This window comes from Hemibagrus wyckioides, linkage group LG06 (assembly GCF_019097595.1).
Source record: "Hemibagrus wyckioides isolate EC202008001 linkage group LG06, SWU_Hwy_1.0, whole genome shotgun sequence".
Classification (NCBI taxonomy): domain Eukaryota; kingdom Metazoa; phylum Chordata; class Actinopteri; order Siluriformes; family Bagridae; genus Hemibagrus; species Hemibagrus wyckioides.
In genome coordinates, this window is record NC_080715.1 from 13,706,285 (window position 1) to 13,768,904 (window position 62,620).

The 62,620-nt window shown below is 39.2% G+C and overlaps 1 protein-coding gene across 3 annotated transcripts; it reads left to right on the forward strand.

The window, feature by feature from the left end:
- The first annotated feature begins 603 nt into the window (after positions 1 to 603).
- On the forward strand, positions 604 to 60,351 carry raph1a (Ras association (RalGDS/AF-6) and pleckstrin homology domains 1a). 3 transcript variants are annotated; one of them, XM_058393228.1, is made up of 16 exons: positions 604 to 905; positions 18,388 to 18,455; positions 36,158 to 36,277; positions 36,607 to 36,712; positions 37,307 to 37,908; positions 39,135 to 39,209; positions 44,100 to 44,177; positions 48,635 to 48,794; positions 50,678 to 50,799; positions 51,936 to 52,001; positions 52,117 to 52,260; positions 53,736 to 53,846; positions 55,000 to 55,098; positions 55,180 to 55,300; positions 55,622 to 55,752; positions 56,801 to 60,351. In XM_058393228.1, the coding sequence occupies exons 3-16, from the start codon at positions 36,158 to 36,160 to the stop codon at positions 58,949 to 58,951; spliced, it is 4,086 nt and encodes a 1,361-aa protein (XP_058249211.1). In that variant the 5' UTR covers positions 604 to 905; positions 18,388 to 18,455; the 3' UTR covers positions 58,952 to 60,351. The 3 variants fall into 3 exon arrangements, with proteins under 3 accessions (XP_058249211.1, XP_058249213.1, XP_058249212.1); XM_058393229.1 differs by lacking the exon at positions 604 to 905 and adding an exon at positions 14,873 to 15,028; XM_058393230.1 differs by lacking the exon at positions 39,135 to 39,209 and having other exon boundaries at positions 605 to 905.
- The last annotated feature ends 2,269 nt before the right edge of the window (positions 60,352 to 62,620 follow it).

Here is a 62,620-nt window from a genome sequence, read left to right on the forward strand (position 1 = left end):
AGCTTCATGCCCAGTGTTCCTAGAAAAGGCTCCAGTGTGACTGATTAGAATAAGCAGTCACTGAAAGTGAGTGAGTGAAATCTCTCCATCCATCCACCTCCACTCCTCGACAGTGTCCAGTGACAAAGTCCTAGATTATAAATTTGGAATAAAAAATGTAGTGTGGAAAAAAAATCATAATGTTCATTTGGGGGAATTTCATGATGTTTGTAATGTCCATGTAAGGAAAATTCATATTGTCCATTTGGGAGGAATGTCATACTGTCCGTAATGTCCATGTAGGGGAAGCTCATAATATCCATTTGGGGGAATTTTATAATATCTATAATGTCCGTATAGGGAAAATAATTCCTATTTCATGTCTATTTGGGATAGTTTGCCCAAAATGTTTCGGATCCTCTGCTCTAAAGAAAAGTGAACTGTGTAAATAGGACTTTTCCGTGAGTGATTAGAGATGAGTAATTCGTGAGTAAACACGTCGGGCTCAGAATGGGAATAATAGTGGGATGAGGAGGATCCACGCGGAGGAGCGGCACACCCTCTGAAGGGGATTGCGTGTTTGCGGTGACGTAAGACGGGCAGGGCAGGCGCGCGCTCGCGGAGCCGCTGGCCCGGATCTCAGGGCTGGACAGGAAGCGGAGGCTCGTGCACGCGCATCGGTCCAGCAGCAGCCTTAACAGCGGCAGCTCCCATCGGTGCGGGAACGGAAACGGGAGCATAAATGCACCCCCGAGCTGAAGGAGCCTCTTGAGTCAATCGGTTGTGAACACGGTAACGGCGTTTAACGGCAGACCGATAGAGTCCTGCTGAATCAGAGCAACACGTCGGCTTTTTCTTCCAAATCCATTGTGGATCTGCTCATTTCCCATTCACGAGCCTTAAACCGTCATCCTGGATTCATAACGGTCAGTTGCTCTATATGCCTTCTTCTTCTTCTCGGTGCTAGAAACGATTTTCACAGCTGGAAAAGTCCTTGCAGATGAAAGGCGTGTATTCTGGAGATTTATTATCTTTACCAAGTGCATTAGCTTGGAGGCTAGCAGTGATAGGCGCAGCTCAGGAGGCGCTAATGGATAGACAGACTAATTTCACCGATTTGAAGGGAAAACCAACATGAGGAAGGTGTGAAAACGGTATTGTTCAGATGAAACCGGTTGTATTTTGTGTGTCTAAGCGCTGACAGCATTGTGGTGTGTGTGTGTGTGTGTGCGTGCGCGCGCGCGCGCAGTGACAGGCGCTGAAGCAGACATTATATAGTGTGTACATACATCTCCGGGTGGACGCGCGTTAAGCAGCAGAGAAAACTGAGCGTATTCGGGCCTGTGATCGTACACATATGATTAAAACACAGAAAACCTGCAATTTCAGACCGTCCTTGTGTTTGTGTGTGTGTGTGTGTGTGTGTGTGTGCACCAGCCTCAACAGCTAAAACCCCACATCTGTGCAGGGTGTGTTTCCACAGCCTCCACCATCGCATGGCATTTTAACCATGAAGCAGCTCATTTTTAGTTTTTAACATCAATGCGATCCGCATTGTTGCACAGCAGATATATAACTAAGTGACTGGGCCTGTAGTGCTCGGGGTGTGACCTGCATGATTATTTTAAACCTATGTTGTGTGCAGCCATAAGGGCTCTGACAGCAGCTGCTTGCTTGCAGTAAACATCAGGAGGCCCAGGCTCCATTTCCACCAGCAGTGTGTCAAGTGGCCTCAGGTTTGCATTGCAGTTGTCTGTTGCCTGCAGTACATTCTCTGTTTTCTGCGAGGTTAGGTCCGACCCTTATGCACTGCACTTACCCTAATATTTACATTAATTTAGGACTGCACTGTACCGCCGGCACTACTGTAGCTCTTGCTTAGTTTCTCATTTGAACAAATTTCTGATAATGGGTGAGTCTGTAGCTGTTTTGCTTTGACATGATCACAAAAAAAATCATTTTGGTCACATTAAGTCTTCATGAATGATGTTTTTTGTTGTTGTTTTTTAATATATTCATTACAAAGTGTAACAGAGGATTATTATTAATGCAAAAGGGTAAAGGAGGAGTATTTATATCACTTTCAACTTTCAGGAAGGGAGATGCAAACTTGGGAGATGGAACATTTTTCTCTTAATATTAAATCATAACCATTGTTGTTACCAGTGTGTCTTGAAAGAAGTATTTTGTAAGTATTTTGATATGTGTGTATGCAAACTTTTGAACTCAGTAGTATGTAGCAATAGCATGCAAATCTCTCTCTCCCTCTCTCTCTCTCTCTCTCTCTCTCTCTCTCTATATATATATATATATATAATGTATGTATATATATACACATATATATATGTATGTATATACACACACACACACACACATATATATATATATATATATATATATATATATATATATATATATATATATATATATATATATATATATATATATATATATATATGTATATGTATATATTTATACATATATATGTATGGTTTTAATGTAATTTCATCTTGCCGTTAAGTTATTATAGATATCAGTTAACTTATGAAACCTATACAGCAGCAGAGAATAGCAGGCTTATGATCATCCCTGAGGCTGTTTGAGGTTACCTGCAGAGAGGTCATCCAGCTGTCTGGGGTTTGAAAGATGATACACACTGTTGCCTTTATTGAACTCTCTTATTTCTTGTCTTGAACAGTTCAAGACTAAGTTTTTTGTTAAAGGTTGGTTTTGAGTGTGTAATTATACCCATGTTTGGCTCGGAGTCCATAGACACAGTCTGGAATGAATGAAGAAACTTTGTTGTCTTTGTTTGCTGCTTATGGAGGTGTGTAGGGCCAGGTCTGTGCAGAGCCAGCAGTGAACAGATGCTTTCAGTGTGAAATGGGTGGGAAGACTAGTCTGTATATTGAGAATTCTTGTTCAGAAGAATACTGGTCAGTCTGAGGGGAAAAGCATGTCACCATGGGTAGAGGGCAAATGGCAGGAAGGGGGGCTCAGAAATACCAATTACTTGCCAACCCAGTGGATTGCATAGTTCAGTGGCATCTAACAACACTCCCAAAACAAGCACGATGAATAAATGTTGTTATTGTGAAACAGGGCAAAGTCAGGCTATCTGCTGTTTCTATGGTTTTCAGCTTCTGAAATAGTTTTAGTTTTACTTCTGTTTTGTGGTATCATTGGTATTAATATGTGGTTTAATTCATCTTCTGGTGCCCTGAACTTTCTTGAGTTATGAAGTGCTTAAATGTTTCTGTTTAATTTCATTAGTCGACACAGATAATGCTTCACTGTTGTTTATTCCCTATGTTGCTATGTCCTTGCTTTGCTTTTATCTGTATAGATTTGACCGCTAAACTAAAATCTGACTTCTCATTATAAAAAGACATTTGTAACTAAGGAAGAAAAAACATGTCCATTTATTTAAATGTCCAAAATGGACCTCTCTGACATGCCCCTTACCAGTGAGATTTGTTTCACTTATTGTAACGTGACCATAAAAATATGATCGCTGGATTCAAGACATATTTTCAAGAAACAGTGTTTGCACTATAGTTATTCCTAATTTCTGTCATATTAGAACCTCCAGGAAAGGACATGCTTACATAGAGAGTTCAGTTCTGTTTACTTCAATTAAAATCAATTTTATTTGTGTATTGTGTTTAAAAGTAGACATCGCCAGTAAGTGGTTTTACAGAATGTTTGACGGATGTAGATTTAGAGCCCTAATGTGCAAGCCAGAGGTGAAAGTTGTAGAGAAGAAAACCTTTGAGGAGGAACCAGACTCAAAAGGAACCCGAACTCTTCTGGGTGACACCAGATAGTGGGATTATAATTCATTAGAGTATACAGCTGTAGTAGAGTTAAGGCACAGGCACACTTCCATTTCTTGCGTCTTTCATATGGCAGACCCTGAATATAGTGAAATCCCTTGTTACAGTTCACATATCTGACCTTTTGCCTTTGAGGGGAAAAATGGTAGGATGTTTGTGCTGAGGGAGTGGTTGAGATATTTTAAATTATAGTTGAAATCCTGTAAAAATTTCACTTCAGTTCAAGCGAGCTAAACTGCCTAAAGCTCTAACAGGTCTCTCCACATACTGATTTGCATTGGATGACAGACCGTTCACATGTGTCTTTGTCTTAAAGGGATAGTCCCTTAAAGTTTTTTCTATTTGATCTCTATCCAGCGCATTAATAGAATAATTCAAACAGGTTTCTGTACATGTAGAAAGGGGAAGACAACCCAATTACTAAAAACACTCAGAATGAAAGTCTAAAGGTTGTTGGAAATGTCTACTGACTTAACACAATAACAAGTTACTATATTTATTTTTGCCTTAGGATAAGACAGTCTTGATCGAATGTCTTCATGTAGTTTCAGAATCACCAGTACTGGGGAAATTCTGATTCATTATTCTTTTTCAGAAGTTTTGTGATATTCATGAGTCAGCACTTGGAGACTGAAATACTTACTTATGTTTGTATTTTTTCCCATGGTAACACAAGCACAAATCTATCTAATTCCATCTAAAAAATTCATGAACGATTTCTACAGTCAGCATTTACTGACTGCGCCTAAGATTTCCATTGGTCAATGGGTTTTCAGTTATTTTCTTTGTACAGGGGAACATGCCAAAATTATAGTCTGTATTAGTAACACATATGCCAGACATTAAATATAAGTTAAAGTAGAAGGTAAAATTCCTGGTGCAAAATAAAGTATCTAATAGTTAAGCTATCTACACGTAGCAGATGTGCAGCAGTTAACTGCACTCCACCAGAGTACCCGCTCCAGGACTGGCCTTGTTTGCCGTGATTACATCATGTAATTGTGAAAGAAGGGTATATTCATCTGTAAAGATCCCCAAGGCCATGATTTAGGGGATAGAGAAGGCTTCTCTAGATATTCTTACAATACAGGAGTCCTCAAAGTCCTACAGGAGACACACAAAGTGTGAAATGCTCTGTTTGTTGTAGCGGAGTGTGTATGAGCTCATGACTGAGATTTTGTCTCAGCCTTGGCAGCCATCTTTTGATCTGTCACAAAGCATGAAGCCCAGCTGGCATGCCTATAAGTAAAACTGGAGGCTGTGATCACTTCTGACAAACATGGCGTATGAGGGGGAAATGGAAAAGTTTTCACAGTACTGGTTCATGTAGCCCTGCGATGGACTGGTGACCTGTCCCGGATATACCCCTGCCTTTCGCCTTATGTGTGCTGGGATAGGTGCCAGCAGATCCCCGTGACCCTAATTAGGAATAAGCGGGTATAGACGATGGATGGATGGATGGTTCATGTACAGGTGAGCATCGTAAGCTTTGACTAAACTGTTTGACACTGTGTGCAATATTGTGATGCATTGTTTGCAGATAACATATGCCATGTGGATTTAAATAGTCAGTGTATTTCATGTACAGTTGCTGAGACCTCTGACATGTGGTCCAGCTGTTAGCTGCCATCTGCAAGCTGTGGTCATGACTGACGCAAGTCTGTCAGCATAGACAGATGCTTGTACCGTCTTTGTATATCACTGATGTCAATAATGATTAGGGAAGCACTGAAAAAAGCATGTTAGAAAAAAAAACACTTTATACTTTAACACTGCAGTTTACTCTAGTGTATACGCTAATTTGAATAGAGTTAGCATCTTGTGTCTGTTTTAATCACCTTGTGTCAAAAAGGTTTTGTCCCAGTGGCTGTATATCAATACATTTCAGTGCTGGTTACACTGAATTCAGTTTGGTTATTCAGATAAGAAATGGTGCATTCAATCTGGCAACCGGGACCTTGTAAGCAAGCCATTAACTCTGTGTCTCCTCACCATGCATGTGCATATTTTCCATAGCTGATCGGTACTGTGCATGAGTTGATCACAAAACCTCTGCTTGCTATTCACTAAAGAAGACCAATTTTGTTACATGTTTACAATTAGAATTAAAATATTGATTATAATTATGGGTACCAACCGTATTTGGAGGAGCCTGCAAGTGTTGAAATTTACTGCAGATTTTCTGTAGATTTGTGCCAAATCTTTAAAATCAAGCATTTTTGACTATAACAATAAAAAACCACCACATCCTGGCTGACAGTTTCTTCTTAGTGGCCAGGTAAACACTAAATAAAATGATATGTATGTAATATATGGATGGATGGCATATTTCTGTTGTGGTAACACTCTTGATTATTGTTTGCAATCTCATTGGGATGCTAACCTACAATTTTAGCGAGGTGACAGTAATTTAAAAATAAATGGCTATCATAGTTGGTCAAATTAGTAGAGCACAGCATGTCTGGGCATTAGCCTTTATAAAGAAATAATTAAGTGTGGCAGCAGCAGCAGGTTCTTCTAATTGTTCTGTTTTTAAAAACTTTACCATAGTAGATGAAAACTTCTGTAGATTATATAGAAATATATCTTCATGTTTAGCTCAAATATTTTGCCATCTTGGACTTATTCTGGGCTTCATGTGTGAGTTCAGCTAGTTGTTACTAATTCAATTCAATTCAATTCAATTCAATTTGATTCAAATCTATTTATAAAGCAGATTTTCCAGTGTCCCAAAATGTACACAGATCCTTTTAATTAAAATTAATGCATACATGTCACGTTTTTGGGTTTTTTTTATTCTGTTTGCTGTGCCAATCAACGGCAAACACCCTTTTTTTTGCTATTGGCCTTTAAAACTGTTATTAGAGATCTCCTTTTATCAGATAAGTTTTATTCAAAGAAAAAAATAGGTGTCAAATTTATGCACAATATTTTGATTTTTTTTAATCCTGGCTTTTGGTTGTCAGTATCAGTTTTTGGATCAGTACGGCCATGGATTTTCATTTCAGTGGATCACTAATGATATTAGATCAACTTAAGTTGACACTGGAATTAAAATGGTTTTATTGCTCCTTGTTCTCCACAAAGCTGATTGTCAGTGATGCCTTGGGGCACAGAGTAAGATTTATGTGCTATGGCTGTTGGCTTCATGGAGAATGGTTTTAGCACAGCGTTTACACTGTGTTGTGAAATGTAGTCATGGGTGTGCTCTACTTTCTGGTTCGTTGAACCAGGTGTTCTGTTCGTAAGTGTGGCTAATTTCACAGTGAATCAGCAGTTTGTTTATGAAGTGCCCTGTCTAGCAGGTATTTGCACTGTGACTAGTCTGTGTTGGGTAAGCAATGAAATGCACTTATGTCCTCTCACCCAGTGATTTGGAGAAACAGTCATGACTGCCAGGTAGTGCATTTGTTTGAGTCAGCAAACTGTATGTGTGTGTGTGTGCGCCGTAGCTTCCTCATTATATTTCACAGTTATTGCATGTGGAAAAATGGACTGCAATACTGAGGCTTCATGATAATTTGAGTCATAATTCTCTGTTTTGGGATTAACACATGCTCTAAATGAAGTCTCTACTAGTAAACCTGTATTTGACGGTCACTTAAGCACTGTGCTTTTCTTCTGCTGAGTAAATTCAGCGGTCAGATTTTAAACTCTAAAACAGTCTGTGTCAGAGGTCAGGCTCCCAGCAGGCACAAAGAAATGTCTCACGTCCACTCCATTCCCAGAGGCAGCCGTCTCCATCCCATATACACTTGATCTCATGAACAGACCCAGAGCAGTATAGCTTAAACACAACACTATGAATGGAGAATGCATTAAGACTAATAGGATCTGTCCAGATGTTTTTGGCTTTGGTATCACGTATAGCACAAACTCTGTTTGTAACAGGAGTTGTAGCTAGCATGTTAAGGTTGTTTATGTATTGTGCGCGGTCTTATAGAGCCGCATTGTAGGAGCTAAATCGATAATGACGATGATTTTGTTTAATATTGGAATCTATTTACGAACACAAAGCTTTCATTCATTCGTCTCAGTAACTCTGGATTTATTATCACCAGGTTCGCTATGGCTCCTGATTTTATCCCAGAAATACTGTGTGAGGCGGGGATACACCCTAGATGGGATGCCAGGACACTGCAGAGCATCACACACACACACACACACACACACACACACTCAACCATTCACACACTCATTCACACCTGGGTGCAATTTATCTTAGCCCATCCACCTACTGGCATGTAAATAGGAGGTGGGAGGAACCCAGAAGACCCGGTGGAAACCCATGCAGACACAAGGAGAACTTAAACAGACACTCCACACAAACTGTAGCTCATGCTCAGAATACAATCCATTAAAATGACCATTTACATTTTCCCAATTTCTAGTTATTTTAGAATTTCACCTTTTACTTTATCAAAGTAGATGCATGTGCTTAGGTGACTATCTGCCCCCCCCATATTCCTATATACAAACCACATTTTACACAAACCTAATTCCAACATCATATTATAAAATACACAATAACATGTACTCCTGCTGCCTCCTATCAGAGTCAACTAGACATGAGTACTGCTTCACAGTTATCTAATTATGAGCTTTTAATTATTGCTTTCATTTTTATTCTGACTAACATGTTATACACTTAGAAATACAAAATAAATCTTGCTGGATTCTTTTGATTTGCCCTCCTTTTTATAATTCTCATTAGCCTTAGTTGGTCCCTTGTTATTGATCTTCTTTTCTGAGTTTTTTTTTTTTGGTGGTTTTATTATGCTGCTTGCTGACTGACTGATATTTTCTGCTTCTTCATAGCTACGAGATCAAGATAGAAAGGTTGTTAGTAAAGGGGACTTTAAGGGAAAAAATGCATTCTTCACCACTTTTATCTGGTGTTCAGTCACGTAATCTACTTCTCCAGCAGGAAGCACACAGGAATGCTGGCTGATTAAGGAACACTGTGCCAACTACCAAGTCCTCACACGTTGGCTGTCCAGCTTCAGCACAGCATGTATGCGAACAGGGGAAGGACAATTCGTTTTACATCCCTGTTGTGCTGTTACTAATGCCTGGCAAGCAGAGTTCATGTTGTGAGTTTCTGCTCGATGTCTAGATGGCTGAGGTTCACTGATAACACGGATAAAACTATCAACACAGCATCATCAGGGAGAGCATTCAAACCTGCAACCTTCCTGAGGCAGGCTTGTGTCTTGGCTGATCCCAAATATCAGTGCTGATATCATTTCACTGGAAAATGTTACACCCTTCGTTTTAGGCCAGACAGGAAGTAACTATTTATGTGTGCATACATGCAAGCTGTATTTGGATCACACATGCAATTGGATCATACTAATGCCTGTTTTTATTGTTTGATGTAATATGAGCACAGCACCAAGGCCTGAATTATATCAGGGACAAAGGGGTTTGTGATCAGAGAGAGGAAAAGAGTGAAAGATTGTCGAAAGAAAACACTGTTTCTTGCAGTGTGAGCAGGAACTTTGGACACATCTCAGCACTGTGCCCAAGTTCCTCTGTGGCATTAACTGCGTAATCAGTATGTCTAGTGTTGTTCTGTTCTGACCTGTTTGTTTTGAGCAGAAATTTATCAGGCAAGCTTTCCAGTGTCGTCACACACTTCATAATGCGTCACTTTCCTCATTTTGGGCATTGCTATGAACTTCTAAAAGTTCATATCTATACCTTTTCCCCTCATTTTAAAGCATGGAAAGATGAATATGGAATTTTGTATCTCAAGTAGACTAATATCAGCATCGGCTGGTTAGTTAACAGCTTGACAGGAGAGTGAGTCTTGAATTAAACGTCCATCTTTTCATCAATATTTATAACAATAGACGCCTCTATGAACAATATTTTGTTCATTCGTAAAATTATGTATGGTAGTTAGAATATCTAACGGTTCCAGGGGACTAATAATACAGTATGCAGACTAAGTTATTTATCTTGGTACTATTAACATTGTCATGATCCCACTGACTTGCTTCACAGAAGCCATAATATAAATATTATTTAAAAAAATGAGTTAAAAAGTGTTTCCAGGTTCCAAATCATTGTTGAATCTCCAACAAGATCTTAAAATCATGAAGCTTTTTTTCACTGGGTTTTGACAGGTAATCTGTGGTGATTACTTTGAGCCTAAAATCAAGACAATCACAAGTTTTTGAGCTTGTTCAATAGAGCAGTTTTTTTCTAAAGAGTGGAATGTGAAAAGAGGTAGTTTTCCAGAATCCACTTAAAGTAATGTTGAAGTTAATGTTTGGAAAATCTAGGCTCATTCCCCCCTTTTACTTTCTCTTCTCTCTCTTCTCCTGGTTGTTTTGCCTTGTCCTGCTTCGCCAGGTTTTCCAAGCTGTTCCTCATGTGACAAAATGAGTCTCAGCCTCGGGGAGGAATGAGTGGCTGGGAATCAGGATCGCTTACAGTTTACAGCTTTCCGTCCTCATCTCACCTGTCTCTGTTTAAAACCAAGTGCTTATTTTACCAGCACAATATCAAAGGCTTTAGAGTGCTTTACTGTATGCTGACACTGCAGTTCCATTAAAGAGAGTAAGGACAGCCAGAGGAGTCGAGGAGTTTGCATTTGTTTTTCATACTTTTGAGTATTTTCGTCCTTTAGTTGGTGTACTGACCAAATAAATAAGGAGTGATGTACATCTTGGTGTCAAAACCTGTAGGATTACATTGAATTTTTTTTACTTAGAGAGAGAGAGAGATTATGTACAGAGCACATACAATCATTTGAGCATTACAGCCTTTCGTGCCTCTTCTATGTTTTGACATGTCTGAAGTTTTTTGTCCTAACGCCCCGTTGTCCCAGCTGTTTCTTTCTCAGCAATGTTTTAAAGGAACACCACAGAGGCCTGGGTCTCCATGTGCTTTATTAACCATGATTTAGCTCTCTTTCACCCCGTAGCTTTTTATGACCGTTTGATTAAGTATGCCGTGTTTAGCCTGCCAACATTTCCTCAAATGACAGAAACTGCTTAGCTGAGTCATCTGACTTTCTTATTTGAGTAATGTAAATCACTGCTGGCCACATTTTATACTTCTAGCCTGATTTTTACACAGCGTTAGAAGGCATCCTGACTGGCATGCATCTGCTGTATTTTTTCTTCTCTTTCTTTAAGCCGTGTATCTATGTATCTGCATACTGTCTATAGCAGTATCACCTCACTGCCATGCTTTATATATCCATTTTATCCATTCTAGTGTACGTGCTTATTTTCAGGCTGTGGAATCAGTCACTAAAAACTGTTGTGTCTTTGCTCGAGACATTTCTATGATGGCCTAGGTATTATATTATAAACTAGAGGAAAAAACAACAACACCAACGTTCAGGAAAAGGAAGCGCTGGCTTTCAGTCATTCTAGCACCCAGAGGGGTTTCAGGGAGGAGATTTATTTATTTTCCTTTTTGAGTTTTACAACTCAAATGGAAAGTAAAATTGCTAACTGCACCTTTAAGATAAATCTGCTTTAGTCTATTTGCTTTTTATAGAAAATTTTCTCACACATTAAACCTAAAAATTGCACACACATTTTTTTGAATATTGAATAAACATTTTATTTATAAATGTATCCAATGACCTTTTATGTCTGACTTTTTTATTTTATTTTATTTATTCCACAACTTTCTTTCTTTACCTAATATATAAATAATAGTAGGGGTTTTTTTGAGCATTTTCTTTTGGTGAAATTTGATTCAGGTTTCTCCGGGGTGACTAATCACTAGTCTATCCCCACTGCTGTTGCCTGGGGTCCTGGTGGTGTAACAGCTAGTCTAAGATCTAAGATCAGTTGTCATACCGTGTGATATAGCACATCCTGTGCTGTGCTATGCTATGCTATACTTCTTTATCCTATACTATGCTAATATTAATTATTCATGCGTATAAAATTGTTCTCATAGTTTGTTGAAGCCAGCAGAATGTTGAGCCACTTCAAGGGTTGGCTTCTGAACAGTGCAAACTGAATAACATTCCAATCTCCTTCTTCATCCCTCTTCCCTAACGCCACATTTGATGTGTTGGAGTGCATCTCAAGTCACTGCTGGTACTTTCCTGCCGTTGCGTGCACAGCAGTTAATAATCTCCATACACATGTTCTGAAATGGACTGCTGTGACCCAGAGTGCACAAACTAATCAAGTCCCACTAGAATGAAACTGATCCACATGCTGTCACTCACACCATGTTGTAGTGTATGTAAGTGTGAAAACGCTGCTACTGTAGTGTGAAAGCTGAGCCGGTTGGGGACATGCGGCTCATTCTCTCAGGCTTTGGTGGGAATTTACTGTGCAGGAATGTTTGGGTTGTGCTGATGGAGCTCCTACACACTTAGGTTACTTTCCTGTCCATCAAACAGAACTGACTTTAAAGTGTGCTCACATTACCTGCTTAGATCATTATGGAAATGGTCATGTTTTTCAGGAATTTTGATTGATTTCTGTCTGTTACTGATTCTCTACTCCTGCTTGGAAGTAGTGACTTTGTGAGATACCGTCTGCTGTTGTGGATGGTCTAGTGTGGATAATTGCACGTCTTTAAAATTTTGTTTATAGTCCCGAGTTCAGTGAATTATCTCAGGTGAAAACTGTAAAGTTGTACCAAAGAGCTGCTGCTGTAATCATAAAGACTATCATGCACTCATGTCAAGACATCCACCCATCCATCCATTGTCTATACCCACTTTATTCCTAATTAGGGATCTATCCCAGCACACATAGGGCGAAAGGCAGGGGTACAGCCTGGACAGGCCATCGCAGGGCCACATATAGACAGACAACCACACACACTCACACTCACTCCTATGGGCAATTTAGAATGACCAATCAACCTAATGTACATGTTTTTGGACTGTGGGAGGAAACCGGAGTACCCGGAGTAAACCCACGCAGGCACAGGGAGAACATGCAAACTCCACACAGAAAGGCCCTGCCTGTCAAACCCGGGATTCGAACCCAGGACTCAAACCCAGGACCTTCTTGCTGTGAGGCAACAGTGCTAATAGTATATAGTACTTGATAGTATATAGTATACAGAAGAGTAATGAAAGAGAATGGATTCCATTTTATGTCTGGTTCCTCACAAGGTTCCTTCCCATTGTTATGATAGGAAGTTTTTTTCCCAATGAGGAGAGTGATGAGAATTTTTGTTTTCTCACTCTTGCCTCTGGTTTACTCATTGGGCATCTAAAATCAAAATCTATATCTGGAATTCTGTATAGAGAATTTTATTATCCAACAATCTTTTTGGGGCCTATCAGAAGTCGGGGTAGAAGTGTTATCAGTCCTGATATGGTGGTGCAGTGGGTAGCTGTTCTGCTCTCAGCACTTGGGCCCTGGGTTTAATCCTAAATTTGAACCAGACCCTGTCTAAAATAGCTGATAAAGTAGCTACTGAAACTGAGTGAAAGTGTGTTGTCAGTCCCTTTCCCCAGCACTTGATTTGCTTCCCAGTGAACTGTATATGTTCTTATATCTGTCTTAGGCCAGAAAGTTCTAAAAATTCTGCCATAAAAGTTTACAAAAATTTCAGATTATCACTATTTTTATTTTATTTCTTTCTTTGCTGGGTTTGTAATCATAAACAAAGTTTGAGCAAATGAAAGCCTGCTGATGTATAACACCAGAGAGAATCTCCAACCAGATGATCTCTCTGTCTGCAGGATGGACCCTGTTGAATCTACATTTACATTTACATTTCTGGCATTTGGCAGACACTCTTATCCAGAGCGACATACAGGAGTGCTTTGAAGTCTCTATCAATGAATACATTAACACCGGTTCAACAGGTCACAGACTTTTTTAAGCACAGGGTCTGTCTTACAGGTTCGCCTTGAAAACAACACAAAGTAAAAATAAAAACTAAATAAAGCCATGCATGTTTGCTCAAGCTGGCAAGGTTTAGTACAAAAATAGTCAAACAAGGGAAAAGCAGCTTCATGTGTGATTACAAGACTTGGGCCATGTGATGCATAACTGACCCAAAAAAGAGAAACCAGCACAGAGAAGCTTTGTGCTGGAAGTAAATCTCACGTTCTGCCTCACTTATTGACCAGAACCATTCCTGAGTTTACATGATCCATTTCTTTACCTCATTCCCTTGTATGCAGCTCACATCTGGTCCCTGACAACGCATCTACACATCCGAACAACTCTCTGGAGCTCTGAGATCTCCAGCTCTGACATGACTACATCATTGGCTAGTAAATGCTCACATGAGTGCATGCCTCAAACAGATGTTGGGTTCAGCACTGTGTAGGGATTTAGAGACCATGGGAACCGGTCCATTTTATGAGACTAATTCAGAGACAAATTCCCATAAGAGAAATGTGCTACCAGAGATCTCATCGACTTTAATAATGTAATGGTGTCCAATAAAATGACACCACATTGAGAGGTTTAAGAAGCTGTTTCCAGAGTTTGACGCACACCTTCATTTGCCTGTCCCTGTTTTACATGTTCTAGTTTCCCTCTCATTTGCTCTCCTGTGAGTTTATGGCGTCCTAAATATGAGTAAAGGTTCTATGAAGCAAAAAAAAAAATTTCCTGTATTTTTTTTGTGGAAGTGAGAATCCGCATGAGATCCCTCTCCAGTGCAGGCCGTGGTCTAATTCTGAATCTAAGTGACACTACAGTGTGAGAGAGCCTGTAGTCCTGCTGACCCAGTAACGGATTCCAAGCTCCAGTGACTCCCTGCATCAGGGTTATTAAAAGTGTCCCTAACGGAAATTAATGTTGGATAAGTGGGACACTCCAGAAGACTTTTCCAATGAAAGGTGACAAAATGTAAGTTGCCTCTGTGTGCTCAATTATTTTGATTTTAGGTTAAGCTTTAGCAAGTGCACCGGCTGGTGACATGGTTAGGCCTGCGGTGGTGCAGAGAGACAGTGGACACCACAGCTCCTCCCCTTCATCCTCCCAATACGACGCTCACTGTCCTCAGGGAGGGCACAGCAGCCTCGCCACAAAGGAGCTCCAGCTTTGAAATTAGAGCTTCATCGTCTTTCATTGGCATAAATACACTCTCACACACAGCTGCCTGCTACATCTGTGAGAGCGAAGATGCTGAATGAATGTGCGTGTGTGTGTTTGTGTGCGGATCCTTTTGCTTTCATCAGCCCCACACAGTGTGTATTGTGTGAATGAATGTGTGCCTGTTCATGGATTAATCCATTCCGTGCAGCAGGGACGGTGAGTAAACCTGGACACCATGAAATGGTGCATGAGCTGAGCTGCACGATTTGGGTCAGTAGTCGTTTCTGATCAGTGTTGCCTCGTGTGATTCTGTGTGACGGATCTGCTGCGCTGTACAGCTCTGTCCTGCAGTTTCAGTACAGTGTATTACTGTAGTAGTGTATTACAGATCTGCAGCTATTACTGATATTGCATAGTAGTGCAATGCAAGAACTAATATATAAATATCATAATAACTTAGGACACATTCTGATGTATTACACATTATCTGTATTTTTATTTAGAATGTAAAATGTTGTACATTTTTGAAAATTTGTTATATCTTTTTAGTTTTACACAATAATAATAATAATATTATTAACAACAACAACAACAACAACAACAATAATTATTATTATTACTATTATTAATAATAATAATAATAATAATTAATAATAATAATAATAATAATAATTATTATTATTATTAATTATTATAAAACTTCTTATAAAAATAATTTCTACTGTCTTAGATTAATATGGAGACAGCTTGCTTCTTTTAGGGAAATAAAATACTTTTTAATTACGATTTGACTTGAAATTTTCTACATAGGTATTGACTTCATTATTTACAATAAATTTACTATTATATGTTGCAATTTTGACTGCTAGTGTCTATCTATCTATCTATCTATCTATCTATCTATCTATCTATCTATCTATCTATCTATCTATCTATATATCTATATCTGTATATATCTGTATGTGTGTGTATATATATATATATATATATATATATATATATATATATATATATATATATATATATATATATATGATCAGAAGTTTACAAGTTCAAATCCCAGGTCCACCAAGCTGCTGCTGCTGTTGGTTCCTTGAGCAAGGTCCTTAACCCTCTATTGCTCAGCTGTATAAAAAAATAAGATAAACGTAAGATGCTCTGGATAAGGACGTCTGCCAAATGCCAAAAATGTAAATGTAAGTGGGAGGGCTAATATATTTATCAGTAGTTCAGCAATGAACCACTATGTTGCAGCTGTGTATAACATTACAAGATCTCATCAATGAAAATGTAAGAATGATGTACACCAAATGATTACACATACTTACAGATGGATAGACATCTGTTCCTGAAATATCTCTCTCTCTCTCTCTCTCTCTCTCTCTCTGTTTGTTTTTTTTTTCTTGCAAGCTCAGTCACTCACTTCCTGTCTCTTCCTTGTTTCCCTTCTTCTAATTCATTTACATCTGGAATCAGGATGTGTGTATCAGATTTCCTGTGTGATTCAGAGGACAGAGGCCTGTTGGAGAGCAGGTTCCATTCCAGTGTTAATCGCTCAGTTATATTCCATGTCACTGCTGTGTAGAGCATATGATGGGATCAGGGACATCAGCCTTTAAGTTTCCTGATGCAGCCAGTCATTGCTGGTGATTTTGTCATGCAGATGTCTTGATGTTGTAGTGGATTAGGATCTGAGATTCGAATATTAGTATAATAGTGCAAAACATGCACAAAGACGTCTGATTAGTAAACCACAGCAATTCCCAATCCTGATTTATCAGAAGGTTTGGATTATTTTTTTTATTCCAGCAAGTCTGAAAGTAGTGCCAGATGCTCTCCAAAGACAGATCACAGGTTTATACTCCTCCTTCTCCTCCTTCTAAGCTAAGTTATAGTTTCTGTGGTAACTTATACAGGGACTTGTATGGTGGACAGAAACGAACTTGTTACATGGACAATCCACAACATTAAATAAAAATAGTAAGTAGAAACGGATCGAATGTACAATGCATCATTCTATTATAATAACAAAATGTTCATGGATAATTGCTTGGAGTAAATTAATTTAGGTGGTAGGTTCCTCGCCTACCATGTGGACTACCCGGGTTCAATTCCCAGCCAATGTCCAAACCCCAGCCACTGGATGCAGTGCCGGTCCCAAACCTGGATAAAAATGGGAGGGTCATGTCAGGAAGGGCGTCCAGCGTAAAGCCTGTGCTAAGTTGTTGTGCGGACTAGTTTGTCTCCTTGCCTCCTGAAACAGGATATACAATATAGATTCAAGCACCTGAATAGTAGTACAAGAGGGCACTGTCAATTACAGTAATTGATGCTGCCAGCTCTTGTCTAGTTGAGTGGTGGTTGGTGGTCTTTCACCGTTTATAGGACCCGTGGCACCACAAGAACTCTGGCCCGAAACAGTTTATTGCAAGTTGCTGACATGTGAAGAAGGTATCATGTAAAGGACCCGTATATAGTAAAAATTTCCACTAAAGTTTCTGGTTAGTGGTTTAATATGCAAAACAATGAATGCCAGTATATGCAATTCCATGCCATTTTTCAACTTTTTGTTTTCTGATTGGCTGACATCTTCAGATGAGCTGAAAAAGTGCAGCCTTATATGTTTGTTATTCCTGAAAACTGGGTCAGTCAGATTTATATGTGCTCCTGGTAATGACCTCATACAACATAGAAATGTAAAAAGAGCTGAGTTTACATGTATGCATAGACTGAGAAGGAGAAAAAGTCTGTTTTAAAACCTTTACCATGTTTACATCCAACTGTTTTATTACAAATAAATGTGGAAAATCCATTTTCCATAATTTCCACATTATGGGTCAGTGTGGTTTACACCAGGTACGTAATCCCAACATGAAATAGTGTGCTGGAAATGTACTTGCGCTGTTTTTGCTTTTGTGGTTAAAAACACGAGAGCTTTTTGTGGTTAGTGGGCTGTCAAGATGACATGTAAAGGAAATACATACAATACTTGCATACTACATGTACAGATTTTTATCCTTCTTTCGGGGTTTACCTCTTGACATTTTTATCTAGGATGGCAGCCCGGTTATGCATTATGAAGTGTGGGCATTTGGATTATGGCGTGCACATGCTCGTGAGGGAAATCATTTGAGACGTTTGCCTCTTGCCTAAGTGACTCGCACAGTTGTAAAGTGGCAGCTGCTTGGCCGAGGTGGGGCGGAAGTGCATGTGATAAGAATATGTACAACCGAGCCCCACACACACACACACACTTTTCCAGCAGCTCACACTCCAAATAAAGGGATACCCAGCTTCCAGTCCTGAAAGACTAGAGTCCAGGAGAGACATTTATTTGTTACATGGCTGACCATCAGGTTAAATGTTTCTGACTTATTTAGTCCATATTGAGCTTTCTTTGCTACCAGTTTCCAGTTCATCAAGCAGTTCAGCCAGCGTACTGCAGACTAGAGGATTTACTGCTGCTGGATTTATGCATACTCTGCAGAAAATAAGCACTGAGTGGATTCCTAAACACATAAATGAATTATTGTGCATGGCTTGAAATAATGGTCCTTTAATTATTTTTTTGGCAGGGTGACTGAGGGCTTATTTTCATTTCCGAAGCCTCTGTGAACTTGGATCAAGCACAACTCAACCAAAGGTAAGCCCCCCTCAGCAGTGGCATTAATAGGTAAAGACTGTAATAGCTTTTTTTAAGTAATTGTTCCTTTTTGTTACTGTTTTTTATAAGGTTCTCACATGCTGGTGGTTATTCTGTGACATAAACAACCTGTTATTTTGTTAGACGAGTTGTGAATAATCCATAGCGAATAATGACATTTCTAAAGAGATCACTATATGTGGGCAGCGTAGACCATTTAGAATCAACCTCAAGTGGGCGAGTTGAACAAAATCTCAAATAACATTGGCTGAAGTCAGGGGATTTGGCAGTATGCTTGCCACCGAGTCTTGCTTAGGTAGATGATTCCATGTAAAAGTGAAACCATGTGGGGGTCGTACAGGGCTTTGTGAGCATTCTCCTCTGGGAGTCTCTGATGTTGCTGAATTACAGCCCAGTGCGTCTGCTGGCCTGTTATCACTGTGCTGTGGCTGCAGCTCCCCACAGCCTTCACCACGCACGTGTTATTAACCCCCTCCTGGTCTGGTAAAGAGGGAAAATCTCAGAGCCTTTCCCCAGCTATGGGCCTTGCATGGCATTTTCTTTACTGTAGCTGCCTGCTTTAGCTCTTTGCTAATGAGAGGGGACGTCTGGGTGCTTCACCGGCATGAGCAGAGCACCCTACAGCTCAGAGTTCCTGGAATAGTAAATTAGGAGAGATTTTTCCCTTTGGCCCAAGCAGAAGAGAAGGATGGTATTTTTGCTGTGTTTGCACTGTTCCCAGATCATGGCTGGTCTTAAATGGATGGAACTTGGTGGGAAGCTTTACTGATGTCATTTATTCAGCAATCACATGCAATTAAGTTGGGGGAATTATGCTTTCAGATTGCATGTATTTTTTTCGTTTTGCCTTTGCAGTGCATCAGAATGAAGGGATATTAATGACAATACTTACTTCAGCCATATCATATCCAAATTGCTAGTTTATTGTAAAAAGGCAAAGGGTTTCCCCTCTGTAATTTCATGACTTAGTCAGTCAGGGGTTGTGATAATCACACCTTTCAGCAGTGGAGAATAGGAATGCCCGTGGCCTCAAAGCAAAACAAGAGCATTTGTTTTTCTGCCACCTGCACGAAAGACTTAAAGTTTCTCCAATGTCTCTGGAAAGGCATTAGGTTTCTAATTGCGCTCGTTCTGATAGAAACAGAAGCTGTAAAATGCTTGGCTCCTGGGCAGTGGGGGTTGTTATTCTGTGTCTCGGTGCTGTTCTTGGCCCCTGAGGCAACTCCTGACTTCTCACATGGCTCAGATGAGTTCAGCTGCTGTCTGACTCTGACATAAACTCAGTCACCAGGGCCTGTGTGGTGGCCAGGTCTGAGGTTATGTCAGTATTAGACTGTGTTTAGATTTGAGCAGTGCGTAGTTTTAACCCAGCATAAAGTATTGCATGTTTGTGGATGCCTGCATAGTCTGCTCCCTCAGGCACATCTTTAGAGGGCCAGTTGGCATGGCGACAGTGTGGTTTGATCCAAAGAGCATTATGTCTGCATTGCCTCTATTCATATTCATCATAAATCACTGTTTGGAGTCGTTTTTTTGCGGTGAGACCTTTAGGCTACTTCATGACTAATGTGTAGCTCCTTAAACAGCTGGAACATACATTGTTCGCTTCTAGTGAACTGAACGAACACAAAGTGTGAATCTTTGAGTTTTATGACATAAGGAAAATATGAGTGGGTGTAGCACAGTTATGATAGAAATGATCATTTGTATTCTAGGTACTTTGAAAGAAGCAGGACAGCTGAGTTCTCATATGAATGTCTCCTTGTCCTGCTTGCATTTATGGTCAGTCTCTCTCTGTCTTCTCTTTCATTTGTCCAGGTGATTTGAGTAAGGGGAAAAAAAACACAAGGCATGCTTTTGTAGGAAAATAATCAATGACGAGGTGGCGTGATGCGGCCAAACGTGAACTGAGTTACTGTGTTTCCCCAGAAGTTATTTTCCGGCACATATTGTCACACATATTGGAAAAAAATGTTTTTAATAGTTTATATTTACATTTAATGTTATAAAAGATTCATGGACACATTATTTACTGTTTTCCCTTTAAACAGTTGCTGTTTCTCCAACCTTTATTTCTCTTTCATGAACTTAATAAGATGCAACAGAAGAAAGCTTACACTTATCACGCACTGACACTGAAGACTTCTTCCATAAATGTTAAATAAACACCTCCTTACAGAAAACCTAACCAAATCAATGAGTTTTATTTGTCTTGTAAAGTAACAGCATGCTGTTTAAAAATCTGTTTATTGTTAGACTTGGATTTTGTGAGATATAAGCAGGTCTGTGGTAAAATCACTAGTCTTTGTTCCACATTAATCTTTTCATTACACAGGATATTTGCTAGCTGTTGCACTAGCGAGCTAGTCTGGATGGTTTTATACAATGTCTGAGCAGTTTAAACATGCTGCAGTCCTTATTCGCTTGACTGCTTTTTGCCATGAGGGTATTGCAGGCTTTCCTTGTGTATGTACAACATATTATGTGTATACTTCTGGCTGCTATTCGAAGCTTCTGGGTTTGCTTGAAAGGCAATATAAGAGGGAATGGCTAATGCTATTGATTTATAGTGCTGGATGTTATATCTTAGTGCAGTTTAACTGCCCTGCTGTGTGAGAATAAAGAGCATCAGCTGGACTAGTCCATTCAAAATCATCAAACTGTAATGAGAGGTGCGGCACACTGTGGGCACTCCTGTTGATGGTGGGACTGGGTAATTATATGTAATGGTAGCATGTGCACTGCTTGACTCAGCTGTTTGTCTTAAATGCCTGTTGGGGGGAGAAGCAGAATATGGAGCACCCCAATTCCCTTTATGTTACACAGTGTCATCTATGTGCTTTCTAATTGAATTTGTAATCTCACAACTAGTTTTAAGATCTCTTTGTTTTTATAGAGGGAAAAGATCAGGAGGTGGCCTATTAAAGGTTCCCTTGCACATGCATAGAATTGAGACCAGACCTGGTTATGCTTCTACTGTACATTTTAGGGTTCTACGTGGTTAATTAAGTTAATTAAGAAATTTGTACCTCAGCAATTTTGTTTAGCATCAGTCGATTTAAAAAAGGTAAGAAAAAATGTAAATAAAGCTTCTTAATAAACTTTTCCTAGCACATGATTTGAATACCACCAAAAGTACTTTTAAAAGCCTGACAATGTACCAGAAATAAGAAGTTGCGCAGACAATTTATCCTGTTCAGACACTCTTTCAGACACAAACTGTTCTGGTCTGTGTTTACGTTGGATCGTTTGCGGTGAAACCAGTGTTTAGGTGTGTTGGAAAACCTGCTCTGCTCTGTGTTGTTCTTTGTTAGGTGTGACTCCATAGCTGTGTAACAGTGAGAGTGAAACCAGGACATCTTTTGTACCTAGCTGAAGGTGCTGGATCTGGAGAGCAGCCCTGTACTCTCTCTCTCTGTCTGTGTCTGGGTAGCAACACAGCTACCAGAATTTATGCGCGTCCTCTATTACAGGCATTTGAGGTCATTCCTGGGAGCGAACATTTTCCTGGGTGTCTGTGCTCAGCTTTATGACACAGAACCCAGAGCCGAACTATGAGCTGCTAAATCAGGGTGAACAGAGATTGTGATCCTCATTTGCCCATCACTGTCACGGGCAGCCTGACTGTGTGTTAAGAGCTATGATTCCTTCCATTCCTCCTACCTCCACTTGTACTGGCAGAGCTGTGTGTAAAGCCTCTCTCCCATTGTGTGTGTTTTGCCAAGGCTGGGAGGGGAACCGCCATGCATGCTGCTTATTTCCAAAGCTTAGTTGTGCATGAACAATGACATTAGTTTTGCCATTTTCCATCTGTCAAGCTACAAGTGACATCCTTGAATCCTTTTTATTTCCTGTTGTTATCTGTCTTCCTCTTTTCTGAGTTTATTGTTCTTGTATTCGATAACCAGGATTTCACTGGCTGTGTCTGGGACTGAAGTTAGATGTCTAATTTTCCCATTCAAGGATGACAAGGCTTTAACTGTGTCCTCCTCCTAAAATCCCTGGGCTCCTTTGCTACCCTGAGCCGACCTTGTGATTGACAGGAGGCAAGTGGTTGAAATACTTGGCCGAGCTTCTGTTCCAGTGTTAAATTTGGTTCCTGGGAAGCAGCTGCGATTGAGCCAAGGCACATCAACCATCCTCAAAAACCATGACTTCAGGAAAATATTTAGTATATGCATGATTAGTTTTCCATGATTGTTTTGTATCTCAATGGGGGAGAGGACTCTGTGAAAAAGCATCCTGTTGTGTTTCAGATTAATATTCAGCGCTGATGATTACAGCTGGAACGTTTCTCTGGATTAGCTTTGACTCTTTAATAACACATATGCAGTTTTTTACCCTATGTACTGAACATATATAGTCGATTCCAGAAATAATGGATAGCTTCCATTTTCTTCACTCATATTTGCCCAATCATATGAAAACATTCGCCATACAGATTTGAGAGAAACACTACTTATCTTTGTTCTGAGCAAAGAATTATTTTCATAAGGACCTCATTTTGTTTATGTTATATGTACTTTCTCTCAGGTATATATGTGGCAAAATTATTAACACTCCAAAAATATTTTAAAAATACGTTCACTTTATGTTGTGCTTTCAATAATAAACAAAGAAAATTAACTGAGTAGATGACCTGGACAAGTTAGTTACTGGGTATAATTTTATGTTTGAAAAAATATTGTGATAAAATAAAACATTTAACTTCTCAATATGTGTTCTCTGTTTTGTATATTTATTTTTGCTAATTTTAGTAAATAATTCTGGATATGAAGATGGTATGTTTTTGCGTCTTATAGATGAAAAATGATATTATTTTGTCAGGCAAAGCTTATTATTAAGTATTATTATTGGTAATAAATATTGCGGTAAAAGATGTTGCTTTTCTACAGTACAAACAATGTAATATCCACTAGGTGCTAAAATATGTTTCTAAAGGAAATTGTCAGCTCTGCTTCTATCTTGATCTTAACTTTAGTTTTCAGTTTCAGAAATATTGATGCCTTTTCACCTTTTCATCTCTGACTGCTGTAGATAATTAAAGAAACTAAATTCTACATGCTCTGAAAGTTTGCCTTTGCATAACAGGAGACCAAACTGTCCTTTTAAGAGGAAATGGTTCATTCATTGTTGAAATGTGTGTGTGTTTAAATGATAATCATCTCTCCTTCCTTGGAAGGAGGTTTAGACTCTTACTAGTTTAGTAAAGATGTCTGTTATTAATTTGTAGCTGTCTGGAAGTTTAGGCATTCTGTTTACCCAAGAAATCCATCTTCCACCAGCCTACATCAGATGTCACTGATGAGCTTTGGCCTATAGATGTCAAATTTCTGCCAGGTTATTGGCTGAAAGAGGTCTTTCATCCTTACCACAAGTCTAGACTGTGAGCGTATGTTTCTGTTGGTGGTGCAGTGAGATGCACAGACATGTACGAGTATGAGTTGCCCGACCCTGTGGCCAGTTCATCACCAAGATGTGTCCAGAGAGTGGGCTGGATGGATCTTTGTTTATCCAGGGAGGTGACATGGAAATATAGAGCAACGGCAGAATGGCGAATCCTCCTGTATAAATACACACTTTACTATTAACCGTCAGGATTTATTTTAGTCACAGACTGGAGACTGGAGCGTTGTGACACAAAGACGGTCTGGAAAACTACGACAGCATCAGCTGTGGACAGAATGATGACTGTATTGAATGGTGCTGGTCGTAAGCAGTGGAATTTAGCACTGATCTGAGGATTTAGACATATCCTGCCAAGTGACCGGTATCCCTGGCCTAACACGGGAGGTGCTTAAGCTCAATTTGATCATCCAGTTGCCAGATCATCCAGTTCTTCATAGGAAAAAAAGTTAAAGTATAGCAGAACCCTTAAGGATTCTTTATTTCTACCTGCATCAAACCCTACAACTACTTTATTCTTATTATATTAAGAGTTTTCAAGAAGCTAAGAGCTCTTGACTATACAAAAAACTTTGTACAGCTCCCTTATAGAACCCTTTTTTCAAAGAGTGCTCATTTAAACATAAATACTTTTTCTAAATAGTTAGCTAACTTGCTAGTAAAGCATTAACAGTAAGATTTTCCTTATAAGCAATCATTAACCTAAAATTAGCTAACTAGCTAATCAGCTCATATTAGTGAGGTAATAGTAAGCTATAAGCTTTTAGCCTGGTAATGCTAGTGCAGTGCTGAATACAGGCAGCTAGCTAGCTGGCTTAAATATTGCTTCACATTATTAAAACGTTACATATTGTACCTGGTTCATTTACTTGAGAACATTGGTACCAAATTAGTGGGACAAACATAATGATAGCTATTACTAGCTAGAGAGCTGGCAGCCCCACAAACCTCATGTTAAATAGTTCTAGTAGTATTATATGAATATCAGTATAATATAATATCAGTCCATCTGTACTGGGTATGGATATGGTCACCTATCCCAGGGGATTCGGGTCACAAGGCAGGGGACAGCCTGGACTGGGTGCCAACCCATTACAAGGCACAATCACACACAAGTCAGCTTACAATACATATGTTTAGAGTACATAAGAGAATATGCAAATTTCATGCACACAGGACAAAGTCAGGAATCGAACCCCCAACCCCGGCCATGCAAAGCTAATCATGCTAATCACTAAGCTACCATGCCTCCCAGTAAGAATGTCAGTGAGGTTAATTATGTAAATGAATACAGCATTTCATTCATATTACATTGTCAAAAGATGAAATGGTGTAAAAGGGTGTGGTCAGTACTTCTAAACTAGGTTTTCTACGTTTATATTTATTTTATTAAGATTTTATGCATGAGACTTTAGCAAAGCAAAATATATCCAGTTCCATTACTTTGCTAAGCTTAATGCTATTCTAATTATTAAACTGTGATCCTTCTTAACTGTCTATTTAAAACAAATGTACTGTGCCAAGCAGTACACAGCAGATGACGAGAAACGAACGAATGCAATCATGTTGGCCTATCAAGAGTTGACCCAGGAACACCAGTCACTCTGCCGAATGAGGATTTAGAGTCCTCAAGCCCAGGAACATGAAATCTGTAGCTTGTTAAATTTCCTTTCATTTGCATATGGTTTTCTTTATTCAAGAAAGCTTGAAAGCCCTGAGGAATTCAGCTGTGTTACAGAGAGCATTTTGCACGCCACTAAGGTGTAAATGTCAGCAAATGCCATGTTTCGAGGTTTAGATGACCGATTAGCCCTCTGCATTTTGTGCTTTAGATGTTGTTTTATTTTTTCTTATCAAAGTCAGACTGAACAGAGCTTTGTTTTGGATCACATATGTGTTCCATTCTTGATTTTTTTTTTTTTTCTGGCTGCTCTCTGGAGGTAATAAAGTCTGGGGACATTCTTTCACCCTGACACGGTTGAAATATTGTCCAAGGCAACGCTATATAAACTTTTAGGCATTTTTTTTTGTTCTTCTTAAAAGCCTTAAGGAAAATCAACATTCTTTCTTTCTTTTAGAAGTTTTAATACTTACAAACAAATGGAATTCATTAAAAATGTTCCTTTTTTTCTTTGACCATAAAAGAATTGTCAGTGACCCTGCCTTATTTGACTCACTATTGTGTCATTTTTGGCAACCATCCGCGTCAACAATACTGATCGTTAGCTGTAGCAAACCACAAAAACAACAAAACAACAACAAAATGAATTAATTACTGCTCTCTCGCTAATCTCATAACCATAAAGAAGTTATAGTTTGTATCCAAGATCTGTGATATTCTCCATATTTAGTTAGTTGTTTGGAATAAACACTTACGTCTGACTAACTAATGCCTTTGGGGGATGATCTTGTGATCCAAGCTAATGGGTTTCCCAGTGTTGATTTTTTTTCTCTACATGGCAGTACCAATGTCATGAGTCAAAGGCGTCGACTTCCTGATCCGCAAACTAAACTGGCACTGTCTTGCTTAGCAAGGCCTGTCTATGCTTGTATTTCTGAACCCTATATGTCTGTTGAATACATATATGCTGTCTGTGCAAGTGTCTTATTTTTTTGTGTAGGATTTGATCTGGAAGCTTGAGCATGAGCATTGTTCAACATCTTTTCCATTGTCCAGAATTAGCTGCTTTAAATTCTAAGTCACGGTCAGTTCATGTTTTGGGAAACGCTGTGACATCACCTGGAAGCAAGGTTAAGTAGTCATCTATAGAAAATGGACTCTTGGTGAATGCATTGTGAATTATTTTCGATTGTTGAACTAACAGTACAGTAAACATCTGCTTCAGGCTTACTGGTTCTCTGGATTTCAGTCTTTTACAACTTGTTAGAATTGTCAGATAAATTTCAGTCTTTTACAACTTGTTAGAATTGTCAGATAAATAAGGAATATTAAAAGAGTTCAATGGAAAAATACCTATGATGTATTTAGACTGTTTTATTTATAATCCCAGAATCTATTTTTAATAATAGACACAAATCTATGTTTACTATCTCATGCTTATTTGTGGGTGATTTTTGTGTCTTAAAGAACAGTCTCATGCTGGTTATTTGATGGGTGTAGGTCATACTGGCGCTGCTCAGACATTCTGTACCCAGTGCACTGTGACTTCATACAAAGGAGGTGCTGTTTTAAATTTGGGTTTGGACAACATATGAGCAATCGGTGGCTTATTTTAACAAACTGCAATTACATCACCCCCTCACATCGCTATACCACTGGAGCGTTGGGGCATTGGAACATTTTAGAAAGCCTCAAAAATAGTTTACGACTTCAGTTAGTTTCGGTGTTTGCCTGTTTAACTAAAAATAGCCACTGACCTTGTCAAGGTTTACTGAGTGACACATACTTGATCATGACTAAATGTAAACACTTTGGATTTGTCATTTATTTTAGTCGAGCTGCTGAAAGAACAATAATATTATAGAGTTAATTTTAATATTGGTAGTTTTACATAAAACACTTGTAACCAAAAATAGAATAGAATATTAACAACAGCATCAGCAGCTGCTTGTGCGGAGTTTTACATGTTCTCCTCATGACTGTGTTGGCGTCCCATCTGCCAAAAACATGCTGGTAGATGTATTAGCTTTTCTAAATGGCCCCTAGGTGTGAATAAGTGATCTACCTCCCAGTATTCCTGGGAAAGCTTTGAGGTAGTTGAGTCACTGCCCGTCATCAACTACCTTTTTACCAGGAACTATGATGAGCACTAATTAAAAAGTGTTTTTCTTAGCCAAGTCCTCTCTAGCAGGTTTTAGCATGATAGTGTATTCTTAGACCTTGACCTGTTTGTACTATGTTGTGTTTTTGATGGAGCAAATTAATGTAATGTAATGTAAATTTTCTGTGTATCTACAGAAGATCAAACTGGAGCTTCTGCAAAAGAGCTGAAGATTGTTTAGGGGTATTATGGTGAGGTGATTTGAATTGATTTCAATCAAGTTAATGATCGATTTCAATCAAGACAACAGCCATAGATTCCTTATTATCAGTTATATTAATTATAAAATGAATTATTATTGACAAAAGACAGATAACTGGTAAAAAAAATAATTTATAAAATGGGGTGCAAATCATTTAAAAGGCTAGCAGGGTAATGAAATAATCTCTAAATTATCAGCATTCATGAAATTGCAGTAGGCCTACACCAAATTCTGAATGAAGTTGGCCACATATCGATCAGATGCATCAATTATGGTATGTGATATTACTGTTTTGTTACAAAACTTAGTACCCGAGTTATACTTGAGACAAATTGATATGCATGCTCTACAGATTGATGATTACAGTTGAGTTTTATTTGGAAGCACAGAATAGGCTAGAGATCTGGATCGCTTTTTCCCCACTAGTCATGTGCACAGAACCGAGTCAATGGTAATGAGGCATTTGTATGAACTGACTCATTGCTGTGGCTTTTCCTGAAGCATGTGTTTGAAAGTGTTACGAAACAAGGCATCAGATGCAGACATATAGTCATATTGAAAATGGATCGAAGGAAGCAGAAAATGGCCATGGCTGAAAAGTCAGCTGAGGTATCTGCTTGGCTGAGCTGTTTTTTGGCAACTGAGCAACACTGCCTGATGTGATATTCTTCTTCAGATGGCTTGAACATTTGCAGTTTAGTAAGATCAGATGTCTGAGTGTAACACATGATCGATTGTTTTGTAGTTGTTGTTTTTTTTATTTTTGTCCTCTACTTATTTCGAACTGTTTTATTTTTTTGTGGCAACTCATAGCATCTCATCCGACTTATTATTTTAACTTGTGATAAATGGATATTTTAATAAAGGTTAAAGAGTTGTGCATAATACTTGTGGGTGGTAGCAGTGAGAACAGCGCTTGTGATTGTTTCCATATGTTCATGTGAGATGAGTGCCAGTTACAGTGGCATTGGCCGAGCTCCAGCACCCAGCACCTCGGACGCTCTCCTCCATCTTTGGCAAGGTTCAGGAACTCACAGTGCCGGTTGTGTCTGATTGGTGTTGAGTCTATTCTCTCTGACTCTCCCTAAAACTACAACAAGGACATATTAGAGTTCAGCATAACAGTCTTGGAGCTTTTAAGATATCAAGAGGTGTATTGTCAGGTGCACAGTGAAAACACAGTGGTTTAGACCATAAAATGGAATAATAAATCTCAGTTGTGATACTTCCTGAGTGATTTTTTTCATATCATCGGGGTTGTGTAGCTGTGTTTTTACTGAAGTCCTTTTTTCTCACATGTGTTCAGTGCAGAGAATATTTTTGCTGTCTGGTATATGCGGTTACTCTCATTCATTTTAGCTGTGTCATTTGTAACAGGCAATAAAATGTTTTTGCAGTGTCAAAACACACAATACCATTCTAACCAAAATGTTGCTGTTTACCGATTAAACAAGTTATTTAGAATTTTTTGAAATCATATGTGTTTTGGTGTCTCAGACTATTTGCCTTTGTTCAGAAATATTTGTGGTCAGTATAATACACACCAGGTTTTGTTGTTTTGCTCGGCTTAAGTAATAAGGGCCTGTACTAATGATACAAGATGATACAGATGCATGTGGCAAAATGGCCATTTCCAGCAGGTCAGCATCAATTTGTACAAAGATGGATAACAGACACACAGACAGGAGTAAAAAAAAAAAATCTTCGAATGATTATTAACTAATTTTATACACAGATTTCCAACACTAATGCTTCTCTTCTTCTGCTTTTGCTGCTCTGTTATAATAGTCATAAAGTGTATAGTGTGCATGTGTGTGCTGCTTTAGCTTCACATCTGGAATACTGGAGTGAGAGTCTCTTGCTGATTCATTTTCATTTTTTCCTACAGCGGCTGAAGCCAGATATTCCTCTGTGAGCATCACTGCATTTGTTTTTCTCTTTGAAATTATGGCAAAGGGAAAAAGACTGAAAGTAAAGAAAAAAGATCTGGGTCTAATTTGATTTTCTCTCTCTCTCTCTCTCCCTCTCCCTCTCTCTCTCTCTCTCTCTCTCTCTCTCTCTCTATCCCACTTCCCACTCTCTTTCAGTACCACAGTTTAGGACTCAAACAGCTTATTGTGGTTAAACACAAATACAGCTCATTAAAGTCAAATATGAAATAAAATACTTAAGGTCATCCACCAACATGGCCACAGTGCTACTGGACTGTAGAGAGTGGTCTTTAACACTGCTGTCTTTTTAACCAAGTTTGAATGATTGTTGTTACTGGACAGGAAGCTTTGTACTTATACTATAAAATACCTAAATCGCATAGACGGTCCATGAAAATCTGCTCATGATCAGCTTGATTTGTCCTGGTAGTGCTGAAGTGGCTGTCCATTGTTCCAGCTGAAGCAGCCTGGAATTTAGTGTAACTGTGTTGGAATACAGCACTGGTGTAATACGATATTACATTAATCACTACAACAAACAAAAAAGCGCCCGAGCATAGAAACCCTCTCCACAACCAGTTTAGTCATATTTTCACACCCCTGAAATTTTCCATAGGCTAGGAGAAAAATGGCTTCTGAGATCCCTTTTCTGCGATGTGTTGCAACAGAAAGACAATCTGTTTTTTCCTCATTTTATTTTTGGCTTTAATACACAGTCATGCAGCTGTGTGGTACTTCTTACACACATGCCTGCTGGAAAATGTCTCAATCATCTTGCCTGAGTAAGCATTACGAAAAAAAGTCCATGTTGTGTAAAGTAGAGTAAGAGTGTGTGGCATCTAGGACTGTTTGTCTGTTTATATGTTTATTGTTTTCTTATGTTGTTTCTCATGTAAAACTGCTTTGAGACAATGCTCTTTGTTAAAAGCGCTATAGAAATAAAATTGAATTGAATTGAATCTAGTGCTGGGTATTTTGACAACATGCGATAATATTAATTCTGTGTTCGTGTAGGTTAAAATACAATACACTTTCATGACATATCTTTTGTAATTTTAAAATATAAAAATGTTATACAGATTGTTACCCCCACTTTCCTGTTTGTATTTATATTTATAGACCTTAAATAAAAGTACAATTTTTTAAAAAAGAGCTCTGGTTTCTCCAGCTGTTGATCAGACCTATACATTGATATGTATTGCTTGTCACATAAAAGCCATGTCATATTGTCCAGCCTAGTAGCATCATGGCTCTAGTAAAACAAAATCAAAAAATCTTAATTGCAAACAAGCATGCCTGTTTTAAGGAAGCAGTCATAGGTTTGGACTTTGGATGAATCCGGCTTCCTGTGAGAGACATCACAGTGGACTCAGCAGTGCTGGTCGGTCTATTTTGTGTTTGTGAACAGTGGTAACAGAAGACTTCAGGACTGGTGAAATTGGAGTGGATTTCAAGATCATTATACAGGTCCAGCTTCAACTCAAAAGCTCTCTGCTGCACTTTACTGTCTTACTGACAGCTACTTTCTTATACATACACACTTTTGTATAAGGAATAGGCTGTCATATATGGCTGAACTGTTGCTGTGGTTATTCCTAGAGCTCACGGGTCAAGTGTCGGAATGTGGAAACCCAGAAACGAGGCATCAAATGTAAACATACAGTCATGTGGAAAATGGGTTAAAGGGAAATGGAAAAAAATGGCCTTCTGTAGCATGGCTGGAAAGTCAATTGAGGCCATGCATTTGGCTGAGCTATTCTGTTTTTGAGGTTAAATGTGCAGACTTCCAGCAGAACTCTGGACAGGTTCAACTGGAGAGCTTTCTGAGCTGTATGTTGCATGTGTGTTACAGATCAGAGCTCACACCCCAGCTGCTTTCTTCTTACCCATCCTCACTTTATTGTATGAGAAATGGGCTGTCGCATGTGCTGCCTGAGGAATGTCCCCAGGTCATAACCTCACTTCAAAGCTGCCACGTTTCCTTTTTTAACAACATACAGAAGAGAATGTGGAGCTGGTCTTTTTCTGGTCTGTTTTCATTAATAATTCAGAGTTATAAACTGTGAAGAGATATAGAGGCTTTAACTTCATTTAATTATGGTCACCTCAAATAATCCTGGTCTGAACAAATAATCTGGATCAACTAAAGTACTCTATATCACCTCAAATAATCGGTAAAATGCCTGAAACATTACCTAGTAATACTGAATGCGGTATATAGTTGTAGTGTGTGGTCGTTTGTTTCATTAGCAACATGTTATTTAACATGCCTTTAAACTATAAGGTGATGTGGAGGTTTTGGGGAATATTCTTTGTTTCACACATTTTTATGTTCACCGTGTCAGCCATACCCTCACTCTCATCCTTATGCCATTGCTGGATTTTGGATCAGAAGTATCAGGCGACTGAATCTAGCATTAGTACACATGGTGCATTAGTGTGACTGGGACTGAATCTTCTACCCTAAACACACTGACCTTTTGACACTAAGGTCCCAGAGGTCACAGAGTCAGTTGTGGTCTTCATTTACAGACAGCATGGAGCTGACTGTGGGAAACACTGTCTGAGATTTGAGCTCACAGGATAGGAATGGCAGCTATTCACACACTGCTGAAAACATGAAGAAAAGCACATTCCATATGGATGGATGTTTGCTACTGAATGTAGCTACTGAATGTCATGCATAATATTCCTTTTAATAACAATGATGTCTGTTGAGTTTACATCACCATGCTATTTCAAATCGAATGGAATACAGAGTATATTTACAGTGCCGTACTTTAGAATAACATAAACTGTATATAAAACGTGTTTTTGACATACACTTACAGGTTGCCGAATAATAAACAATGCACTCCACACAAAACTAAACCTCACGTGCATAGTGTTGCTGTGGAAAATGCCGTTAGAATATGATTTTATTATATTAAGTAGTTTATTAAGCTTGAGCTGGTCTTGCCAGCTGTGTATATTTATATAAAAACATGTGTGACTACTTTCAATTACCCCAATCTATATAACTCTCTATCTATCTAATTTCAGTTGCAATGATCTCAAATAATCTAATGAGATAAAGTAAAATAAACAATGCTGATCACCTTAAAAAATCTCAATCACCTCTAATGATCTCAATCATATTTACATTTCTGGCATTTGGCAGGGGTACTTATCCAGAGAGGCTTACATTTATCTCATTTAATACAATTGAACAGTTGAGGGTTAGGGGTCTTGGTCAGGGGCCCAGCATTGGCAGCTTAGTGAAATCACAATCTTCTAATCAGTACTCTAATGTCTTAACCACTGGGAAACCACTTCCCCATGTCTAGTAATCCTAATCACCTTGAATAATTTCAGTGAAATCAAGTAATCCTGATCAGCTCAAATAATTACTCCTATTGTATAATAATGGTCTGATCAACTAGACCAAATCAACTAAAGTACATTTAGATGAAAACATTACTAGTAATTATCGACATTGGTATTTAGCATTGGTGTTTAGTCCTGTGTTTCATTAACTTTAAATGACTACTTTTAGTGGCATGTTATGTAACTTCACAGATGTTTTCCATCTGAGAAAAAAAAATCCTTAAAGAGTGACTATGTCCTGCATTTTTGCTCGTGCCCTGTTATAGAGTATTTGTCAGGGAGCTTTGGCCTTTTCTCTGGTGCTCCCGTCAGGAGGGATGTCTTATGCAACCCAAGAGGGAGAATGAGGAATCCATTACATCCTGCCCATTTCCTGTTCACATTAGACTGTCCTCCTCCACATACAGATCAGTGTGTCCTGCGCTCTTAGGCCATGCTTTACTCCCTCAGAATGAGGTGCTAGCTGTGTGTGTGTGGTGTGTGTGTAACATGATAGGAAGCAGTGGTACAGCTGTGTGTGGCTGCTGTAGTGCCCGAGTGCCAGCAGAGCAGCAGGAAGCAGGATGAAGGCCAGGCTCAAAGTCAACAGTTTAGAGCATGATGGATCAAGCATTAAATTGATGTACATAAACCTACAAAAACAGAACCTCAAGAATCTTAATGGACAATTTATAAATGCAAATTCGCCTACAAAGCATATCTTTGGACTTCAGGAGGAAACTAGAGTGCTCTGAGGAACCTCCGGGGTATTGGGATACAAGCTCTGGGCATACATGCAGCAATCAAACCCTCAAACCTCTATATGCAAGGCAAATGTGCCCATTTTGAAGCCACCATGCCACTCCCACTGAACCTCATACTGTATTTTGCTATATTATGGCATATATGTCCACTGAACAGTAAAAAGGAAGTTTATTTTGTGTAAAGTGTAAACACACACACACACTCACTCACACACATACATACATAGTCATTGGGTTTGTTTTGATTAGTTTCCTCCCCCATTGAAGCTCATTTTAGCCACCATCATAGCTCTACTGTCACTGTGAGAAACAGCGGTCACTTCTATATGACTACTTTAATGGCTGTCTGACAAATTAGACAAACTTTGATCCAAGATTAGCACTCCTGCTGATTTTAGATCTGTGACGCTGTCTCACACACACACATGCTCATGCCCATTCCTGCTGGTCTAGGCTATGTCAGCAGGGTGTGTACGTATGTCTCAGATTGCAAACGTCCTACACCCAATGCTTGCCAATCCCAGCCCAAATCATAGGGCAGATAACCACAGCGAGCTAATTGTAGCACTGTTGCATAAAAAGCTCCTCTTTAATTCCCTCCATTCTCGTGTTCACTTTTGCGCCATCTATTTCAATATACGTTTGGATGGCAAAAAAAAGCTGGCTGAAATAGCCTGGGAAGACTTGAGTCCAGAGAAAGGGATGAAGAGTTTGGTGAGAGTTGCAGAATGTTGACTCCACCGTTATCCGTGTAGCAACATGAGTACAGTGTGGTGTTGTATTATTTAGCTTACATTTTGGGAATTGGAACAGATCCTCTGGTGGCCAATTGATGCTTTAAAATGTACAACTAACCTCTCCCTATGCAGTTGATGCGTCGCAGACTCATGCCTGCGATGCATTTATCTGCTGAGGGGTTCAACATTGTATCAGAAGTACTGACATCCTCCTAAATCATCTAACCCAGACACCATTCTGCTGACTGATGGCCATTTTTTTACACTTGGGTCACTCCATTTCAGCATCTTCACTTTCAGTGAGGAATAGGATCAGCAATAATACATCGGAACAAGGATTTTTTCCTCATCTATGCTATGTGACCAGTTACACCAAGTTATAGAAGGGATGGCTATGTGACAAAAATAACGTTTCTGCAATACACAATATTTATACAGTACACAATCCATTATTATAGTGTAGCGTTTATATAGTAACAGCTCCTGTAGGGCAGAAGCTCCACATAATCTAAGGCTATTAATATACAGATTTTTTTTAAGTGTAGTCTAACAAAGAAATATATAATTGTTCACGTGGTGAGGCTTTCTGTTTGTGTAGCATTATAAAGAGAGAATGACAATAATCCACATCATGGTGGTATCTTTAGTTCTTTTGATTTGGATATTAAACTGTGTGAGGGTTAGACACAAGAAATGTTGATAAATGTGATTTACTCTATGTTCACTGATGTAGCATGACTACTTTAAACACAAAAACATGGAATCGGGAATCATTACAGTCAATTTTGTATGGTTTAATTGTACTTAATTTCTTTATTTTCATGTGTCCGTTTTGTCTTTATTCTTCTTCTAGAGCTTCAGCCTCAGGGACTTGAAGGGTTGAGTTTATGTATTTATTTTTTGCTAAAGCAGATCAGAAGATGTAATATGTTAAGATAGTTTGGATTATTTTGGGGCCAAAATATTCCTTTTGAGTTCATGTATTTACACGTGTTCCCTAGATTTGGAGCATAAAGAACATTACTTTAATTGTTTTGACAGTGATTGCTTTCTCTGTCAAGATCCCAGAAACATTTATGATGGGAGATGATGTCCAAGTGTACTGCTCTCTCTCTCTCTCTCTCTCTCTCTCTCACTTTATGAGTTTCTCAGTCTCACACCGTCACACTCGTACACACATACACATGGTCTACATCTGTTTATCCCATGTGTTTATGTACACTGCAAGCACTGCTCTCTACATCATTAATAAATCACCCACACTGTTCCTCTGAACTTCAAAGATGTTTTAGTTGTTCTAGTAACAATTACTCTGTACTGATGGTGTCAGTGGTGGAAACATGGTGTAAAAAAACAAGGTTTGATCTTCCTCTATAATGTAGATCAAGGGATTTCTATACAGATGAACACTAGAGGGCAGTGTACAATCATATTGTGTGTGTGTGTGTATATATATATATATATATATAACATGCGTGTGTTTAATGATGCATAATAGAATTTTTTTTTCTCAGATGGAGCAGTTCTCAGATGATGAGCTGGACCATGCTGCTGAGGAAGACAGTGATAAGGAAGACCAGGACCTGGATCAGATGTTTGGAGCATGGCTCGGGGAGCTGGACAAGCTCACCAAGGTGTGTGGGTGTGAGTTTGTGGAACAATGTGAAAATAGTGAATACTTAATTACATTGGAATGAAATGAGAATATTTTGTATTACACCCACTTATTAATAGATTTGTGGTTACTACTTTGTTTAAGAATTTGAGTCATACTATAAAGTAGCTTAAATGTTTGTTGGTCTTAACGTGTTTTAATTAGACTGGAAACATTTGATTGGATTGAGAGACTCTGTTGTATTCATACCTGTCTATTAAAGTTTATAGATGTGTATTTAAAAATCTCTGAATATCTTTTTTATTCTGTGTGTGTGTGTGTGTGTGTGTGTGTGTGTGTATTTTGTAGAGTCTGGATGATGGGAAGTCAGAGAAAGGGGTGGAGAAAGCTCCTCTCAGACAGGAGACTAATATGGCAAACTTCTCGTACCGCTTCTCCATATACAACATCAATGGTCAGTTTGCTGTTCCATGTTTTATACTCATAGACACACACTCTGTAACAAATAGTTAGGATCTGTGTGTGTAGGGTTTGGTAGCAGAATTATCCACAAAATCAACGTAGTCAGGTGGACAACCATGAGCAAAGAGGTAGGAATTACAGTCAATATATAATAATCAGATGAGCAGTGAGCAATTACAAAAGCAAGGCAAGGGTTAGAATATCAACAAGGCAGGAAACAGAAATTCACAGTTCCACCTTTTTATTAAAGAGCACCTTTTTTAGTTTTAACAGCTGGGAAAAGTGCACTAGTCATACTTTTCATAAAAATTACAATGGCTTAAAAATTAATTACAAACTGCTCCTTTAAGCTAAAATATGTCTATTTTAAATATTTCTAAGCTCAGGTCTATCATCCACCACTGAGTTTTAGACACACATAAACATACATGCATAGTAGATGCACATGGCATCTGGAAAATGGAGTTTATAGAACTTTATAAATATATAATGACTCGGTGCAAGTCTTGTTCATGGTCACTTACTGTCAACTGTCTTTGACCTCCAGTAACCAGATGTTTGTGCTCTTCCTTATTTTGTCTCACAGAGGCTCTAAACCAGGGGGATTCTGTGGATCTGGATGCTCTAATGGCTGACCTGTGCTCTATCGAGCAGGAGCTAAGCACCATTGGCAAACCAAGCAGTGGCTCTGCACGCCTCGGCCTGACTGGAGAAGCCAAAGTACGTCAGAAACCTCCAGCTGGCCGTAGCCACAGTGTGAAGCACACGGGAAGTGGAGGCAGCAGTGGAGGTAGTGGAGGAAGCAGCAGTAGCAGCAGCACTCGTGTGTCCCCTGCATCCACCATAAGGCCTGCACTAGCTTCCAACTTCTCCCTGGATGACATCACGGCCCAGCTAGAGCGTGCCTCGCAGAGCATGGATGACGCAGCACGCCTCAGTACAGCATCCCTCGCCTCCACTGCCTCAGCACCGTATTCTTCCTCTACTATGAGGAGGCCTGCTCATCAGCATCACCGGCGCACAGGCTCGGTAGGGACCGTCATCGAGCATGAGGTGAGGTCCATTGTGCACTCCTCTCGCTCCAGCATCAACTCTGCCTCAGCTTCCAGTGTGGACTCGCTGGAAATGGACAAGTCGAGGCAGCCAGAGCAGGACAGTCTACAAGAGCATAGCCAGCAGACCTCAGAGGTAACAGTCTCATTAATACAGACACTAACATCATCAGCTAACATATAGTAGATACAGATACCAATGAAGTTAAATGTAAAATACTATATAAAATAAAATATGACCTTAAATATACTATTAAAGTCATTATAATGACTATAAACAAGAATTAATTAGTTAATTAATTGTGTGTGTGTGTGTATTTGGTTGAGATGATGTGGTAAATAGGCCAGCACTTTTTCACAGTCAGCCTCTCATTCTTCATCTCTACAGCATCTAAGCTCCACATTCCCAGCCTCCCACTCTCACTGCGCTATCTGTTTCGATCACAAACAGATCCTGCCCTATTTAGACATCAGTCCAAACTGCTAACTGACAGACATGCAGTCTAGAGACACGTGGACAGTAAGATAACTGCACACTGATGGATTGACTTGTTTTCCTGGCAACTCTCTCCTCGAGATGGACTTGGACACCTTACTGGAATTTAGTAAAGGGAGAGCGCAGTTCAAATACACACCAATCATTTTCTTTCATTAAATCAAACCATTATGGGGATACAACAAAGAAAAATCAACTTCAACTTCATTGTTAGAGAAAAGGGACAAAAATGAGGGAGAGGGAGGCAGCAGATGAGGAGATTAAGTGAAAGCTTCAGGTTTCCACATGTCTGATTTTTAAAGTCAAGAGACCTACAACAAAAGCGGCTTTATCTCCCTCTGCAGACGTGATTATATAGAGACACGTCGAACTGCAGCTCAGAGCTGAAATATTTTCTCTCATCATTTGACCCACTGTTTATTCTGTGCATTCAAGACAGACAGAAGGTGGCCATGTGTGACGGTTACAGCAAAGGAAAAAAAAAAACTGATACAGAAATAATATCAAATAATAATAATACTGTGATGCACATAGACAATGTGTCCTCCTTTTGTTTATATGTGTATGTGGGTATGTATTTAGGAAAATGGAGGAGACTACATCAGTCACATACAGCTCAGATCTAATGCATGACCAACTATCACAAGCAAAAGCCTTGTAATAAAGTGTGTTTTAGTGATAAATGTTACGATTGTGAAGTATTTAAATAGATTCCTCACATTTATTACATTCACAGGTCCTGTGACTACCACCAGCTTTCATCTGCTGTGCTTTCACAGATTTGCAGTTCACCGATAATCACAGCACTGTTCTCTCTCTCTCTCTCTCTCTCTCTCTCTCTCTGTCTCTCTCTCTGTCGCTCAAAGCACTCGTATCTGGACAGGGAGACTTCTCTGATTCTGAAAAACATTGCAGGAAAGCCTTCTCACTTGCTGACAAAGGTGACACCCTGATTTCTGTCTGCCTGCATGTGACCACTCTTTCCTGGTGGCTTGTTAACATCACTCTAACATCCTCATGCATCCCTGTGTTTTCTCTGGTGCTTTTTAGGACCCCTGAGTGGTCAATGATAAAAATCCTAGAGACTGAAGAATTTCCCTTTTCTTTTCTCTTGCATGTTGGCTTTACCTTTCTCTTAGTTTGCATCATACTTGGTCTGACCCTGAACCTCGCTCCACCCATTCATTATGAAATAGTAAATAGCAGGCAAATGTAGTAGAGTCTCTTACTTTTTAAACTTTGCTTCACATCATAATATATAATCTGTCTTGGATTTTCCATAAAAGCCTAATGTATTTCGGGAATGTTGTGACCGGTTTTGGTTTGAACTCTGCACTGCTTATCCATGTCACGTGTTGGTGAAATTCAGAGTCGTAATGCTAGACCCATTAGTTATGGTCACTATGATTATTTAGGCAGTAAACACTTTTCACTTAAAAAATGTATGGCATCCCAATGTTTAGACTAAAGAAAATCATACCAGCCTCTGAGAGGAGTGAAGAGGAGGAGCGTGGTCTAGCACTACGACAGTTTGCTCAGTGTTGATGTGAATAGCATGTGTTTGCATGTGTCAGCACTCTGAGTGATGATTCAGCCTCCCTGCTGCAAACATGCAGCTCATCCCAACCATGTCTTAATGTTAACGTGTGTTTTATTAGTAGTAGTTTGTAAACAAATCAAAGACAAAAAGGTTTTCAAAACAGGAAAAGGTTTAATATGTATTATACTTGACATTTCTGTCTTAATGTGATTATTTTAATTCAAACATTATGTAAATAAATAGGATTACAAGACATTGATTGTCATTCACTGTAACCTAAAAATGCACACACACACACACACACACACACACACATACAAATCTTATAAGGCACACTTTTAGCAATACTACTTGGATAACATGAGAATCTTGTTACCAAAATGTTTTATTTTGAAATGTCTATACTTTAGTGTAAAGTTAGCTTCAGAATTATTTGCTATCCATGGTGAAATCTTTTTGTCTTTGAAACATATTTGTTAAGCATTGAGTGTCATATAGTGAGCTAAGTTTTCCCCTAAGGAGAAAGACCTGCCAACCTTTATGTATTTTGTGTAGCATCATGCTGTCTTAAGAGTTGCTACACGAAGCTTCAGAAAGAGCTTTGTTTTTGTACAATAAAAACCATAAATCATCTGATTGCAATGTGAAAATAGAATGACTAACAGTTACTTTTCATGGTTGGCGGGTCTGGAAAACATTTTGTGTTGTAGGTGGTTTTTGCTGGTTATCACAACATCAGCATTAGCTCATATTACGAGTGCTGTGTATGCAGATATTGTTTAGATAGAAAACAGCCTCGACTACGTCACTCATAGTGTGGTGTGCAGGTCCAGCAGGCAGTGTCTCAGTGTCCAGTAGGCGGGCAGCAGATGGACTTCTGGAGCATTTCAAAGGAAGAGGAACATTTGCTATTACTGCTGTGTGTGTCTGTGTGTGTTTGAATAGGATTCAAATAGGAAATGTAATTAATATTCAAAATGCATGTAAATATATGAGTTATTTTGGGTGTGTACAGTAAATGATCCATTGGGGCCTTTGGGTTCATTCAGATAGCATTTAACATTAGGCTTCATTCACATGGAGCAGAGAGCAAGTCTGCCATTTAACACATGAACAACCAGTGAAGTAAGACTAAGCAATAACATCTCTGGACAATTAACACATCTGGATATCTCCATTCATTGCTTATTAATGAGACTTCCATGTTTTCTTCTTCGTCACTGTAGTCAGAAACGAAGGCTGGAGATGGCATAGGCCTATAGAAGAATCACACAACCACAACCATTTCCCTCCTGTACATTTTTCTAGTTATTGGCATTAATCAAGTGCATCAGTAAATGGCACAGTTACAAAAATGATATAATGCAGCTCACATCAAATTCTGTCCAGGGTAAAAGATTGAGAGATCATAAAAGAAATGTACTCTAAGGAATATTTTCATTTTTATTGAGAAGTGGCCAGTTAATGTTTCCCCCATGATACCGTCTTCAACATCCTCTCTATTTTGTGACTCATACACTAGTTCATTAAATATTTTCTGCAGTCTGGTGTTAAAAGTTTGGAGATGTCTGGTGTAGATGGTTTAACTTGACTGACCGGAGCTGTTCAGCATGTTTCTTTGCAGGAATGAGGTAAAGGCGTGACAGAGGGGTCATGACTTTGCAGCACTCAGCCTAATTAAGGAACGGGTCTGAGAGCAAGCCAGCTCATGCTTAACGATCAAGACGCTGCGGATCGCTGACTCCACACACCCGGACTTTTTAAATCAGTCTTCATGGAATAAGAGTGCTGATTTAGGACTGCTTTTACTGTTTATGTCCTAATGAATTTCACTGGCACAGAGATGCACAGGTTTATAGTTTAACACTCTTACACAGCACTGGCAGCACAACAGCTGTCAAGCATCCAGCAGTTCTTATGGCATCAGGGATTTAGCAGTAAAGCATGGGAAGAGAAAGTGGTAGCTTAGTGGCTAAAACTTTGGACTACTGATCGGAAGGTTGTGTGTTAAAATCCCAGAACCATTAAGATGACACTGCAAGGCCCTTGAGCACTTGTATAAATGAGATAAATGAGGTCATTAACAAATAGTATCACACAGTCAGCCCAGGGCAGAGTGTGCAGAGGTATATTCAAAATATATCACCTTAAATTGAATGTAAATGTAAAGCAGAAACTGTGTGTAGTGTGGCTGCTGAAATGATGATTGTTAGGTGAGGAGCTAAGCACCGGTCTGTTTGTTTAACCTGGGTTTAGTGGCTTGTCATTAGTGAAGTGTATGCCGGAGGTCAGGCTGAGAAAACGTGCAGCCTCGGCTCTGTTAATCCCCTTTAATCTAGGAGTAGAGTTAAATCTCTCAGCCTCCCCAGTGCTTTTTTACCAGTGCAGTCATCAGCTTCACATGGCCATCACTGCAGAGATATAAGTCTCAGTGATTACTTATAATATTAATTTTTGTGACCATTCAATAATCCGTTTCTCTTTGTCAGGGTTGTGACCGATCCAGAGCCCATTAGGTCATCACAGACACGAGCTATATATACTGTGTTCTGTTGTATGGAGCATGAGGCATGCTCAAATGAACAGGATCTGCTCTGTAAGATGTGAAAATTATACTAAACCTTGCAAGAGTAGTCCTTTTGTATCATGTATCTTGTCTCTCGTCTCCTGTTGTCCTCTTTATCAGTGTGTATGTGTGATAGCTCTGGCCTTTCCTGAGGATACCTGCCGGCACAACACCTGCTCAGGCACTCTGCTCACTTACACCAACACACCCTCGCTCATGCCAGCGTGAATGCCTGTTGTCCCAGCACGAGGGCAAATGGAAACGTTTGATCATTATTTCAATCAGCTAATTGGTCAGCAGTTCCTGAACTGTGCTGTTCTGGTGGTTTATGATGGGCAGGAGAACATCTTTTGGGTTGTTGACCCTTTCAGTTAATGATCAGTCTGTTTCTGTTTGCTATGGCATAGTTTGCCATCAGGATGCTTGAGTCTGTTCAGATCCATTCATGTTTATTATACTGTATTAGGATATTTAAATCTGTTACTGAAATGTAGATTATTGTTCAGTAGTTCAGGATTATTGTCCCATACAGCATTGCCCCATCATGTTTTATTCAACAATAGCTGATTATTTTCCAATAACAGCATATCCTGAAGTATTTTATTCCTCTCAAACCACAGCATTTAAATTTATTAATTGTTACTTGTCATACTTTTTGACCCTTTATTATATTTAATGCTATGGAACATTTGTGAGACTAGTTACTTCCTGTTAACATGCAATATAGAAGCCGTTAATAAGGAAAAATGCAGCTTGTCGCGTTACTCAGAATTACTACTGACTGTTACAGAAAATTAATCAATACCTCCTGACCAATCAGGTTTACGAATTTAATTTAAGAACTCGCTGGTAAAAGTAGTTTTAATTATTGTTAGCTGATTGAAGGCAGTAAAGGTTAGTCTTCATCTGCGTGTGTGTGCCAGTGAGCTGCACTACAACCAAAGAGGATAATACACTTCAATTTGGCATGATCCCAATCTCGCTGCACAGCTGTCACAGGGACATGTGCCCACATACACACTCATGCACTCTTACTGAAAAGGGACTGTGTTTCCCTGAGAAAATGAAATGGGCTCGGTTCGTGAAAAGGGGAGGGTTTGTGTTTGTGAGAATGATTGTGGAACGCCTCCTTTCCTTTCCCTCCCTCCTTCTCATGTCTGTCATGGATGTGTTGTTGTGTTGCAAAGCTTCCCCGCTTTCGATGTTCAGGATTTCTCTGCCTTTGTACATTTGAATCAGGAATCCAGAAATTCAAGATCTTGGGAATAGCTTTTCTCATTTTCATGTCCTTTGTGTTTGAATTGGGATAATAGTGGACTGTAAGGATGATTCCTGTTCCTGTGTGCATCTCTATTTCATTGGGAATTCCTAGTTTTCTGATTCATTTCACACTCCAGAAACAAGGACACACGGATAATAGAACAGTCTTCTATATTATGCCATTTTAACAGATCTTTTATACATTAAGCAAATGTTTAATTGGAGTTGTTTAATATAGTAGCTCTTTGGATCTAAACATCAGAGACACTGCCTGCCTGGGTGAACCTGTTATCAAAATGTCTTCTTGTTGGAGAAATCAGGTAGAGTAAGAATGAGGCAACGGTGTAGTCAAGAAAGAAAAATATCAAGACTAGTTTATTGTTATAAAAATGAGATTAGTTATAAAAAATGTACGCAATATTTAGTTTATGTAGTAAATTAACATGTGTTCATGTTTGTGTGTAGGAGGAACAGGCTGCCAAAATTAAAGCAGAGAAGATTCGAGTCGCCCTGGAGAAGATTAAGGAGGCGCAGGTTAAAAAGGTAAGACTTTAATTGACGAAAAGTTAGCATGCGCTTATTTTCAGGATGTGTAATTAGCCGTCTAGGAAGTCTGTAAAATGCTTTTGTTAGAGATTTCTTTACAGTATTTGAGTATTATGTTGTCAGTCAACTTGGTCTTAGATCTTAGACTTTGCAAGCAATTCCTAATTAAGTGTCCATTTATTTTCTTACTCTATTGAATCTGATTTGATGCATTTCAAATTCTGTAACTCATACCGGATGATAAAGGGGGTAAATCTTACAAGGTAGGAATTGAGGGATCGAGGCTAACATTGAGTACCTGCTGTGGCGTCAACATACACAGAGATATATACGAACACTTCAGAAGAAAAACAAACATTGTCATTGGTTAAAACGCGGGCACAGAGAGCCAAACCTGTCTAAGTCAGGAATCGTGTGATTTCTATGAGCTTTCATGATGCAAGACTTGGTAAATGGTATGGTAAATAATCACTTCAGTTAATGTCTTAAATGTTAAGTAATGCTAAGAAGGCTTCTTGTGCATACTTTTGTAGACAATGTGGTAACAATATAACACAATGCTTGAAAAATTGCCTTTTTTTGGCAAAAAGTGTTAGAAGAATCTTATTTAGATGACAGTCGAGATTTACTTTTATGTTGTTAGCGGTCAGTATGTACTTTCTGAGGTTTGCTAACAAGTTCTGAGGATTTTTATTTATAACATATTTAATGAAGGAAACAGCTAAAAATTGTACAACAGAGTTTGTGTAATTGATCATATGTTACACTTTGACTAATATATATACAGTATATGCTAATAGATGTTTCAGCACCTGATGATATCCACAATACAATAGAAAAATGTATCATGAAGCGAATATTGAGTATTAGTGAGAAAACTCAACACACTGAGTATAAGTGAATAGTGAGTATTGAGATCATATTGTATCTCCCAGCCCTAGTGCATGCTGATCTTACTGCCAGTCTGTAAAGGCATTGTGTTTCTGATTTACCGCCATGAGGATCCTTGTTATGGTACCATATGAACATGAATTTATGCTCTTGCACAGATGTAGCTTGTGTGGAACAGAAGTAGGTCATTGCAGTATGCAGCACATTAACATTGCTGGATCAGTGCACTACAGAATTGCTAATGATTTTTCAGCACATTCTCACAGCGCTATGATGAAACCGGCCTGTAATGTTCTGTATGTGTTAGACACATTCCTCTTTCTTTTGTTTTTGTAATGCGTTAAAGTGTTTAAAGTCAACTTAAAAAGATATAAGCACAAACTAATGATGCGTGACAAACAGCATCACAGGAGATGAGCAGCACATGGAGGAGATTTAAATGCATTTCTGTGTGTTTGTATGTGTCTACATGCTTTAACTGTTAGCCACATTTATGTGCTTTGTGTTGTGTGAGTCTGCTGACCAGATGCACTGTTGTTTTCTGGGTCAGCTGCACATACTCTGTTTGGAGCTCTTTAAACCTACACAAGCCCTGAAATCTCTCAGAGCAGAATCTTTTAAATGCTTTTTAAAAACTAGTTAAGATGGACATGCATGCAAGCGTGTAAAGAATGTTTACAAGGATTACTGCTGGCAGACCGGCTAAAAGCAAATGAGTTCTGGTTTTATACCTTTAGTTTTCCTTTTTTTTTTAAAACTTAAAAAGTGACTGAATGAGTGACTGAAATTAAGAAAGTGGAATAATAATAAAGGGACTGGATATTTTTAATAAAAAAGTAATAGTGATAGCTTGGTCAGAAATGATATTCAGCCAGGACAAGCTTTGTTCTGGAGGCTAATGTAGCTAACAAGTTGTTGTTGTTGTTGTTGTTGTTGTTGTTTCGCCGGCTCCCTGGTTGGTCCGCATGTTTCACGCCGGATGCTCTTCCTGACGCAACCCTCCTATTTTATCTGGGCTTGGGACCGGTGCTGAAAGTTAACTCTTCAGTGCCTGGGTTAGAGCCCTGCCTGGGAATCGAACCCAGGCTGCAGCAATGAGAGCACGGGATCCTGTCGCTGGACCACCAGGAGGTCCTAATGTAGCTAACAAGTAATAAATAAGTACATTCTCATCTTCTGGAACAACTTTATCCTGGTCAGAATTGTGGTGAGACAGGAATACACCCTTGATGGGACACTAGTCCATAGCAGGGCAACATGCACAAACACAGTCACACACTCATTCACATAGAGTGGCAATTTAGTGCAGCTAGTCATCCTTTTGGGCTTCATCCCTCCCACTGAGAGCTGGTTATTTACACTACAGGTCTCTGGGAAAGGAAGTTAGAGTCATCATAAGGTTAAACTATATACACCAAAAGAGGCAGCATGTAAAACACGGACATGAACTCATATTTATCATACTTATGAGAAGTATAAAGAAAACCCACACATGCACAAGGAGAGCATGCAAAATTCCACACTCGATGACAAACCTGTAGACAGTGTTTCAGTTATTACACTGTAGTATGAATGATGTACACAGTGTCTGTGATTTGACAGTGTCAACAGTGTCTGTGATCCTGTAAAATGAAGGATTTGAAACTGACAGCAATAATTTGAGGATTGTTTATGCTTTCTCACAGAAAAGGTTTTAGCCTGTTTAATTTACCTCTGTGTCTCTGTATGTGAAGGAGATGGAGAGGAGGTGTCAGAATGTCTGTAGTCAGTTGTCTGTCATTCTGTATAAATTGTACCAGCTCATATGTAAGGATATGTGGTCAGGTTGTCAGACTTACCATTGTGTGTGTGTGTTTAATGATGTGTGTTTGTGTATGATTGAAATAGTGGTGTCTCTGCTGGATTGGGTTGGAAAGCTTTTGACCAGCTGTGAGCTGACAGAAGTAGGTCAGTGTGAACGTGTTGAATGTATGATGAGAGGGAAAGAGAGGCGATTTGTACAAGTGTGTGCTCATAGACATTTTACTGAAGCTCGTTCATGCAGCGGTGCTGGTTTCGTTTATTTTTTGAATAAAATGGATTATGAGTGGACTGGCTCGTCACTATAGCTTTTTCCATGCTCATGTTTTTGAAATGACAAAATTGGAATATATACAGCTCTGGAAAAAAAAATAAGAGACCACTGCAAAATAATCAGTTTCTTATGTTTTTTTCTTACAGGTTCATGTATTGGTGAGATGAACAGTTTTGTTTCATTTATTTGTGAACTGCTGACAGTATTTTTCCTAAATTAAAACTATATCTGTTGTTATTTAGAGTGTATATTTAAAGGAAATGACAACACATCAAAATAACCCAAGATCATGCAGTATTTGCAGAGCTTTAATAACTCAAATAAAAGAAAATGCAAATCATTTGTAAACAAATTGTGTTAATGCGTTTGCTAAATAACATTAAGAAATCAGTATTTGGTGGAATAACCCCGATTTGCATGCGTGTTGGCTCCATGATCTCCACCAGTTTTTCACATTGCTGTTGGGGAACTTTATACCACTCTTTTTGCAAAAAAGCAAACAGCTCAGCTTTGCTTGATGGTTTGTGACCATCCATCTTCCTCTTGATGACATTCCAGAGGTTTTCAATAGGGTTCAAATCTGGAGATTGGGCAGTGGTCTCTTATTTTTTTCCAGAGCTATATATATATATATATATTTACCTATTGTTCATGTGTCTAGATCTCCTGGTTCCCCATTACACCTGCTACAACTAAGCACCAAAATCAATAAATTGGTATTTTAAATATTTTAGACTCTGTAAAGTTGACAAGTGAATGTATAAAATTAATATTTTTAATATATGCTGTGGGTTAAGTCAAGTCACCATCCTGCTTTTCAGTCTGTATTTACGTCGAAATGTCTTTCCTGATTCCAGGCACTGAAAATTAAGCATAAGCTTTGGCATTGGTTTCACACACTGTAAATAATGACCCACCTCGCATACGCGTGGCAAGCACAAGAAAAATAAATTGCAGTGAGTGAGAAAGCTGTTAGATATTATCTTATCTTATATCTTGAAATTGAACAAATAATGTTTTGAAATGCAGATAAGAACCCCAGCAATGCAGAACATTGGTCCAGTGGTCACACTGAGAAACACTTTTTTAGAAGATCATTGCATAGAATAATTCAAGCAAAAAAACTGAACTAGTTTTAAAGTAAATTTAATCTAATTTAGACACAAGAATATTCTCATGCTATGACATGACAAATGACATTTACATATTTGTAAATATTTTTTATTTAATGTTTTTTTTTGGCCTTTAGTATGCATGTATTTATGTAAATTCTTTTTCTGCTGTTTCTGCTATTTGTTTTTGATAATACAGTTTGTATGTAATTTACTACCTAATACATTTGGATCAGTGTCTATATTTTAGCTTTATCTGTAGGGTATAACCGATATATTTATTTTTATTTTTTATTTTTTTGGGAATTATCTGTAGCTCAACTACAGAAATGATGAAATTTCTCAGAAACTAACAGCTAATCTCCTGTTTCACTCAGCTGGTGATCCGGGTGCACCTTTCTGATGAGAGCTCCAAAACCATGATGGTGGATGAGAGGCAGACGGTGCGTCAGGTGCTGGACAGCCTGCTGGACAAATCGCACTGTGGTTACAGTCTGGACTGGTCTCTGGTGGAGAGCATCAGTGAACTGCAAATGGGTGAGTGGTGGAATAAAACAACACATCAATATTTAACTGTCCTTTCCATTTTTCACTTAACCTACGAATGAGCAGTGAGATATACTAGTAGGATCACTGACCATCCCTTTTTACACAACCTTGTATGAACATTATCAAGACCTAGGATATAGACTTTTAATCATGGCCCATAGGTAAACCTGTTAAAATAGCACGACTATAACTGATTCATTTGGTGTCTGGGAACAAAAATATGAAAATAGTACAGAGGCAGATACAAGCATGAAATTACAGAGGGGGTTTTAGAAGGAAAACCAAGTCCAAAACTATGGCTTTTATATTATTAATGAAATATAGACAATTACTAAATGTATGATGTAAATGTAATGCATAACATTATGACCACCTGCCAAATATTGTGTTCATCCCCCTTTTGCTGCCAAAAGCCCTGACCCAACATGCACTGTGTATTCTGACACCTTTCTATCAGAACCAGCATTAACGTCTTCAGCAATCTGAGCAACAGTAGCTCGTCTGTTGGATCGGATCACACGGGCCAGCCTTCGCTCCCCACGTGCATCAGTGAGCCTTGGGCGCCCATGACCCTGTCACCGGTTCACCGCTGTTCCTTTCTTGGACCACTTTTGATAGATACTGACCACTGCAGACCTGTCTGCCTCTATTTCTGTCAGCTGGTGTATTGTTGCCTGTGTGGTGGTGTGTCCTCGGGTGTGTTGGCCCAGGAGCAGTCTGTGAGGCTGCTAAGAGATTGAGAATGTTATTAGAGGTCGCTGTGTATAGGTGTTTATCTATAAATAGAGGAGAATGTCTACAAGAGCTTCATACATTATTCATAGATCTAATTGTTTTCTTTTGTTCTTTTTAAGATGTAAAGACTATTTGATTATGAAACCTTTATTCTATTCAACTCACCAGAACTGCAGTATATTCTCTTCTTATAATCAGATTTACAAACCACCAATAAGCCTGACCTTCTAGTTTCTCCAGCTGGTATGGCAGGTTATAGCTTGTTTGTTTTGCAGAGTGTGTATGCAGGTGGAACTTTAGTTCCACTTGCACAAGACCCATATTATTAGACCCATATTATTATTACAATTAGGATCAGGAGTATAAACAGCAAATAAGGCTTTAATAGATTGCCTGCAGTAATCCCTCAGATTTGGGATTTTACCATTTTCATTTTCTATTTTTAGTTGATCTGCAGCTTTACCACTGCAACATTTCTTACCAAGGAGATTATTTTTCAAGGCTTTTGCATTTACAGTAAATTAGATTTCTTTTTGTCTCAATGATTTTGACCCCATGCATAATTTTCAAGTCTATAGTTTAGAATTTGTTATGCAAGTTCCTTGACTCGATTTCCACTGAGGCCTGTCTGTCTCTTGTATTTCAACTTACTCAAGCTATAGCGGACAAAAGGATGTGTGTATATGTAAGTGAGAGGGGTTTGGGGTGTGTAAGTAGCAGGAGTGATTTGGGGTGGGTGGATATGGCTTGTCAGTGATGTGGGGAGTGTAAGTGGCATTGGAGCGATGTGGGTGTGTGTAAGTGAAGTAAGATACTGGTGAGTGAGTTGGAGGTTTAATGCTATAGTCTTGTGAGAAGTGAGTGCCTGGAGTGCTTACTGCAATTCAGATAAACGTCACTGTCGGGTTCTGGGATCTCGCGTATGAGGCAGCGTCTCATTAGCAGATTCTACCTGAGGGCACAGACTGCTACTTGAAGTGCAATTTTTACACATTAGCACCAAGTACTCTTTAAGGAAACCGTTATTAACTAATGAGCATTTTAATGACGAGAGCATTAATCTGGCTTGTACAAATAGATCATACTGCTGATTTTGATGATCCTCTTTCTCTCCTTCTGATCATCACGTTCTCCAGAGCGGATCTTTGAGGACCATGAGAACTTGGTAGAGAACCTTCTGAACTGGACTCGAGACAGTACCAACAGACTTATGTTCATTGAACGCATTGAGAAGTACGCTCTCTTCAAGAACCCGCAGGTGAGAGGGTCTGATTTCGTTCACACAGGCTGAATCACTCTAGATGCAATCAGATTCAGTATGGGTTCATCACTGACTGGCAGATTTTATACTGCAAGACTTAAAACGTAGGGTTTGGAAATCTGTAACCTGATAGCTTACTATGTAAGCAATTGGAATGTAGCCATTACAACCAGCTATGTTTACACATTACTCTCACCAACAGGAACAAAAATAAGGAAAGAAATGACATTGAGCTATTGGTAATGTTAGTCTGTAGGTGTAGGGAACAAGAAGGTCAGCTATAAGCAAAATAACCATTTGTATTGTTCAGTTATGACTGAGTAGTATCAGAAAATGCCTTCCTTCGCTTTGTGGACGAAACTCTACTTCACTTAACGTCTGTTATCTTCTTATATTGAGCTCTTACATCTAACTCCCTGTTGTTCATCATGCATTAATATTATACCACTAATGGAAAGATATGTTTCATGTACACTCTTTGGCAAATGCAATTGGTCAAACAAAAGTAGTTTTAAAAAATTACTAACGAATAAAATGTTAATAAACAAGTAGAGATGTGCAACAAAAGCTAATACTAGTAATAATAGTCTTGGGTGTAAACTTAAGGTCTTGTCAGTGTTGTTGCATCCACATTTGATGACCTTCCACAGATTATAAACACAAGAAGACAGGAAGCTAGGATACTATGAAGCGAGTCCTAATTTACAATGAAGTGTGATTCCTTTTGTGTTAAATAAAATGTTCAGGCATTGGACTACTGATTAAAAGCTTGGGAGTTTGAATATTAGGAACACCAAACTGACTTGCAAGGCCCTTAATCCTCTGCCAAATGCTATAAATGTAAATGCACACTTTGGGTGAGTTTGAGCTCATAGAACTCATTGAGCGCCGTTCTCACAAGGCTGTACAAGGTCAGACAGTCTTTCTGGCTTATTGTCAGGTTTTATGTTGCTCCATCAGGCTTGTGGTCTCCCTCCCCCCCCACCCGTTTTCACATATTTCTAGCGTTTGACTTTTGGCTTCTTGAGGTGAAAATAAAATCTAGAATCTTTTTGGTTGGTTGAGGAACAATATGGAAGAGTTGATTTGTAATTTTAGATGTTGAACATATTTTGCCTCTTTTTCTTTGTCAGAACTATTTGCTGGGCCGAAAGGAGACATGCGAGATGACTGACAGAAATAAAGAAGCTCTGCTGGAGGTGAGGGATGCTGTAAATTTATTTTACAAACCTATCCTTTGTATCTCGCATGACACATTGAGTTATTTAGGTCAGTGTTGTAGATACTGTTAGTGAATCTTCTCTGGATCTGCAGGAGTGTTTCTGTGGAAGCTCAATCAGTGTGCCTGAGATGGAGGGAGTGCTCTGGCTCAAAGAGGATGGTAAGAAGTCCTGGAAGAAGCGCTATTTCCTTTTACGAGCCTCTGGACTGTACTATGTGCCAAAGGGCAAAGCCAAGGTCAGTTCTCGCTCAGCTTCTTTTTCTTCGCTCTTTATTTCTCCATCTGTCGTTTCCTCTGTGCCCTGACAACACACACACACACATTATTGTACTGACACAAACAATCCAGCCAGTCGCAGTTATTCATATCGATTCCACTGTGAGTAAAGGGTTACACAAATGCCTGTTCATGTGAAAGTGGAACACTGACGCAGTATTAAAGTACAAAGACAAATATTTAATTTTTAATAATAGGGTGGGGCTTTATGACTGAGCGCTACTGACAAATTGTCACAAGTCCATCAACGATCAAGAAAAGGATATCTTCTCACCGTCTTAGTCATATGAAAATGAAATAGTGTTTTGTTTCAATGATATTCTTTTAAAAAATAAGTTTTGCTCCTGGAATACATTTATTTCAAAAGTATTGGCACTCCAGTTTATATTATTTGAAGCCTTCCCCTGGAGAGAAAAACACTGAGAGCTTTTCTCACACTGTGTTCCCTTATGCTCAAAATATATGTTGTTGAAAAGGATTTGTCCCTTTCCTGGATTCTACCATTATTGCTTATTTGTCACACTGTATGGTTTCACATCGTGAGATATAATAATATAAATTCAGACATAACGGAATATCTGATTATTTCATTTATTTGAAGCATCTCATGAAAGTGTGAGTATGTAAGTGTATTTATGCAATATCAATATCACCAATATATCTGATCAACAGATGAACCAATTCACTGATAATAAGACTCAGCTCATTGAACAGAGACAGACAGCACTCCATTTATTTGAACTCATCATGGCACACCTAAAGGAAAGTCCAGAGATAGTGAGAGAATAAGTGCTGAAGACTAGGCTGAAAACTGCTAAGCGAAGAAAACATCACTACTCATCTTGCAGTTGTAGCACTGTACCTGGATGAGCTTCTCTTTACTGATATTGATTTTGATTGATAATAAAGTTGAGCAAGAGTTTTAAAAATATAAAGAACTGTAAAGAAATATTTTCTCTTTCTCTAATATATTTTCTGGCAAATAAGCAATAATATGTAAAATCAAAAGGGCCGAATTATTTCAAGCGCTGTATCAATCCTTGCACGTGTTATTTCTTTTCTTCTTTTTTTTTTTATTGTATTAGTTTTTCATAAAGCATGCTAATAATTCCACAGTAGATTCGAGTATGGAGAGGTGGAATATGAATAGATATACAGTACATGTGTTTGCAATCAGATCTTTTCTTGAGGTTGAAAAGCTGATGAACTTTTGCTCTAATGTTAAACAAGACCTAATAATGTTAAAGACTGAGCAAAGGCTGTGTACATTATACTTAAACTATACAGTGGTTCTTGAACTCTAAAAGGATCCCCTTCACCCCATTCAGGGTGAATAATACCCTAGAAATATCCATTTTATAATATAAAGCTCAGTTACTCCATTTTACAGCTTATTTAAGTTCTCTGTATTTTCCCTTCATGTCATCCACTACAGACTTCTAGAGACCTGGCATGCTTCCTACAGCTGGATCATGTGAACGTGTATCTGGGACGTGATTACCGTAGCAAGTACAAGGCTCCCACTGACTACTGCATGGTCCTAAAGGTACAAAATCAGTGTTGCACTACAAATATGTGCTTTCAGTAATCGGCAGTGGTCACTGTATCAGGTGCAAGTGCTCCATTTGTCTATCCAGTTGCATCTTTTATGACTAAACCTAACAACAGGGCAGGTTCTGACTGCTTATCCTATACATCTGACTTGTGTATATAAATTCAAATATACACTCAGTATATATAAAACTTATACAAATTTACACTAAACAATTTTAGAGTAATAATTAAGACATTATCGCTATGAAACACTCTTCTTCTTCTCAACCATATTCATGAGGAAGCTTCAGTCTGGAGGAGAAGTTCCTAAACTGTCTGACTAAGACACAAAATGTCTGTAAGACAAATAAAATAAACATTTAAACTTTTATGACATTTTGGCCTGGTAAAGAAATTAGTTTTGGTCTTTATTCTACATGAGAAGATTGGCCACATCAGCAAGAATCTAACACTGTTGTCAGAAAATAAACAAAGGAATGACCTCATATTATGTCGTGTGTACACACCCCTTAGGCATAAGTCTAACGACTTCTCTTGAATGCATCACAAAATAAACAGTCTAAGAGGAGGCTTACTATTAAATAGACTCAGCTTGTTCTTGGGCTGAATTTGTAAATGCTTGCATAAACAGTGTTTAAAAAAGCATTTATAAAAGTGCTTTAATATCCAAGTACCAAGACCAAATCACTCATGAAAGTAAGTGCAGTGAAAAACTGATCTTAAAGTTTAACTGAAGTTAAAGAAGCTGTCAAGATACAGAAATATAGTATGGTGTTACTGCTAAAATGTCAGTCAGGATCATAGTAGCCATATTCTGTGCATGTACTACATACTGATATTTGAGCACACCCATACACAGTGCTCTAAATTTTGGGCCTTATGCTGTGATCCATGAAAGGAGATAAATGACTAGTTTCTTCTTTATTGTAAAGCTTTTCTGGAGAAACATGTACTAAAAATCAAAACATTTTTTTTAAATACTTGGATTTGGACCCAGAGTTCTTTTCAGTGTTTTATTTGGCTAAGGATTTCTTTTGCTTAATTTCAAAGACAAGGTATATACTGCCCCCTGGAGTGATATAGAAGAATTTACAGCTGGTAGTGTCTTTTACTCACTTCTGTTATATTTGTGTTTTCTTAATCAGCACCCTCAGATTCAGAAGAAGTCTCAGTACATCAAGTACCTGTGTTGTGAAGATGTCAGAACTCTACATCAGTGGGTCAATGGAATACGTATCGCCAAGGTATCAGATTGGTGACATGAGGCAGTTTGGCTTTTTACTTTTGGTACAAGTATCTTACATTATACGTGTTGTTTTATGTAGTATGGGAAGCAGCTGTATTTGAATTACCAGGAGGCTATGAAGCGTACTGAAGCAGCCCATGACTGGTCATCTCTCTCCAGCTCCAGCATGAAGTCCGGTTCCAGCTCTTCCAGTCTGCCAGGTGAGCTCAGATAGTGGCAGGTGATTTTAAGGTCACAATGGAATTGAAGTCCTGAGAGGAGTACTTTGGCAAACGGACAAATTAAGCAGTGTCATAGGTAGCATCCATGTACTGTCTCATGAACTTCTGAAAGCTAAGACTCTCTGTAGCCCAGATATGATTCACATTAGACGTGTCTGTGCATATCCCATCTTAATTAGTAACTATTTACAATTAACCAGGAATCTTTATATTGGTACAATTGCTCCCTCCTGGAATTTCCTGTTTTGTTTGGTTTCATAAAATCCCAGTTCACACTGAATAACACTGATTTTCCTACAGAATCCCAGTCCAACTATTCAGACAGTGGTGTGTCAGAGACCACTTCCTCCGGACATGTTCGCTCTCAGAGTGTGGTCAGCTCCATCTTCTCTGAGGCCTGGAAGAGAGGCAACCAGGCAGAGGAATCCAAGGTGCGTTAAAACAATTCAACATCAGCTATTTACCCTATCATCTACTCCTGTCTTTCATCTAATGTGTCTCATTCTGTAGCTGTCCTGTGAAAAATGATGGATTCTAGCCTTAGTGTATTGAAACACTATCAGATTAATATCCTTGTTGTATAATAAGCTGCTTATCAGCGTTAATTAGCTCTGCTGCTCATGATCACATACATATTTGCTATATGTTTGGTTGAAGCAGCTTTCCGAGATCAGAGATTAGTATGCTCATCAGTCTTATGAGCTGGTGTGATATACTGGCACCTGAAATGTAGATAGGCCAGTGCACTGTAGGTGACTGCTGATTTTCTGTGCTCTTCTCCTCTCCTCTCCTCTCTTAGGGTGCAAAATTCAAGTTTCGCAAGGCCATGCCCCTATGCACTGGTGGGGATTGAGGTTAGGGTGTGAAAACCCTCATAACACTAGTGTTTTCTCTTGTCCTCACATAATTTAGAGGCCACTAACCACTCTTTTAGTACTGTATAGTTGTTCACTCCTTGTGTGTTTTGGTGAATGCAGCCTAATTGGGATGTGGTGTGAGAGACTGGTGTTAGTGGCTTGTGTTAACATTTAATGGATTCCCACAAAGCACTAGTGTAATATTGTAGGATTAATGCAGTAGCATTAAGCTAGCTTGAGTGCACTGTGTCTATTAACAAAGAATTATGTGTGTTTGCAAAAATGGATTGTGCTTCAGAGGTATGCCCTATGGTGTACTGTTGGTCTGTTAGTACTTAATATTATATAATGTTAGTCACCCAGAGAAGTAAACAATTTTGTGTCACTAAGAATGTACAGGACCAGCCAAGCTGATCTCAGCCTAGCAAATGTGATTTACAGGATGGAAGTCACCCCTCCGTACAGTCATGTCAATAACGGCTATCGGCTAACGGACATCTGTTACTTCATTCCATACTTATTCCTTCTAAACAGTTCTGTTAACTTCTTTATGCATACTAAGCACAGCTGGACATAGACGTTGTAAGTAATGAATTTAATTTCTTGACATTTTCTTCCATAGATGAGAATGGATCTACCGCCACCTTCACAGCCTAATAGAGCTTCTTACCCTCTCCAACTTCCCCACCTGCCCCAGTTACCTCAACCTGTCCTACCCCATGGAAGCTATCCGAGCATGTCACCCCAGTCTTCTCCTTCCCCACCATCACCCCCTCCTCCTCCACCTCCTCCTCCCTTGCCCAACCCTACCTGCCACTCCACACCCACAAAGTTCACCAAGTACAGCACCATTGCAAGGCTTCACAACATCTCCCAGGCCCCTAATCACTTTAAACAGACCCCTCTAGTGGCAGCAATGCAACAGCAACAACAACAGCCAGGGCCTCCGCTCCCTCCCCCTCAATCTATGAAACCAGTAATGAACAATCTAGCAGCAGGTTCTGGCATCCCACCTCCGGCACCACCACCACCTCCTCTGTCAATGCCCATGCCAGGTTCAGCCATGGCCGTGCTGAAGTTAGGCCCCCCAAGCCCTCAGCCTGAGTTTATTCCTCCTCCACCTCCTGAGGAAGAGCAATTACCACCTCCTCCCTTGGATCACATGCAAAGCAATGGCATCTTGCCTCCCCCACCACCACCAGAGCAATTTAAGTGCCCACCACCCCTCAGCACCAATGGCCTCCAAGAGTTCCTCGCTCAGAAATTTCCCAATATGAACTACGACTTTTCTCCTCTTAGCCAAGAGGAGGAGCCTCCTCCACCTCCACCTCCTGTGTGTTTCTCTCCCCCACCTCTTCAGGTGTCGATGCCTCCCCTTGCCCCGCCTAAAACATTCACTGGAGGATTTCCTCCCCAGACAGCTCCGAAACCCTCTGGACATGGCATGTCTCCTGTCTCCCCTGTAGGTCCACCTATGTCACCAACACCCACCTCCATGAAGAAGCAGCAGAGCTTCTCTGGTAGCCAGAGCCCCAACCAGCCTCCACCTACCTTGCCCAAGCAGCACAGCTTCCCTTCAAAAGCACCACCACTATCTACTGCTATCTCTCCAACGTCATCTCTGGTTAAACAGATTGCAAACCAGTTTCCTGGATCTCTCGATGGTTCTAAAAGCCCAGTGTCTCCTCCAGTGGTAAAAACAAAGCCCAAATGGCAGCCAGGAGGGCAGGTGCAGCCCCAGTCTCCTGAGTTCCCACCACCCCCACCTGAAAGTAGCCTAGATTTTCCCCCACCCCCACCCCTACCTTCTGATCCAAGTCCTCCTTCTTCCATAATGGGGTCACCCATGAAGAAATCTCCTTCCACCTCCTCTAACCTTTCAAGCAGTTCATCAGTTAAGAGGCCTCCTCCAACCCCACAGCGAAACTCCAGCATAAAGTCCAACACCTCTGTTGAGTACCAGGAGTCAAAAAAAGTGGAAGACCTGGTGAGCATGTTTGCCCAGCCCAGCCAGCCTGCCCCCAGCTCATTCTCCACTCCATCTTCTACAACTGGCTCACCATCTAAGGACTCCTCTATCAGTTTCAGAGCATCACTGAAACCAGGCAAGATCAATTTGGCAAACCTACCACTGGCTCTACAGGGGAAACCCAGTCAGTCCCGCCAATCCAACACAGATTTTCCCTCTCCTCCTCCTGATTGTGACTTCCCCCCTCCACCTCCAGACTCTGAGCTCCTGCCTCCTCCACCACCTGTGGAGTTGCATTCCGGAGCTCCCAAAGTGGCTGTAGTAAACCCCCAACCCCAGCTTTTCTCCAACACTTCTTCAGCAAGGAAGCAGAGCTCCTTGAGAAAAACACCTCCTCCGACTATGCATCGACGTAGCAGCGGAACCCCTGAGCCCTTGGCCCTTTCGCCCCCGCCACAACAGATCCCTCTTACCCCATTCACCTCTCAGATGCCCCCCACATCCCCCAAAAGCAACCTCTCCATCCAACCCAACTTTCTTGAGGACCTTAACAGGACTTTAAAGAGAAAGTCCATGTCAAGACACAGCTCTTTGACTTCATCCCGCATCTCAGCCAAGATGGACCCTGTGGCCACTATGGACGACATGGCACTCCCACCGCCTCCCCCAGAGCTGCTGCTGGGCCAGCAGAAAAAGGGAGGCTACACGGGTGCCAATATCTCAGGCTATGCAACGCTACGGCGGGGTCCACCGCCAGCACCACCCAAACGGGACCAAAACACCAAACTGACCGGAGAGTGGTAGATGAGGCATGCACTAGAAGCTGTGTGCTGATCGTCTGCTTTTCTTCAACACACACTATAGACTCTTACAGGCCATAACATGAAAATGAAAATGACTATGTTAAAAATACTATCCCTCATTTTAACCCAAGTTATTACCACACTATGAAAAAGCAAGCCAAATCACCTACAGTATAAGCTTCTCTGCGTGTTTGTGCCGCTTTGCAATTACGTGTAAGCAGTTATACAAAATAGTGAGAAAAAGAAACTCTGCAATTATTATAAATAGGTACTGCATGGACTCCTGTGTGAGGAAAGGGGAATATTACGTGTATATTAAAAGATGTATTTGGAATTTTGGGGTGGGGAGGGAGCTTTTACCTTTTTTATATGAAATTATTTAATACCTGAAATATATTCTTATTTTAAAGTTTAGTTTTTAAACCCTTGACTGTATGCGTTCAACGTGAATAGAAATCAGGATTAATGAAGAGATATGTATATGTGTGTTTTGTCTGAGTGGTTTGGTTGATCCACTCTCAGAAAAAAAAAGCAAAGGCGTTTTTTTGCCTCAGTTATCCTCTGTTAAATGTGCAAATCTGAGGTCTGAAACATTTCCTTAAAGCCCATAAAAGGTTGCAATCCTACTACTATACAACTGGATAAAAATCATTTCTGAAGAAACTTGTTCTGCTGTTCAAAATAGGACCTTTATTTTACAGAGACTTTCAGATATTTAGATGAAAATGAACCCACTACTTTCGTGAAGTGCTCTTTTAGCCTGGCTGTGTTTGGAATTGGATGTGTTCTGTCTCTGTTTATGTTGGTTACATTGATGCCTATCTGTACATACCGCAGCTCTTCCTGACTTTAACATCTTCTGTTAGCTTTGTGGCTATCAAGAAGAAAAATGTCTTTCTCGCTACACCTATCTTGAGTACTGAACCGAAGTTCTTCTCCTATCTGGGTCTCGTATTTTTTTCTCTTTACCAGAGAATTATCCAGGAAACGAAATATTTTTGCATGCTCGGCATCTATCACGGTAAAATCGGTGATCTGGAACATGCTTGCATTTTACTTTAAATAACAAATCCTGATTCAACATCACTTTTTTTAGTGACTTCATTTATTCTTCAGGTTGAGCGCACTTTAGCCGGTGCCCACTTAAGGAACATTTGGAACAGAGCAAGAAGTTTTTGTGCCTGAATGATAGTGTTATGATGTTACATCATCAATTTATTGACATAATTTCTATCGGTTTGTGGTGTTTGGCTGCCTAAATAAGGAGGAAAAATTGCTAAATTTTTGAAGCCATGAGTGCACATTGCTAATTATGCTTGTTAAAGTCAGGAGTGCTTGAAGATAAGATACATGGGGAAGTAAATGTTACATTTAAACTGAACAATATAAATATGTAAATCATGCAGTAAGCTGTGCCAGTGCTGTTTTCTTCCATGTGTCTGTTCTTTTTGTATTTTAACTGGTTATACAATAACAAATATGTGGAACTTTTATATTTTCGTTTGCTTAAACAACAGCTTTTTACTAAGTCTGATTGCAAACTCATCACCGTACATGATGAACACAAACGTCAGTTCAGTTACCTGATTCCTGTGTGAAAAACGAAGAGTTTGAAGGCACTTATAAAAAGCTAAGGTGGGTTATTAAGGTTAAGGTGGGTTAATAAGGTTATTAGGGAAGATTTCTATCACACTCGGCGAGGAAGATCCAGCCTTAGGAACTAACAGTATTTTCATTTTTACTATTGATATTTTAAACTACAAGATTTGACCATTTTGTTACATGTGATAATGAAGCGATATATCTGAAACCCAATTCACTAAATGTCTTATTGCTATAAAGTATACTTCTTTGTCTTCTTTATTTTCCCCTAAAAGGGTATGTACACAATTCTACATGTCCTAAAGGATACTGAAGTAAGTTTTTAGTCAGAATGTATGCTCTGTAACACAACATCCATCAAGACCTAAAGGAAACATGGCCAAAAAAACATTTACAGAAGGGTGTTGAATTTTGCAGCTGCTTGTTAGATCTCTCACTTTCATTCCAGAGACCCGTCTGATCACAGCATTAATCCCGGGAGCTGTAAAGTCCAGGACAAATTTTGCTCTCTTCAGTTTGCATCTCTTACTGCAATTATATCTCCTCACTGCTGGAGCTTACTGCATGCACACTACAGCTCGTCCACCTCAGAGACATGACCCCACGTGAAACACGGGCATAACTACTACACCTCTGCTCAGGCTTGAGAGAGAGAGAGAGAAAAGAGTGAGAGGAGAGAGAGAGAAAGAAAGATGAGAGAGAGAGAGAGAATCACATGTTGGTTACTGCAAATACATTGATTCTTATGAGTGAAGTGAAAGAAGAGTAAGTTTTATGCTTTACCTTGGACAGTCCCCATTGGAACTGATCCCTTATCCCGAAGTTAAGGATGAAGTCATAAGTACTGAAGTCCACTAGCTTAATCTGGAAAAAAACAAATGAACAGATTTTGTCAGAAGGATGAAACGGCATGTGACCAGCTTTAGCTTAGAGCGCAGATCCTAGAGTACCCCCTGTCCTGCACATGTTAGTGTCTTCCCTGCTCTAACACACAACACATTTCATCTCAAGAAGGGCTGTTAATTAATCAAATGATGTGTGAAAGCACAGGAAACTCTGTATGTAAACTGTCCAGGAAATGGGGTACCCAGGGCTGGGAACCTGTGACCTGATAGCAGCTGTATTATTCCAAAACACCACCAGAGGGCAGCACTGTCCTATAGGACGGCCAGTTTTAATACGTTTGGCCTTAGTGGCCAGATTTATGCAGATTTATGGGAGGGAAGGTGGTCGACATTAATCAGTACTTAGGTTTTCAGTCCAGTAATAGGAACATTTTCAAAGAAATATTAAAAACTGGTAAGAGTCCAAACTTTGTTGAAATAAGTGCTTTGATTTGTTTAGTTGAGTGTCGGCCATAATTGGTTTGTGTTTATTGGTTGTGTGTTAAATGAGCTGTGATTAGAAGTAATGTAAACTTTGCTTCATATTCAGATTTTCCTACATTTTTTCATTCAAACTGTGAATCAGAATTAGACAGGGTCTCTAAAGTGTGAAACGGTGGACTAGCTGCATATGAGAGATGAAATACTAAACTAAAGAATAAATTGGTTTTACTTCTATTTATTTATTTATTTATTTGTTTGATAGATAGAACTAGAACTTTTTAATTTATTTATTAAGAATTAGAACGTGTCAACAAGTCCATTATTTAAAAAAAAAAAAAATAATAATAATAATAATAACTTCATGGATATCAGAAGTGGGTTTTAAACTAAATATAATTATTACCAGTTAATACTTATTGTTTGCGAATCCCTCGTCACCATGATATTTTCTGCAAGGTTGATGGTTGCTCATACTGTATATAATGTGTGTGTGTGTGTGTGTGATGTTTGAGACACTTAAATAGAACGACCCTTTTCAGTTTTGTTACAAGAGCTATTGTTTTGTTATCCTTGCAGTTTGTTTAACTGGAGTAGTTGTAGTGTCATTGTTGTCCCTGACAGCCATTAAAGCCCAGAGGACCTTCAACACCCTAAACCTGATGCTGTTGACTTCATCAGATGATCTCCAATCCAAAAACACCATATATATATATATATATATATATATATATATATATATA

What these genes read in the sequence shown, in the direction of transcription:
- raph1a (XM_058393228.1), top strand. Translation starts at nt 36,158, where the DNA reads ATGGAGCAGTTCTCAGATGATGAGCTGGACCATGCTGCTGAGGAAGAC. An exon ending in AGGAGGCGCAGGTTAAAAAG is followed by an intron (nt 44,178 to 48,634) that starts GTAAGACTTTAA and finishes TGTTTCACTCAG; the next exon opens with CTGGTGATCCGGGTGCACCT. An exon ending in ACCAGGCAGAGGAATCCAAG is followed by an intron (nt 55,753 to 56,800) that starts GTGCGTTAAAAC and finishes TTTCTTCCATAG; the next exon opens with ATGAGAATGGATCTACCGCC.